The sequence below is a fragment of the Mesocricetus auratus genome, unplaced genomic scaffold, assembly GCF_017639785.1.
Source record: "Mesocricetus auratus isolate SY011 unplaced genomic scaffold, BCM_Maur_2.0 Super-Scaffold_100020, whole genome shotgun sequence".
Taxonomy (NCBI): Eukaryota; Metazoa; Chordata; class Mammalia; order Rodentia; family Cricetidae; genus Mesocricetus; species Mesocricetus auratus.
Genome location: NW_024429201.1, coordinates 33,729,283 through 33,798,261, shown reverse-complemented (window position 1 = coordinate 33,798,261; position 68,979 = coordinate 33,729,283). Strand labels below are relative to the sequence as shown.

The window sequence follows — 68,979 nt, the reverse complement described above, 5'->3', positions numbered from 1 at the left end:
TGAAGGACACCACATCCATGTCACAGAAGGACACTGCATCCCTGTCACTGAAGGACACTGCATCCCTGTCACTGAAGGACACTGCATCCCTGTCACTGAAGGACACTGCATCCCTGTCACTGAAGGACACTGCATCCCAGTCACTGAAGGACACTGCATCCCAGTCACTGAAGGACACCACGTCCCTGTCACTGAAGGACACCACGTTCTTGTCACTGAAGGTCACTGCAACCCTGTCACTGAAGGACACTGCATCCCTTTCAACATGCAGTCAATTCAAACTTAGATTTTAAACTCAAGCAGTCTTTTCTAAGATCATGTTCTTCGGTGATGGGACAATTCTTGCATATTTAGTATAGGTAAAATATTTAAGTCTTTTAAGAATGAAACTTTATGGCAAATAAAGCTATAGTTTTATTTGTAAGTATTTAGTGAGGTCAGGCCAGGACGGACCCAAAAAGGTGTATGATGTTGTTGAACTGATATTATTTTTCTAATTCATTTAAAAGTGGATTAGATATGAAAACTTATTTTCAGAAGTAAAAGATGAGAATATTCTCTTCTCTGCGTAATGATGGTTATAGAAATCTTCAAAAATATGAATAATAGGAAATACAGTATTTCAACTAATTTTATTTTATTATTTTATTTGAAAAGCTAAGCTAGTTCAGTTGGTATTAGTTCATAAAACGAAGCAAAGCACACTTTGGAGCTAAGCATAAATATACTTGGGAAACGTGAAGATGAACTAATACATGTTTACACAAATATTTAGGATAATGGCTCATGGGTCATATAGAAGACCCCCCCAATGTAATTACACACAGGACTTATTGGTTCATTCCTTGGTGTCTTCATCATGTTATAAGTTCCCTTGCTAGATAGGAAATCTACTCCATATCACTACCGTGTTGCCAAATCAAGATACCTCTTGTGTGGGATGTTTGAATGAAATAAGATATAAGGATTCCTCAATTTACTTTGTTTTATTTTCAACAGGAATTTCAACAAGTGTCAATTATAATGTTAAACTTCAAAAAAAGGAAGGGACAGAGGGGAGAGGAGGAGAGGGAGAGAGAGAGAAGAGGGGGGGAACCAGAGTCTCTTGCCGTGATGACAAAACTTTGGCACAGGGAGTGTATAATTGTAAACTATGTTCTCTGTATGGTTTTTGAAATTGTGAATGAAATGGATTTTCCTTCTATTGTATATTATTCACCAGTGTGACATAGGAATCTAACCCATTCCAGTCTTCCTGAAGAGTAATCAAAACAAACAAACAAACAAAAAAGAGTTTAGCATCTTTTATAAAGCTGGTGTATGTCCGGAATGCTGAATTTTGCAGACAAAAACAAAAGGCACAACTTTCTATGTCTTCTAGAAAGAAAAGAAAATTCTGGGCCCACTAGTCTTAGGCTGCCATTACGAAATATCATAATCTTGAACAACACAATTTTATTTTCTCATGAGTTTGAGGCTAGAAATGTGTTTTAAGTGACAAATAATTCAGTTTGTGCTAAGGGCTGTCTTCCTGGCACAGATAATGTTCCTTTCTTGCTCACCCTCCCATGGCTTTTCATGGGTATGGGAATGTGAGAAGTGAGAGATCTGTCATCACCTCCCTCCTCCCCCACCTCCTCTTCCACCCCACCTGCTCCTCCTCTCTTCATCCAGAAATCAATTCTTTATTGATTAAATTTTCTCTGACAATTTCATACATCTGTATAATGCATGCCTTCCTTGAACCCTCTTTTGTTCTCCCCTGTCCTTATCATTCTCCTGCTAAATGTCTCTTCCCACATTCTCGTCTTTGCGTTTTGCTTTGTGATTCATTGTTTTTAACCAAAACTAAAGGGGTCAATGTTGGGTACCCAACTAAACACAATTATTGTCCCTATGCTAAAACTATCAGTAGCTCATGGTACAACAGGAAGAGGTAGGTCCCATCTCCTTGATTCTTGATTGGCAATTTGCAGGCCCAGTTTCCTGTGAGTACAATGCAGAAAACTTTGGAAACTTTGCAATGTCTGTGTTCTTCTCTGAAGATATTTGTATTAGTTATTTTTCAATAGCTGTGATTAGTTACCATGACCAAAGCAATTTATAAAGCAAAACATTTATTGGGACTTACAGTGTTAGGGTTAGAGTCCATAACCACTATGGCAAAGAACATAACACTGGAGGCTCTGTGATGGCAATTAAGGTAGCCATCAATCTGGTTATAGGGGAAGGACAGTTAAAGTACCCTCTCCAGGATTGCTTAGATTCTCAGCTGCGGTCATCCTTGTGGATTCCTGGAAATTTCCCTAGTTTTAGGTTTATTTTTAATCCCATAATGGCTCCCTCTATCAAGGTATCTCTTTCCTTGCTCTCCCTCTCTGTCCTTCCTCCAACTCAACCTTCTCTATCCCTCATAGTCTCCTCTCCAATCCCCTTCTTCCATCTCCACTCTCCTACTACCCTCACTACCTCTTCTGGGGGGGTCCCATGTATGTCCCTCTTAGGGTCCTCCTTACTTCCTGGCTTCTCTGGAGTTGTGGACTATAAGTTGGTTATCCTTTGCTCTATGCCTAATATCCACTTATGAGTAAGTACATACCATGCTAGTCTTTCTGTGTCTGGGTTACCTCACACAGGATGGCTTCTTCTAGTGCTATCCATTTGCCTGCAAATTTCAAAATGTCATTGTAGTACTTCATTGTGTGTATGCACAATAATTTCTTTATCCATTCTTTAGTTGAGGAGCATTCTTTGGTTGAGGGGCATCTAAGTTGCTTTTAGGTTCTGTCTGTTACAAAAAATGCTGCTATGAACATAGTTGAACAAATGTCCTCGTGATATGAGTGTGCATCCTTTAGAGTTTTGCCCAAAAGTGTTATTGCTGGGTCTTGAGGTAGACTGAAGCCCAATTTTCTGAGAAACCGCTATACTGATGGCCAAAGCAGCTGCACAAGCTTTCACTCCCACCAGCAGTGGAGGAGTGTTCCCCTTACTCCACATCCTCTCCAGCATAAGCTTTCATTGGTGTTTTTGATTTTAACCATTCTGGCAGGAGTGAGATGGTATCTCAGCTTTGTTTTGATTTGCATTTCCCTGATGGCTAAGGATGTTGAGCAATTATCTATGTGCCTTTCAGCCATGTGAGAGTCCTCTATTGAGAATTCTCTATTTAGATCTTTACCCCATTTTTAATTGGATTATTTGTTGTTTTGGTGTCTAGTTTCTTGAACTCATTGTATATTTTGGAAACCAACCCTCTGTCACATGCGGGGCCAGTGAATGTCTTTTCCCATTCTGTATGCTGCCATTTTGTCTTGTTGACTGTATAATTTGCCTTATGGAAGCTTCTCAGTTTCAGAAGGTCCCACTAATTTATTGTTGATCTCAGTGTCTGTGCTACTGGTGTTATGTTCAGGAAGCAGTCTCCTAAGCCAATTCATTCAAAGGTACTTCCCACTTTCTCTTCTAAGAGGTTCAGTGTGCCTGAATTTATGTTGAGGTCTTTGATCCATTTGGACTTACGTTTTGTGCATGGAGACAGATATGGACCTATTTGCATTCTTCTACATGTTAGCATCTAATTATGCCAGAACAATTTGTTGAAGGTGCTTTTTTCCATTGTGTATTTTAGCTTTTTCTCAAAAATCAGGTGTTCAAAGGTTTGTATATTAATATCAGTCTTCAATTTGATTCTACCTGCCTGTTTTGGTGCCAACACAATTTTTTTTTCATTACTCTAGCTCTATAGTAGAGCTTGAAATCAGGGATGGTGATGCCTCCAGAAGTTCCTTTATTGTACAGGATTGTTTTGACTATGCTAGGATTTTTGTTTTTCCATATGGAGTTGAGTATTGTTCTTTCAAGTTTTGTGAAGAATTATGCCAGAATTTTGATGACAATTGCATTGAATCTGTAGATTGCTTGTGGTAAGATTTCCATTTTCACTGTGTTTATCCTATCTATTCAAGAGCATGGGAGATCCTTTCATTTTCTGGTATCTTCTTTATTTTCTGTCTTTAAAGATTTAAAGTTCTTGTTATACAGGTCTTTTACTTGTTTGGTTAGAGTTACCCCAAGGTATTTTACGTTGTCTGTGGCTATTTGAAGGGTGATGTTTCTCTGATTTCTTCCTCAGCCCTTTTATCATCTGTATATAGGAGGGGTATTTGTTTTTTGAGTTAATCTTTTATCCTGCCACATTGCTGAAAGTGTTTATCAGCTGTAGGAGTTCCCTGGTAGAATTTTTCAGGTCTTTTCCACTAGTTGAGTGCCTGGGACTGTCCAATGTACACTCTCCAATGCATCATAGTCAAACATGTGCTTATAATTAACTCTTCTATCATCTGTTTTTTTTGCCTAACTCTGAGGCCTGGGTCATATTCATCTTCATGCATCTACCGTATGGTAGAGTGTCTAACTAGGATATATTAGATGTGCAATAGCTGTATGTTGAATGTAAATGATTCATAATGAATACTGCCATCTCTTAGAAATTTCAACTCCATATCCCTAGAGTGCACTGTAAATATTAGCCATCTTAAAATTTGATATTCATTATTATTATTAAAAGAGCCATGCTTGAAGCAAGGATGAAAGAAAGAAAAATTTCCCCTTTGCTCTTAGCCAGTGAGGTTGCACCCTTGTCCTTCTAGAGTAAGCAAAAGTCAAACACATTATCATTAAAGCCTATTTAATTCTCTTGGTATTAAGGTTATTTGACTATAGTTATCTGCTTGTACTTCTAATAAAGAAGAGAAAACATACATGGACACCTGCCTTAATAAAGCCATGGTCCAAACAATTCTAAGCTCTTAATTCCTTCCATGATGATTGCGTCTTCAAGGGGTCTACAATGAAACAGACTTTATGCTGCTGGACAGCTTCTCTAGGAAATATCATGAAACTGAAGAATCCTGCAGCATTTTCAATGCACAGCATATCACTAAAATATAGTCTTAAGGTTGCAATTGATAGTGACTTTCTTGAAAATAATTTAAGGCTCTCTTTGTTTATTTGTAATGGAATTTTATATCTGTAACTTATTAAAGAAGAAAGGTATGTGCATTATGGACAGCAGGGGAAAAACTGACAAGTATCTCTTAGCTGAATCATATACCACATAATTAATGAGTAGGGCAGTCATGAAGAAGCAACAAAATATAAGGTGTCATTGGAATCAAAGAAATTTTTAACCAACAATCATTATCTTTTTTCTTTGTTTTTATTTAAATTAAAAACAACCTTATTTTACATACCAATCCCTGTTCCCTCTGCCTCCCATTCTCCCCACCAACACCCCCATCCCACCACCATTCACTCCTCAGGGAGGGTGTGGTCTCCCATGGGGAATCATGAAATTCTGTCACATCATTTGGAGCAGGACCTAGGACTTCCCCCTGTATCTGGGCTGAGAGAGTATCCCTCCATGGGGAATGGGCTCCAAAAGCCCATTCATACCCTAGGGATAAATACTGGTTCCACTGCTAGAGGTCCCCTAGACTGCCCAGACCCACCAACTGACACACACATTCAGAGGGTCTGGTTCTGTCTTCTGGTGGTTCCCCAGCTGTCAGACTTGAGGCCGTGAACTCCCACTTCTTCAGGTCAGCCGTTTCTGTGTGTTTTCCCATCATGATCTTCACTCTTTGCTCATCACCCCTCCCTCTCTACAACTGGATTCCAGGAGTTTGGCTCAGTGTATAGCTGTGAATCTCTGCTTCTGCTTCCATCAGCTACTGGATGAAGACTCTAGGATGGCATGTAAGGTGGTTATCAACCTCATTATAGGGGAAGGGCATTTAAGGTAGCCTCTCCACTATTGCTTAGATGCTTAGTTGGGATCATCCTTGTGTATCTCTGGAGATTTGCTAGTGTCAGATTTCACATTAAGCCCATAATGGCTCCCTCTATTTACATATCTCTTTCCTTATTCTCCTTCTCTGTTCTTCCCCCTACTTGACATTCCTGATCCCTCTTGTTTTTCCCCTCCCCCTTCCCCTTTCTCCTACCTCTGCCCCAGGTCCTCCCAATTTACTCAGGAGATTTTGTCCCTTTTGTCTCTCTGGGGGTTCATGTATGTCTTTCTTAGAGTCCTTCCTATTTTCTAGCTTCTCTGAGGTTATAGATTGTAGGCTAGTTATTCTTTGCTCTATGTCTAATTTTCACTTATGAGAGACTACATGCCATCTTTTTCTTTCTGTGTCTGGGTTTATAACTAACTTAGTGGACTTTTCTGTTAACTTGAATCAATGTTATTTTCTTTCTTTTACTGTGTTTGCTCACCTAGAAAGTGGAACCATTACAATATCCTCCAAGAAGAGCAAGATTTACAGATCCAAGACAACAATCCCAAACTCACCTAGAAAGGGGAAAGCTGGCACAGAAAATACTTTTCAGAATCACTGAGGTAAATGTCCAAATAGGAAACTGGGTATAAGGTTCTATGCCACCTATGAGAAAACTGCGTGGTGAATGGTTACTAGGAAGTAAATAACTCTTCTTGACTTTTCCTTCACTAATGAAACAGAGAGATTTGCAATGCATACAAAGCAGCTGAAATTTCTTAGCAAAAGCAAAGGCCTCAGTACTAGCTGTGATAGTGCATGTCTCCCACCCAAGAGCCTAAAAGAAGAAGACTGGAGACATTTTAAGTCAGCCTGGCCTACAAATTAAGTTACAATCTAACTAGCGATATATAAGAGAATGTTTTCCAAAAAGAAAAAAAACACCAAAAAACAAAACAAATGTCAAATGGGTCACATAAATAAATTAGCTCCTAGGGCTGGGAGGTTAAGAACATATTCTGTTCTTGCATAGGACCTGGATTCAGTTCCCAGCACCAATATCAATTAGCTCACAACCACCTGTAACTCCAGTTCCAGGGATGACAGTTTCTTCCAGCCTCTGTGGCCACCAGACACTTGCATGGTACACATACAAAAAATGCAGCCACTCACATACACATAAAATAAAAACACATTTTTTTAAAATTAGCCCACAGTTACATGAATTGTTGAAGAGGCACTGCATCATTTTCACCTGCAGATTTTGCTTCTACTCTACTCCACTCTCTCTTCAGGAATATTATTAATACACATTTCCCAACGTTGGTCACCTATAATGACTTGAAGTTAATGACACGACAATGCTGGATGCATGGGCACCTTATAAGTGAGGCAAGGGACTGTAAGGATGAATTCCGTGTGAACTAGCACATAGGTGATTTCCATTGTCAATGATTTTCAGCATCAGAAATAGGTCTGTTCACAAACTGATGGAAGAAAACCCAAAAGGGAAGGATGGAGTCATCTCTTTCCTGGTGAACAGACTCCCCAGTGAGCCAAAGAATCCGTTCACTGTGTGCATGGAACGATATTCCTCTGAATTCCCTGCAGCCCGAATGTCAGACTCTGAGAATGCCAGATTGTTTTTCTGGCAAGTGGCAAGCCCTGTGCTTAATCCCTAAAACACATACACCACACCACACCACACCTTGGGGTTTGTGATATGATTGAAAGCCCCTTAGTGCAGAACACTACACTGTAGAAGTGTTCAAGGGAATCTTTGATAAGAATTAGTTTCCAGAGCATCCCCAAGTAACCATGAAGACTAACATTATTTTTTGAGGCATGGTCTCTTGCTGAACCTGGAGCACTTTGATTGACTATGCAGGCTACTCAGTAAGCCCCTGAGATTCTCCTGTCTGCCTCCCATACATTCGTGGGGTCTAGACTGTACTCAGTTCCTCATGTTTGCACAACAAGGATCTGACCACTGAGCTCTCTTCCCTGCCCTGCTCATTATTTTTTAAATCAATAGTCTGGTTAGTGTTCTGGAACCTAGTTGGAGTAGCCAGTGACTTTGGAGGCTGTGATCCCTTGAACTGAAGAAGTCGTATTGATGTTTTCACAAGTACCTTGGAAATCACTTTGGCAACAGTAAAATAAATAGATAAATAAATATAAAAACAAACCCTTAAGATCACAAACCACAAGTGTAATTATATTTTAAATATTTTCACAATACATATTTTTTCTTCATTTAAAATTTTTTATTTCTAGGAGAACTTTAATTTTGTATTTTGATGAACATATATATATTCATACATATATGAGTGTGTGTGTTTGTGTGTGTGTGTGTGTGTGTGTGTGTGTGTATGTTTCGAGACAGGTTTGTTTCCTCTGTGTAACCACTCTGGCTGTCCAGGAACTCACTTTGCAGACCAGGCTGGCCTCTAACTCATAGAAATCTGCCTGCCTCTGCCTCACGAGTGCTGGAAAGAAAGGTGGGCAGCACCACCATCTAGCTAGTCTGTATACATTTTAAGTCAGCAATTCTAATATCTGGGATCCCTCTTCAGTAACCTTGCCAAGGCAGTCCTGGCACAACATGGGAGCAAAGACATCAAGCTGTATTGTTTTATAAGTTTGAACACAATGAATATTGTCCACAAGGAGAATAAAAGACCATTTTGAAAAATAATTTGTACTGTCAAGTGGAAGTGTGTCTTCTGTTTGGAAACAGGCCTGTGAATAGCAACTCTGACTTCACAGCGACCTATGGAAAGAAGTCTCGACTACCTGGTAATCTGTAGATAGCAGTCCTGACTTGGGGATTTCCTGGCATCTGTGGGATTCTGAGGTCTAATCTGTCTAGTAGGGGATTTGGTTTTCTTCTCCCAGCATTAGTCTTGTGATTTTGTTTTTCTTTAACACATCGGTATGTGCAGTCATTATGCACTATTTGTATGTGTTACATTCACATTTACTTGATACTTGTTTTAAATCATTAAAATTTTTTAACTTAAATATGTTTAAAAGAAATTTTTGTAGCACTACCATTAAAAAAAACTGTCACCTAAAATGATGGCATTTTGAATTTTTTTTAATTTACAAAAACCATACAATGGTATTAAGCTCTAGCTCTATGTAGTTTCTGCTGAAGACACTCATGAGCCTGAGGCTCATCTTCAGTTTCTTAAAAAAGGAAAATGAAAGTGTTAGCAAGCTCTTTGTTAACACCAACTGAGACTTTCTTCTTCATGTAATTAGAAAAGAGGACAGTTTTTAAACTGTAACATTTCTTGCCCATATTCTTTCTAGAATGATCTATGCGTCCTGGTATACATCCCTCACCCTGCCCAAGGTCTCTCTCAGTGTAAGTTTGCTTCCCCACAGAAATTCTGTTTGCAGATGCACAAGGAGAAAAGGGTCTGTTTCTTGTGTGGTGCTTCGGATTATAGCACATCTTGCAGCAGAGCTGCCTCCTTTTCATACTCCATGAGTAAGCTGCAGAGACCTGGAAAGGTGAGAAGGAAATTCAAGTAAGAGCAGGAGTGAGAATCCAAATGGTCAACCTGACTTGGATCCTAGAAAGACCTTTAAGAATCATGTTGGAAATAATATACTTACATGAGTTTAGAAAAAAAATCTTTCATCAAGGCTGAAGGCAAAAGCTGGACACACTTCTGACAAGGCCAAGATATTTTGAATTTCTAAAAAATAATCCAAATCTTGCTCAAGCATCTGTATTTCTTTGGTTCCACTAACAGTGGCCATGTACTCCGTGAAAATGGGTTTGTGAAAACGAGCATGGGGGGCCTTGAGCAATGATTCAGCAGTTAAGAGCACATACTGTTCTTGCAGAGGACCCAGGTTCCGTTCCCAGCACCGCCATCTGTAATTCCACCTCCAGGGGATCTGATGTCCTCTGACCCCGTCAGGAACCATGCATGCATATGGTAAACATACATATATGCAGGTGAAACACCCATACACATAAAAATAAATAACTTTTTAAAAAAATTTCTAAACACTGCACTTGAGGGCAGAATTCCAGGCCAGCCTGGTCTACAGGGCAAGTGTTAGGACAGGCTCCAAAGCTATACAGAGAAACCCTGTCTTGAAAAACCAAAATAATAATAATAATAATAATAATAATAATAATAATAATATGTAAAATAATTTAAAAACTGTAATGGAAAGCCTTTCCATAGTACCAGGCAGTTTTCTTATTCTTTGTTTTTGCTTTACTACAATTAGAAACATTGTATAAACTTTAGGTCAAAAGTTTCATTTACTTTCCCCTTTGTGCAGAGAAATCTTAGAATCTTTTCAAATTCCAACAGGCAGGAAAATGGGTAATTAAAGCTGACTTACTTAGAAAAGAGCAGAGGAGAATTAATGGGGAGTGTTCTCTATACTTCCTTTATAATTTATTAGTGTTTAAGTATGTGTATGATGCATGCATGTGTGGGGGGTGGCGATACACACACACATGGGCCCCAGGGAGCATGTGAGGTGTCTTGCTCTGTCATTCTCCACCTGAATGAACCTGAGGCTGGACTGGTGGCTAGCAGGCTCTAGTGATCCCCACCCTCCCACCATGCTGGAGATATAGACACACTCTGCATCTAGCTGTGTACATACATGGGTTATGGGGATTTGAGTTCAGGTCCTTGTGCTTAGGCAACAAACTCTTAAGCTCCACACTAGAACTCCAAGTAAATCTATCCATCCAACTAAGACTCAGAGCTCCAAGCAAATCTATCCATCTGACTAAGAGTCAGAACTTTCCAGGAGACAGAAGCTGGTGCTAAATGGTTTAGAGCCTCAGTTCTTTTTCTTTTCTTTTCTTTTCTTATTTCTTTTTTTTTTTGTTTTTTGGTTTTATGAGACAGGGTTTCTCTGTATTGTTTTGGAGGCTGTCGGTCCAGCCCAGCCTCGAACTCACAGAGATCAGCCTGCCTCTGCCTCCCGAGTGCTGGGATTAAAAGCATGCACTACCACCGCCCGGCTAGAGCCTCATTTCTGAGAAGGTGCTATCTCACTGTTACACAAATTCATCTCAAGGCATCCTGTGGCATTTTCTACTATAGAACTTTTATTTGAAGCTTCTGCTGCTCTCTCCTGCTTTAGTCTACTTAATTCCTTCATCATTTTATACTGAAAACAAAAAACAAATGTCAGGTCCAGGAGCCGCACTGTACCTGCAGGATCTGAGAGTGATGTAGGATCAGTATGATGTTTTGGAGTCCAGTGTCCTGCTTGTAAAGAAAAGGTGAGGACAGATGCATAGAGCTGCTTGATCTAGCACTCTGTCTACTTCTTAGAGTGTAATGCTGGAGTCTGAGAGGTAAAGGCAGTGTTTAATGATTTCACAGTAGCAAACTAGCCTGCCAAGGGTTTTGTTAGTGACTAGTCAGTGGTATCCCACACCTTCTATGAATTAGTAACAGACCCACAATTAGATGTATATTGTGTTTATAATCTGCTAGTTAGCTTATTGACTCTGCTGCTTATTCATGTTGATGAAACTACAAAATGACAGATATGGATCTAACTGTTAAGTAGTTGGTCTTCAAACACAGATGCATGAATACTTTATTGATTGCATTTCATTTTAATTGTAGTGTTGCTAAAATTCCAAAGAGATTAATAACTCTCTTTATTTGAAGACCCCAGAGAACAATAGCTTTGAAACATTTGTTAACAGAGAGTAAATGCAGACTACTACTCAACAATTATGTATACATATGTCTGTGAGTGATTAGATGAGTAATGGTCTTTGATTAAAATCAATAACTCACATCAGACTTCAAAAGGAGGCTATGATTGCACACACATACAAAAATATTTCCAACCTAGAAGACTGACTTACAAAAACCTTTAGTTTTTCATAACAGCTCTACACAACAGCCTAAAAGACTAGGTTTTTCAGATTATTGTCATTGCTCTTCATTGCTAACTAGGGATTGGTGGTAAAACTCTACTGCCTAAAATACATACTGGCTGTGAGAGATAGGGAAATCAAGCTGAAATTGACTTGAAAACTTCCTCTCTGTTGATTATCCTTTATACCAATGGAAAGTGCTATGCTGGCTACTGAAAGGTGTCATCAGTGGTCTTACCAAGCTATGGAATCTGCATGCTACAAAGCAACCTGAGAGATAAGATGTGTATGCTGGTGACTATTATGGATGTGACCAATTGCTTTCTTACTAGATTGGATACCCACTCCACAAGAAGGAATTCCATGCTCGAAACTGAACTAGGTTAAAAATTCATGGTTGTAGAGTATCAACTCTCAAAGGAAGCAGACATTATTTCCATTGTTTTTCTAAATGGAAACTGTCTTCTAAATATTTATATTTATACTCTTTAATTAGTGTTGTTCTTACCTTTGGTCAGAGAAGCATCAGTTTACAGTCATTGAGTTAAGGCAGAGGCTCACTGTTGATTAAACTGCTGAGAATAATTGACTGATGGATGCTCAACCATAAAAAGTGTGTGTGTGTGTGTGTGTGTGTGTGTGTGTGTGTGTGTGTGTGTGTTCTTTTCCAAGGCTCAGGAATAATTCCAGAAGAGAGACTGTAAGAGCTAGAGGATTGGAAAGAAAGCCTATACAATGCTGTCTTCTGGTAATAACATGCTAGTTCACTTATGAATTCACAGCATCTGTGGTTACCAGCGCAAGGTATGCACACAACTGGCTCAGTCAATGTTCCATCCAAGGGTGTTAAAAGTGCTCTTCCAAAGGAGCTGAGTTAGCACTCACACTGGGAGACTCATAACTGCTTATAATTCCATCCTTGGGGGATTCAATGCTTCTTCAGGCACCTGCACATGTAAGACATGGTCTCCTCTCTCTCTGTATGTGTGTGTGTGTGTGTGTGTGTGTGTATGTGTGTGTGTCTTTCTCTGTATCTCTCTTTCTCTAGCTCTCTTTGTCTCTCTAGCTCTCTCTGTCTCTCTCTCTCTCTGTCTCTCTCTCTCTCACACACACAGACACATATGGGCATTGGTGGCACACAACTTTAATCCCAGCACTCGGGAGACAGAGGCAAGCAGATCTCTGTGAGTTCGAGGCCAGCCTGGTCTACACAGCAAGTGCCAGGATAGGCTCCAAAGCTACACAGAGAAACCCTGTTTCAAAAAATATAAGGAAGAAAAAATAAAATTGTTATCATGGATGGCGGGGGGCTCACGAGGCCCCACCCCTCCCTGAGGAACTATTGACAGCTAATGATTGCTAAGCGAGGGAGAATAATTTTCTTCAGTGCTAGAGCCACGGATAAGCTGCCTGTGCTCTTGTGAATAACTCTCTACTCATCCTCTTGCCAGCAGCTCTAATTAAATTCAGCAAGTCATTAAAACACAAAAGCCATGGGAACAGAAAGGCCTTCTTCAGAAGAAGGGGTTCAGTGGTAGGGGAGAGAATTGAGAGAAGATATTGGGGGTGAATATGATCAAAAGAAATTATATACGTGAAGTTGTCAATAAAAATTAAAAATAGTTTTACAAGTCTGTTAGTGTACACATAATAGCTTTAAATTTCTGCCACTACATGACCATCTGCAAGGGATAAGTTTTGAATGTAATGTAATACTGTATCTTCCAAAAGTAGTCATCTGACTTTGGGAAATGCTTCAGGCAAGAGTAATTTTGGTCAGCTGATACTAGATTCTCTCATTTGAAATAAGCCACTGGTGAGCTTTCACAGAAGTCTGTGGCTCATCTTGTTGTTAAGGTTACAAGAAAATAATCCTTAGTTTGGTCACCATTCAGCAAATGGTGTTCCAAAGGTCAAATGTTATTCACTTCTTCAAAAAGCAAAAGAGAAGGTCTTCCACTGACAGTAGGAATCACGAGAAGGTGCTCCACTGACAGTAGAAATCATCAGGTCAAGGTCTTCCATGTTAGGGAGCACCAAAGCCCCTCCTACTCTGCTCTGACTCATGGTCGGTCCTGGATTATATCCCTTTCCTTGCCTGAGTTCTTCATTGAGAGGAGATGGCAAGCACCAAAAAATAGCACTGCCTGGTTTGAGTAACAAGTTGCTTTTGACTCCTCACTGCCCTTCCCCCCTTACCAGACATTGGACTTGGGCAAATTTTTAAACCTCTTTAAGTCTATTTTTTCTTCTGCATATTGGAAATATGCTGCAGGGACAGAATGAGATAATGTGAATAAAGCTGTTATTACTGCACCTGACGAACCATAAACACTCAAAAAAGTGTGCCTCCAATTTAATCTTGTCATTAGCAGAGCATAGAGATGACAGGTGAACTATGATTTATTGAGTTCCTGGTGCTCCTTGGGCAAAAAGAGGTTCTAGAAATTACTATCTATCTCTACATTCCTTTTCTTCATGATCACCCACACAAGTTTCTTTTCCATGCATCTGAAAGCTAATTGTCTAATATGCGTACCATCCCTTTCTTTCATCTCCCCTAGTTTTTCATAATTCCTTTAAAATATCACTTTAAGTAAAAAAGCAAATGAAGAAAAATAAAAATTGTTATGGAAAAAATAAAATTAGTACTTAAAATTATTCTTATGAAAGATGTCTCTGTGGTGGAATTAAAGATTTTTATTCTCTTAACCAACATGCTTTAATTAAATAGTGTATTTTAAAGATACACAAAATTTAGGGAAAGTCACTTATTAAACTTAATAAGTGTGTAGTTGTAGAAAAGTGTGAATCAGCTGAAGTTTGCAATAAGTACTAGAGGTAAATAATTTTTATAAAAACCTCAGAACTTACCAGGCGGTGGTGGCACACATCTTTAATCCCAGCACTCGGGATGTGGAGGCAGGAGGATCTCTGTGAGTTCGAGACCAGCCTAGTCTATAAGAGCTAATTCCAGGACAGCCTCTGAAGCCACAGAGAAATCCTGTCTCAAAAAACAAACAAACAAACACACACACACACACACACACACACACACACACAAAACCAAAAGGACTTAAAAGACAGCGAGTTGAATTTTAGCAGAATGACAATCTGTAATGCCTCATGTGCCCTATCAATATAATACAGTAGTAATATTTCCAGTGATTCCTTGAAAGATACTGGATGGGAGAAATATGTGACCTGTGTGTTAGAGCTGGACCTCCCATATATTATAAGCATAAAATTGGAGAATATCTAAATGCTTTAAAACAGAACTAGATGAAAACTTTTGCAATCATTAAAATTACCTCATGTATTTATATGCACTATTCACTCGAAGAATAATGTGTTAAAAACCAGAAAACTCTTTTCTCATAGTCATCATCCAAAGCAGTTGCTTTCATATATTTATTGGTACTGTTGCTTGAAAGACTCATTTTATAGATCCTGGAGCAAATAAGGTTGATGCATTTCAGATTTAAAATTGCTTATTACATTTATGTGTGTATGTATAAGTGTATGATTGTGTGTGTGTGTGTGTGTGTGTGTGTGTGTGTGTGCTTGAAGTGTGGTGGTCAGAAGACAGCTGGATGTTCTTTTTGTCATGTAGGTTTCAGAGATTTCACTCATCGTCATGGCAGCAGGCATCTTTACTAACTCACTAGCCCACATTGCAGCTACTAAGTCTGTAACAGTCAATGTGTTCCTTATCCCAACTGAGGTTTCCTCTGAAATATGAATTTGAGTTCACCTTATTTCCTATGTTCCATTGATAAATCTGTAGCATATCCTGCACCCCAGCAGTCCTTAACAGTTTTTAAGCATATTAGCTTCTCACTCTTGGCCATATCTAGTATCTGGTGACCAATAAATTTTCAAATTTATTATACCATAATACTTTGCTTCACTGAAACTTGTTCATTTGTTTATTTTGAAACAGATTGTCCAGGATCTTTCTATGAAGACCAGGCTGGCCTCAAAGTCATAGAGATCCACTTGCCTCTGCCTCCCGAGTGCTAGGATTAAAAGTGTACACCACCACTTCCAGGCTCCTTTGGGAACTTTACATTCTTCATATTGTGTTCAAGAATCTCCATGTTATATTTAGGGATCTAGCCACTCAATGCTTTCTTTCTCCTGTATCAGCTCTGATTGTTCTATAGAGCGTAGTGTACTGATCACCGTTGTCCACAGAGAATACCACTCTGAATATTACCTGCCTCTGGGGACCCTGGATCTTGGAATTGCTGATATTCTGGGATGAACTATTGTTATTTGTTTGCTTGTGTTCGTGTTTTTGTTTGTGGGCATCTGTCCTGTCCATTAGAGGATATTTAATGACCCTGCTGATCTCTATTTTGTGACATTTAGAAATGATCACAGATGTCGCCGGAGCAGAACTGCTCCTAGTTGATAACTGCAACTGTGTTCCCATCCTTGTTGATGCACTCTAACACATTCTCCTCATACCAGAGTTGTGGGTCACATTGGCAGCACGTAGCTCTTATCAGCAATTGCTGTCATGAATCTGTATGTGATTGCCAGAGCCTTGGGCAATATGATACAGAGCCCTCCTATTAGATTCCGAGTAGGTTTCGGGGCATAATGATATTATGCATTGTGAAGTCCCCACCACCAAACTTCACTCAGGAAATTAACTAGTTTAAAGACTCATTTGCTGATTTTATTTTTCTATGCTAACTTCACCAATACCTTTCCTTTATTTTTAACATGCTGTCCTTATTCCTCATCATTTAGAGGAATTGGTTGCAGATTTTGCATTTTCTAAAAATGGGGGAATCTGTCTTTCAAAATCTTTGGTTTTAAAGTTTTTATTACATGACACCCACATCCCAGAGTTGGGCTCCCAGCACCCACATGGGGTGGCTCACATTCACCTGTAACTCCTGTTCCTTCTTGTGGCCCCTGATAGCACCTGCACAGGTGTGGTATGAATATATAAACTCAGGTACACACAAATACACATAAAATAAAAAATCTTTTTGAAAGACATGTTAATTTCATCATAGAAAGAAAATACAGTCCATGTCTGGTATTATCTGTAATCCATGTAAACATTTACTAACATATTCATTAAATTATATGCTTTATAAGGTGCAAAGATCTTTTGTAGATTATTTAAAAGTGTTCTAGTAACATTTAGAAGAACTATGGATTTTATGTCATCAATAATGTGGGGGTTCTGTTTTTTAAAACATTTGCTTTCGGTTTTTATTATATTTAATTTATTTATTTGTGCAATGGGGGGCAAACGTGTGCCACAATGTGCATGTGATAGTCAGAGGACAGCCTTTGGGGGTCGGTTCTTTCCTTCCACCAGGTGGTCCTGAGAGTTGAACTCAGATCAACGGGCTTAGTGGGGGGTTGGGGGCAGGAGGGGGAGGAGGGGAAGGAGAGGGAGCTGGGATTGACATGTCAAGCAAGCTTGTTTCTAATTTAAATAAATTTTTTTAAAAATGGGAAAAAAGAACCTTTAGCCACTGAAGCATCTCAGTTCTCTACTTTCCCCGTGTTGGTTATAAAAATGTGCTTCCCGTAAAAAATCCTTCCTTAGGGAAGGATTAGACTCAGACAGGAAGAAGTGTTTGTCATTACACTGTAACTTCAGATTTTGTGGTAAACATCTAATATACATAATTCCTTTAACACAAACAACTTCAACAGAAATACTTAGACATAATAGAAAAAAGATAAATGTATAAGTAAGAAAAGATTTCATTCAATGTTTTTTTTGAAATTCATATAAACTATTGTGTTTCTTAATTCTGAGATAAGGTAAAATATGGCTATTCTCTTTGTTTGGGGAAGCCACTTATTCCCTTTCCAGCTGTGTTCCACATTCTCTGAATTCTAGCTTTGGACTCTATCATTTCACCAAAACTCCATCAATTATATTCATCAATAGCCTCATATCTGACTCAACTATCTGTCTTTGCTTTGATATTTTCTTAGGCCACATCTCTCTTCCCTATATTCTCTTTTATTTATTCAAATCAAGATTTTATACACTTTGTTTGTCTGCTTACATGGACATAGTATGTTCTTTAGCTAGAACACTAAATAGCCTATAAAAATAATTAGTGATGGATAAATAATGCATCTAACAAAGGATGTAATTTTAGGCAAATCAAATACATAGATTGGCAAATTCTAAAATTTTTCAATAATTGAAGGGCTGTTTCATTTTCCAGTCAACATCAACTCCAACATCACTTTTAGGTATTGAAAACTACCAAGTCTTATTTTTTATAATATTTTAAATAAAAACAGATACAATTATTTATTTTTTCTAACATTACAATTTTTAAAATAAGCATAGTCATTGGCTAGTCAATGAATTTAAATATATAAAGCAGAATTGGAGATTGCATTTATTATTCTAATTTAAAACGAGACCCTCGATATAGGCAAAATAAACATGAAAACTTTTAGAAGCTAGTTGGTTTTTTCCTTTTCCAGTGCTATATACTTCAATTTCTTTGTGATATTTCAGGCCATAACTGCTTTTGTGGGTCCATTCAGGGGTAACTCCGAATTCTATCTTTCTGGATAATAAAGAGCCATGGAGCATATTATATGAAATGTTATGAAGTTAAGAGTAATTAATAATGGTTATATCATGCATTAATTAATAGATCCATTACAATTACTTATAACAGCAAATTAAAAAGTGACTATGCTAATAAATCTGTGAGCACTCAAGAAGATTCTTATATTTTTGGAGCATAGGTGTGTGAGTAGTTCTTACTGATACTGTATGAATGTCTTGGCCAGTGATACTTTTTCATGTATCTTCTAAAAAGACAAGATACTTTCCCCTCATTTCCCTCTTCAAAACGTTTGGTGTTGATAAGTGTTCCACACTCTTTGGATCATTTAGAAGACTGACTCTACCTAGTGATCTGATTTTCCATGAGTAAAAACAAATAAGAGCCCGTGTAACACAATACACACCTGACTTACATCACTATGATACAACAGTTTTTGGTCCTTTAGTTTTCCAATAAAACTACCTTTTTAATCATATTTTGTCATTTGTAATAAAACAAAAACCTATTGCACAGAGATCATTATATTGAATTCTAAAGAAAATCCAGTAAGATGTCCTGAAGAAAACCCAGTAAGATGGGTAAGACAGCTTGACCAAGCTACTGCTAAGAATCACAGACATCTGGAATTTGACTAAAAGAAATGTCATGGATATTATGTCAATTGATATCTCTTCTAAGACAAGGAGTAGAAGGATGAGACGTGAACTTCATGTCTGACCAACTGGGAGTCAGATTTCTGCATCTCAATCCCAGATGCTGTGGAATGAGTCTCATATGAAGGGGCAGTTCCAGGGACCTATGCAGCAGGTTTTGTTCTAATTATCAGCTTCCAAACATTGTGATTGGGAATCCCTTTCCATTTAGTGTGAGGTATAGGAGATGGACACCCTGTCTGATTAAACACAATAGTGGGAATCAGTAGAGAAAGATCTAGCGCTTCTTAAAATCTTTTGTCAATCAAGTTGCCATAGTGAAAGATAACATCCTTAACAAAGGGATAGAAAAAGGAAATAATACCGTAGGTATTTTACAGGAAAGAATGACTATTATATCTGAGAAAATACTTTAACAACTAAGCAGAGTCAAGAAGTAATGAGGAGACGAACATGCAGTTACATGGTTATAGAGCTGCCCTTGAGTGTGAGGTTCTGGGTTTGATCCACTATCCTACAGGGGAAACTTATTTAGGCGTCTTCCCACAGAGACTGCACCTTCAGCTAAAACAATGTCTTGGAACCTGTCTAGGGTCTAAAATAGCAGAAAATAAGCTATTGGGTAAATAATGAAGTAACATGAGGGAACAACGAAGACACCAAAAAGCAAAACAGGATGAGCAGGGGACGTGCAAAGGAATCAGAAGAGAAGTTGATTCTCTCTATTTTTTCAGTGGTGGGAGTCCATTTTGAAGAAAAAAAAAAGCTCAAGGTTGAGGAAAACATGGTCACAATTGTGTAGAAAACTCCCAGGGTTGGTTTTAACTGCATCTCAACATAAGATCAGCTATAGATTCATGTCCAGACTTACTGGCAAATTTTCCTGTTGCTGACGTTTCTACTCCAAAACAATATTTTCCACAGAGGGTTATGATGGTGTCCACAGAGGGTTATGATGGTGTCCATGGCCCATGCTGTGGCAGAGGGTTGTATTGGTGTCCATGGTCTGTACTACCACTAGAGGTCTATGGCAGGTGCTGACACTACAGACATGGGTCCATGGCCCATGTTTCCACTGACTACAAAGGGCAAGGAAGCTGCTTTTGCACCATATGGATGACTAAAAATTCACATCTGAGAAAAGGAACATTCTAGAAGGCTTTGGTGACAAACTGTATTGCAGATCTCATATTCAGTATTCTGTGGTGTATGAGGACCAACTCTGGACAAAATGAAGGGAGAATATTTTTAAAAAGTTAATAAGTAGGTCACTCCAAATAGAAATGTTTCTTTTAATCAACTTTAAATATATCTGTAAAATCAGATAAAAATTTTAAAGCATAATGTGTCAAGACAGAAAGTGTCTGTCTTTCAGGCAGTGTCAGACACATGAATAGTCTACCTACTGAATGTTCATTCTGTTTTATTGCCATATGGACTTGAAATGATTGCCTTCAGTTTCCCACCACACCCATATGTTGATGGGATTACACTGTATCCCCACTCGAGATGAGGATCAATCTAATTCAAGTTATTCCTCTAAAACTTTAATTATAAGCAAACACAGTATTTTCTGTAATACAATTAGAAGCATCCTGGAGTTATCTCTGTTCTTCACATTGAGCCATGCAAGGACTTGGGTAGCCATGGTCTATTTCAGAAAAGGCCCTATGTGCTGTTGCTGTGGATTCAAACAGAATTTTGTGAAACTAATTAAAATAAGTTTACTATCAAGATATCTCTCTGAGGCAAACATGTTCAGAGACTGTTAATTATCTATAAACATCCCTCAGGGAAACTCTTCCACTGTGTTTTTGTTTGTTTGTTTGCTTGCTTTAATTATACTCATGGTAGGAAATGAAAGGAAAAAAATCTTTGGAGGTGTGTTAGCTTGTGTTCTCTTGCTGTGGTAAAAACACTGGCCACGTGCAACTTGGGGAGAAGAGAGTCTAGTTCGTCTCACAAGTTGCAGTCTGATACTGAGGGAAGCTAGGGCGGGAATGCAAGGTGGGAGCTTGAAACAGAAGCTAAAACAGAAACCATGGTGGAGTGCTGCTTATTCTTCTCTTGCATTTGTTTTCATTTCTTACACAGCCTAGGTCCCCTTGCTTAGAGATGGTACTGCTCACAGTGGACTGTATTAATGAGCAACCACAAAAATGCCCACAGAAATGCCTATGGCCAATCCAACAGAGAGAATTCTTCAACTGAGGCTCCCTCTTCTTAAGTTTGTCAAGCTGACAACCAAAATTAGTCATCACATGGGTATCATGATAAGCACTGTTATTAAAGTAAAAGGCTTTGTAGATTGATCCTATTTTCTCAAGATGCTTTAATTTTAAAAATTAAAATTATCTTTCATCTCACCTCTACCTCAAATGATCAGTTAGCAAAATTTGGACACTGACTTAGTCAGCTGTCTTAAGTCATATATTTTGTAATATTTCAAGAGACAGAATCAAAATTTGTGATTGCTCTTAGGGTTATACTAATTTAAACAGTAATAAAAAAAAACAGGAAAAGGTTTGAAATTAAACCAGCAATCATGACCTTGGTTACTGAATGCAAAAGAGAGCCAGAATCCCCAAATTCTTCAAAACTATAAACAGTCTGAGTGTCCCCCATAACACCCAAAACCACTGTGTGATTGCATTTTCTCATAGCTCACATGTGCTCTAACTAGCTGATGCACTCATTCTATGTATTCCTTTTGTGTTCAACACATTTGCTGAGATAAACACTATATAATTGTTCATATATAACTGTATCATCTAATGTTTTACAGGCATATACACCCATGACTCTATCACAGTCAGAGCAATCAACACTTGTCACCCACAAATCCTTTGTCCTGGAAATTTCTGCCAACATCCTCTACCCACTACTAACCTATGTTTTGTTATTATAAATTAGTCTGAAATTTACTGTATCATGACAAAAACAGTTTGTACTCCCCCATCTTTTTCCTGGTCTGTTATTTTTCACAAAGCACAATTATGCTGAAATCCTTTGTGGTAAGATACAATAACGTATTATTTTGTCTTGCTTAGTAATATTCCACTGTTAGAATATACCACAATTTATTTATTGTCTGTTGATGAGCTAGTCCTAAACTTTAGGGCCATTGGAGGAAAAGATATACTTACATGAAGGAAAATACTTACTTTCTTTTCTTATTTTGAGTTACTTTTAAAAAATTATGACTAACTTTTTTAACTGGAAAAATATGGTGATGTTATTCTTTTCATTGAAAAATACAGGACCTAGATGGGACGGATTTCTAGTTTACTATAGGAAAATGCTCATATTTCACAGGTCTGCTATTATTAATGCCAACTTCATTGTCATTTTTCATTCAGGACTCCCACTGGGAATACCACATGAGAAAGAAATGGAGGATGAGACTAGATTATTATAATTCACAAGACTAATTATGACTTTGAGTTTTCCTGAATAAGCTAATTCTTTCTGTATCCTGGGATCAGAAGCATGAGAGTAGTCTCACAAGAGCCTCGCTAGATTTACCATTGCATGTATTTATAAATAAATTTGGTGATATTAAACAGCATTTTAGTCCCATTTTCTTTCTTTGGAGGTTTGTTTCTAAAATTCTTATAAGAAGGTGAGGGACATTAGGGGCTAATGTGGGGGCAAATATTGGCAAAGTACAAAGATATATAGGTATGAAAATGTCATAGTGAAATCCATTATTAAATATGTTACAGAATCAATTAATTTAAAAATCTGGTACCACAGGTATATCCAACCCAATAATACTAAAAAGGCATGCACAAATCATGCATTATGGGTCTAAACTCATTTGTTTTAAATAAGCTGTTTATTTTTATTGGTATCACTGGAGAAAGAGAATAAAGAGGACCACGGGAAAGCAAGGATGACAGAGAACTTGAAAGGACACCAGGCAGACAGTAATGGAAGGGAACACTGTAGAGGAGCTGCTGAAAGCTGAATGGGGTTGTCAGGGGCACTCTTGCTTGATTTCCATGTTTGTTTGTGGAGAGCCTTGGGAGTGACATACAGTGATTAGATGTTCTCTAATGACTTGAAATCCGTTGGAGATGGTCTGACCGACCTCACAAATACTGATTCCAGGGTTTCCTGCGATGACACTATTAAATGATTCCTCCAGGAACCTCTTCATTCATCCACTCATTGCAATTTACTGGAAAGGGTTTTCTGTGTGCATTAAATAATTTCCATGGGGTGAAGCTTCTTATTTTCCAGTTTATCTCCAGTTTTATGCTTTTATTTTGTTCCAAGAGAAATACTCAGCAGTAATAGACAATGGTACCTCTTGCAAACTTGTAAGTCCCAACCAATATAGCATGCCTCCAGTACTGATACATTTTATGAGGTAGAAGAGCAAAGGCTGACCTCCTACCTCTAGTAGAAATAAACAAAACTAGTAACTACAGCTACTTGTTGAAAAGCAATTATGAAGTTGTGTGACAAAAAACACATTTTAACTGGGAGGAGAGATTACCAGGCAAACCATGAGGGAAGCTTAATGTGCTCTGGAAAACAAGCTACCCTATAAAACTTCCTAACACAGCTATGTCACCATGATGAGAGACACACTTTCTATTCTATGTGACAGAACACTGTAAACTGAATGTAATACAGTAGGTTTGTGTGCAAGACACATATAATCACTACTGTTTTCTGTTGACTTTTCTAACTGAAGCCATTTCTTCTGTCATCAATTTACCTAATATTTTAGCAAGGATGTGCTTTATTGTCACTTAGCGTTTACCAGGTAGCCCTTGGTTATGATTAAATAGACATGAAAGCTCACTAGCAGTTCTTATGTGGAGTCATCTATTGCTACAATAAATATTACTGGATATTCTATATAACCTCACTATAGAAAATAGTATTTAATATTGAGGGTAAAGGCAAGCAGGACTTTAATTCCACCATACCCCAAATTCCTGTGTTATAAAGCACATCAATGAAATATACACACCTCTACAGAATTCACCTTTCCCAGTATATTCAATGTTCATTCGGCTCTTATACATATGCAACCTCCACTCAAGCCAAAGAAGGCTTTGTTTCCTTACTGTAAAGTATGGCTGTTCTGGGCTCCTTAACCAACCCCACCACCATAAATGAACCCAGATCAAAGCAGCTAGTACAGTTACACTGAGGCTTTTTATCAGAAATGTCATTGAACACATTTTAAAGCCACATTTAAAGAACCTGGAGGTTATGACACAAAATGACAAATCTGAGCATGGAGTTGGGCAGAGCTATCTGCAGCTGGCGTCCTGTGCCAAAACAGGGAGTTGTGCCCAGTGAATCCAGAAGCTCAACTTTCTGGATTTTTCCAAGGAGTGTGAAGGCTCTTTCCGAAGTCTTCTTGTTTGACACATCTTATCTATATGGTATAATGACTTCTGTAGTCACCAAAGAAGCCTGTGAGTCTTGGAAATTCCATGCCAATCCTTGCAATAACTTCCTATTGTTTCTTCCAGCCCACAGCCTTGTAATAGGTGTTAAATCATCACTAAATGACAGTAAGACTGTGTTTGGGGCATCTCCTATGATTGATTTCAATTAAAATATAACATTTTTCAGTGTGGTGATTTGAAGAACTAAACTCTGAAACTGCTTTAGTAATTTAGGGCAAGGAAAGAATTGTTCTACTTAGAAATGCTACAAATCTGTTTTTTATACCATGTCAAGAAATGGCAAATACAACCATGTTGAATATTTCTCTATACAAATGTCTATGTGTTCTTATAAAGTATGGAAACATCAGAGCACGTAGGTGTGATAAATAGCATTTTTGTTAATAAATGATTGTATCCTAACTATTTTAGCAAACAAATGCTTTCTCTCAATTATTTCATGGACTTGGTATAACCCAATAGAGTTCATATCTATTAGTGTTTTCAACAGACTTAGCTATCATTAAATCTTTTACTGTAATAAAAGTTATCTGTATTTACTGTTGCTTTTGCTTTGTTTTTAGAAACAAAATTTCACTGTAGAGATCAGACCAGTGTGGAACTCACTGAACAACCAGCATTGGCCCTAAGCTCACATTCTTCCTGCTTTAGTCTATTTGATGCTGGGATTGTAAATATGAGCTACTATACCTAGCATTATTCAGGTTTTAAAGAAGGAGTGTTTCCTATTATAAACAATATTTTTGACTAGTCTTAAGCACATATTTTAGTTTAGTGTACAAATTCATTATTCTCATTAGTATTAATTAACTGCTGTTCTTAAAGAATAGAATTGTTTACTTGGGGACTTGAGGTTTTATTAGTGTTGTCAAGTACATTAGACTCTTAAATATTCATTTAATCATTTGCAAAGTATTAAATTTGGTTAAAAGTTCTTCTAAAACAATTGTCAACCTTGTTTTATAAAACCTGTTTCAAAAATTAATCTATTACAGTGAAAGAAGTGCTTTTAATGCAGAGATGGAAATGGGGGAAGGGGAATTCAGAGGGAGAAAATGTCAAGTGAATTGATATGATTTGCTAAATTAAATATGGATTCATAGAACTCATTCATACTTACATTGAAAATATGTTTTGAAAATATCCAAATAAAAGTCTTGTATCCATGAAGACATTTTCATCTTTAAAAAGTGAAAGTTATTCACATAGTAGAATTTTATGACTTTTCTGCTAGCTACTCTACATTTCAAGTTTTTTGACAGGAAAACATGACAAATTTTAATCTATAAAAGTTCTAAAGAAAATTATATTCAATCTTGTTACTTTCAAGAATGTTTATACTTGAGCTGTTAGTTAACATTGCTTGTGAATATAACATACATTCTTTTATTTTAAATTTATATTGAGGTCATTTAATGTTAGCCCATTAAATTTTCAGCTCCATGCTGCTCTTCTGCTATGTCACTAAATTGTTTAAACTTAGCAGACCAAGGTTTAATTTTTTTAAGTTGTGTAATATGATACAGAGGAAATGAACTAGTTTTGGGGATTTGGAAGTATATTGTTTTAAAAAGCCACCTCAAACCCATGTATCATAAAGACAAAGTTCCACCGTCAGCCTGCTTAAAGGGTCAGTGTCTGCATATGACAATGCACTTTGGCATGGGACATCACCTAAAGTGAAAAGTTTGAATCAGAAAGTATGTATGCTATGATTTGCATGTAAGTCAATCTAATCTAAAAAATCAATGGTGTGTAGATATTAACCCTGAGTTGTCTAGCACTACCCTGTCGCAGAGCCTATCAATGCTACTGGATTCCCCTCCAGTCTCACGCATTTCTTATGCATATAAGCTTTTCATGCCTGCCTTTGCCAGAAGTGTGTTTTATTGCTTTCACAAACATTCAGTCATAGCTCAAGTTATTTTAACACATGATTGTTTTTCCTGTTTTTCTTTTCTTTTCTTTTCTTTTTTTTAATGGTTCCAAGGTAAAGATTTTACATCACAGAGGAAATGGAGGAAAACTGAGAGAACTCTTTCATTTGCCTTTGTGGCCTGCTACTGATGGCGAAAAACAAGGGAGCAGATGTAATTGGCAAAATAAACCTCATGGGAAGTCTCAAGCATCTCAAACAGAGGACTATTCTTAGTTATAAATAGCTCCATTTTATTTCTAGAACCTAAAATATGTATTCCTGTCACCCCACCCTAATCTTGCTTCCATCTCAATACTTCAGATGGAATACTTATCAGAATAAACAAGTGATTGTCAGAAAAGAAACCTCAGCTAAGGCGTGGGGGCTGCTGCCACTCGCCTCTTTCCTGCACAATTCTGTGCCAATATCTATAGGAAGGCAGGGGTAAAGAAAGGTCTGCGGTCTGCCACTGTGTGGTATGGTAGAAAAGGGGCCGAGGGGTATCCCTTCAACCTCTGGGCTCTGCTTCTCTCTCATTCTGCATCTTCAGAAGAGAGATGCTCTTCATTCACAAAACAAAACAAGAAAAGCTCTATAATTATTTTTGGCTCAGCTCCATTGAAATTCGTTCTCCTAGAAGCATCTCTGTTTTAGATTAAAATAATGCTTACAATATTCACTCTCTGGTCTTGCATTCTTTTTCAGTATTCCCGCACACCTCCCATCCCCAAACAACCCACCCACCCCCATTTTCCTCTTGTAGTCTTTATTTTTCATTGGTTTTGATTCCCTCCCTCTCCTTCTCTCCCCACCTCTCTTGCCTGTCTCTGTGTCTCTGTCTCTGTCTCTGTCTCTCTCTCCCTCTCTCTCTGCCTATCCCCCACCTCTTTCTGCCTTTTCCCTATCATGCTATATAATGCTTGGCTCAGAGGCTGCTAACACTGATGTCTCTCAGTACCTACTGAAGATCTCCATGTTTATTGTCAACTGAACAATCTATCCCCTCTTCCAGCCTTGAAAGTTCCCCCACATTTGATGTTCCTGTGTACTTTGGGATAGTTGGTCTGTGGCATCATATTTTGATCCAAACCCAAAACTAAACAAAGCAAAAAACAAAACAAAAAAAACACAACACCAACAACAAAAATCAGATCACTCCACTCCTCATGCATCCCATAATAAAATTACAAAGAATTTACTTTTCCATATATCTCTCTCATCCACATCTAATTCACAAAAGATGAATGAAGTATTTATCACCCATAGGAGGTGTCACTCTTTTAAATCTGATTTCCACGACTTAGTTGTAAGGACTTAAACATTTTTTCTATTATTAACTTTACTCTTTTTCTCCTCTTGAGATAAAAACTTTTATCACTTTTGTTGTTGTTAGGAGAAAATAATTTTAGCAGCTATAATTTGTACATCTGTACCTAATAAGGTTATCTGTGTTATGAAATGTTGTCTTGTCTCTCGTCACTCCCTAAAACAGTGAGTTCTCTGGGGTCCTCACATGTGGCACAGATTTTATTTGAAGTGATTTATATTTCATGGAATTCCAATTTCTCAGGTTTTTTGATTCTTGGTGACTGTAGGCAAAATGTGCTGATAAACCTTTTATTAAAAGAGGTATATCTCATTCCTACTTTCACCATGTTTAATGAGTTTCACTGTTTCTCACTCCCTAATTGCAATAATTAATTTGTGTTCATTTCAAACTCTCAGCACCATCACCCATGAAGTGTGCACCCTATTTAGAGGTACATCCCTACTCCTGTGAATAGTGACTATTCTGTGTGGACACTGAATTCACGTGCAAGAGAGCCTTACCCTCCCTCCACCAGCTTGACAAATGGAACAGAATCCTGACAGCTGCCCAGATGTGAAATGTCTCCAACAGGAAAGCAATGTGTGACTGTGTATTTAGAAGAGTTTGGGAATCTATTTCTGAGACTCCATAAGAACCCTATCACTAGGTTGCACTTGGCTTACCAGATAGAGTGTGGGAGTGTAATCCCCCTCACACACACTGCTGTTAATTACTCCGTAAACATTTAATAGACATCATTTCTTTCCTTTGCCCTTTTCAAAAGGAAAGGTGGTAATTTATGTGTAGTCTGCCTCTTTCTTCTCATTGTTTTATGTCTTCTCTTTCTGGCTTTCTTTCATTGCAGTAGAATGAAGGTGGACATGTTTGGGAAGACAAAAATGTTTACCCAGTTAATTTTTCATATAAAGAAACAGCCTAGGCACCTTCTACTTTGTCTCATGGCCTTTGTTAAGCCACTAATGTGAAAGCTGCACTTTAATTACAAAATACTGTAAAGGGAATGAAGTAGGAACACATAGCCCTTGAATGTTAGCCAAATGATAGCAGGTTTAATAGCAGGAATGGCTACATTTGGGATCCATATGCATGCTCAACTCACACATTCAGGCAACGCAATAAAGCAGGGAAAAAACAGCTGATGCACAAAGGGACCGTCTAGACAGTGCCCCATCAGTCTGGCTAAATTTGGTGCTGGCATTCCCAGTGGGATTGTAATATAATTGTTCTGGTGTCTGCGTTCATTCCCCCTGTCAAACACCATTCCAAAAACACATCCTTCTCCCCCCAACACTTCTTCTTCCACAAATATGAAACCCAAACTATGTAATACCAGAGAGGGCATTTAGATGACTTAAGCCCAAGAAAACATTGCAATTCAGCAAAATTGTGCCATTTAATTTAATTTTTTAACCCCCGTGTTAGCTAGCTCCAATACGATTAATTTCACTGAATTTTAATAATTTGAGATCATGTAAAAATGTAATGCAGCCTTAAATGTTGGGCATCATGGACTAAAGCAAACGGGCCTTCTGTTCCTTTGTACTCACTAACCTCCGTTAAAAATCTAGCAGAAATCAGAGATGTAGGAGTATAGAAATGGACATGGCTCATAAATTCTAATGAGGAAAAGGCTAATGAAAACAGGGTTAAGCAAAAGCATTGAAAAATGCCAATTGTATATTTTTTCTTTCTTGAGTTTAAAGCCACAGTAACAATAATTTCTCTCTAAACATCTTAAGAAAGTTACATTTCTGTTAATTTGTGAATGAATGATTCCATGTCTTTGACTTTTAAAAGGGAATCCAACAATATTTACCTACTTGTTTGTAATAGCTATCAATTACTATTTCTAAACATTCTAGCTTAAGACATCAAGAAAAGCATTAATTAAAGAATAAAATAAAATTCACATCATTAAAATGAATAATGTATAGATTATTGATAAAAATGTTCATAATGTAAAAACTTCCACAACACTAAAATTAAAACTGTCAGATTCCCCACCACCACCCCCAGGAAAATACAGATTTGAGGACTGTCACATAATCTAACTATTCACAATTATTTTGCTTTCTATTTCAATGTGTCACCTACAGACACTATTGTGATGTTTACAGTAACTAGGTAAACTGTTTCTTAACACTATTTATTTAATACCCAGAACAATAAACTTGGGAAAGAAGTTGGACTGTTGTGTTCTGTGCTCTGAGAGAGGGTCTGGATTTGCATTTCTGATTTGGGGCTTGAATAACACTTCCCTGGTGCTATGAACAGAGTTGCCTCCAACCTTCCTAGCAGCTTGGAGACCTCAGATTAGGATACCAAGTACATGAAGCAAGTGTGCCAACCCATCAGGAACCACTCCAACCTGGAGAAAAATCAACACAGTACTTCAGGATCTTGACCCTGGATTTATCCAGCATCAGGAAGCCAACAGAGAAACATCCCCACCAAAACCTGACACATGGTGCAAGACACAACGTCTCAACACACACAAAGACAGAGCACATACCCCATGGAAAATCACAGCTACGGCAGCCCAGACATAACCAAATACGATTTAGAGATGGTCTAGAATTCTCTTGGAAAATAGAAATCTTTCTGTCTTTTAATTTTTCCATCTTTTAATTGAAAAACCCACAAATAGTGACTCTGGATTTTCCCCTCTTTGTATAAAATTCTTCTTCTGAATCTGCACATGGGCACTAGGAGCATGGTAATCAACAAAGTCAACAGCACAATATTTTAACAAAGTATCCACCTGCAGCTGCTTCTTTGCTTATAATTGTTTTATTATTCACTTTATTTCTTTCACTGGTAGGAAGTGAAAGAAAGGAATGCTGTAGGCCTCTCTGAGATGAAACACTGAAGCAAAATCTTAGTTTTATACTTGGTTTTCAAACTATTGAATAATATCCTCTGAGACCTCTTAGGTCTTAACTGGATTAAAATGAATATATTTGTGCTCCAACTCTTCAGTTAGCAAATGTGCATGTGAATTGACGCTGCAAGGGAGTCACACTGAGACTGGATGCAGGCGACAGGCTGGGTGGAGCTGTGTGAAGCAGTGTGCAGGCCAGTGCAGGCTGCCTCTGACGAACGACAAAAATGAAAATGAGCAGGCCTTGGGGTCTCGTGTATTTTGTCAGGGCCACAAGAGCAGCTGAGCTGAGAGATAGGGGGAGGGAAAAAGGGTGCTGGTAAGAGGAGGGTGTGGTATGCGTGTGTGTGTGTGTGTGTGTGTGTGTGTGTGTGTGTGTGTGTGTGTCTGTGTGTCTGTGTGTCTGTGTGTCTGTGTGTGGTTGTGTTGGCTCTGAGTTTTGAGCTATGACTGAGCTTGGGGTTTTTTATTTAGTTGTTTCCCAGCATAAATAGCACGGAATTTCAGGTTCAGGGTGGGGTGCTTGCAAAGAGAATGTCATCCCAGTTTCTCTTTCTGGCCCTTCCCTGTGGTTGCTGCACAGAACACCGTGGCTGTGAAGAAGTGGGGGGAGAGGCAGGAGACGGGAGTCTGTCTGCAGCTGCCCCTCTCACACTTGAATAAAAGAACTTTTTTTTCAGGAGTAGAGAAGCTGTGAATACCTTTCCCAATAAGAGATGAGGCATATTGAAAACTATATTAAATTACCCTGATTAACAATTTAGCCACGAACAGGGGAGCTTTGGGAGATCTCTATAGGCAGGACTGGGGGCTATTCATGCCAGCAGCTAAGAGGTCGAAAGGTTTCTGAAGTTCACAGGCTCAGAGCCTTTGTTATGCTAACAGACAATCTCAAATCAGCTGCCTAGTGGAGTGTGAAATATAAATGATTCCTTGAGAACTTCCAGTAAGTTGTCACTCTTGCTCTCCAAATACCAGGACAGGCTGCTAATTTTTAGCAGGCCCTTTTGCAACATTGCTAGCCCTAAATGAATGCCTTTGTAGTTCAAATAATCTTTTCAAGGGAGCTGTCCTATCATCATAGTCCAAATGCATCTTGGTTTTGACTATTAAATGAAAATCAGGGCTCAGTCGTCCTTGACTTTTCCAAGCAGCCGATGTTTGGGATGGGTGGAGGCTGCTCTCACGCACAAGAAGTTAGTACCCACTGCAGGAGGCCCAGGGCATTAATAACAGCCACAGCCAGGGCTACCCCAACTCCAACCCCCACCCCTACCCCTACTAGGAACAATGCTGGAGAGATTTACAGGGGGCTTCCCTCAGGCTGGACTACTTTCCTCTTTCAGCTACACCAACCTTTCTCTGATTTATGGACCCTCTGTCCAAGAGGACAGCCACTGACCTGTTAGCATCTGACTGGTTACTTTGAAGCAGCAACCTTAAGGATGCATATATTCATTCTTCAGGGCAGATGAGGCCAAGAGGACGAGGACAAGGTGTATGCCCTTGGTATCGTGGACATTTTTTTTTCATATCCCCCATAATGTTAAAAGTGTGGCTCTGATCTTGGGGGGAATCTGAGTATGTCCAAAGAAATGCCTTAGCACTTCAAGTCTGAATCCAGAGCTCTGAAAGTAAGGAAAAATGCCAGCAGTGCAAACCCCAAATAAGGTCTGGGACTGATGGTGAAAACGTGCTGGGGAAAGTGTGGCCGAATCAGGCAAGCAAGGAGGAGAGACACAGCCCACTTAGAGAAATAAAAGCACAAAAGAAAGGACAGCCCAAAGGCTGCTGAGCTCCCGTCCGCATCAGTCTGCACCCAGGAGTGAGGGCAACAACTGCCCCTTAACATTTCGGGTAGCATTGCCAATTTCATGTTCTCAACTTCTAGTTCAACTTCTTGTCCAAACAGGGCAAGCTTCATTTCTGAGGTGACAAACGGGGGGGGGGGAGGCAAAAGAATTGTATCTCCTAATATATTCTCCCAGTTAGTTGGTAAACAAGAGAACACGTGAGCAATAAATTGAACCTATTCTCAGATAGCTTATAAAAAGATCTATCCATGCAAAAAAACCGAAGACCTTGAGTGTGCCTCATCTTGTTATAACTACAACAATTTCTAACTCCTATTGCTATAGACACTAGTGTAAGCAAACACTTTTTTCTCTTACAAGGAAAAGGACTTAGGACCATATATTAAAACATGGATTACAAAATAATATGAAAGGTTCTGTATCTTTCACCAGCTTAAAAATTGTCTAGCTATAGATTTAAATGTTATCTTATAAAAATAATCAGGATACAATGTCCATTTAGAAAGAACCCTGAGATTGAATTCAGAGAATTTAGTCACTACAGTACAAGTGTTTTAGATTATTCATCATTCAAATCCTTTTTATTTCAATTTTATAAGCTTGTAGGTAGCATTGTTTACGTAAATTACTTCAGGCTAGTAACGTTGATGGGATAAAAATTCACAGTTTCTTCAGTTTAATTTCAGAATTGGACAAGAATCTGTTACTGGCCTGCTTGTGCCCTTCTCAGAGGGACATAGCAAACTTGTCCTCCTGATTTCAGAGACAGCGATGAACTTCCAAATACACAAAAGGGAGGCGATATTGATCAATAAAAGATCAGTGGATGCACTTAAACTCAACTTCTATTCCCCTTCTATTAAAATTAAACTATACAGTGTCTACCTGCTGTTGACTCATACTGGGCATTCAGAGGATAAAAACTCACCCTGAGCTTTCCAAACTGTTATTTCACCCTTCCATGTGTCCTTCTGTCCTTTTAACAAATCAAGATAGGGAGGACATGGTTTTGTGTTAAAACTGATGAGACAGCATTTGAGAATGTGGAGAACAGTGAATGCCCGTTCCACTTTTGGGGGGTGGTTTGTCCCCCTGCGGTTGTTTTTCTTTATCCTTTGGTTTTGCACACCTTAAACTCTAGCCACTTGAAGAAAAGCGATGGTTGAAATGAAAAGTTGGGACAAATTTCATCCAGCCTGTGTTTTGCTGGAAAATGAGCAGGATGAACACAGTGTAGGCGCCCCAGCATCGCTCCATACAGAGAAATAAACAGAAAGTCTACAGAGCTCATCTTTTTGTTTACATTTATCTAAATGTCTATGATCTGAGAGAAAGAGAGTTCCCATTTTTACAAAACTTTCAAAGTCGCCATGTCGCTGTGGTGGGACATCTGAATGTGTGTGTTTGTGTGTGCAAGTGAGAATATGTCGGGGGGGGGCAGATGAGGGAGGAGGCAGGGCAGATAACTTTGCTGACATATTAATCCTTTAGAGAGCAGCAAATGAATGGCCCAAATAGACATTTGTTTCCCTGAACAGGTTCTGTGCAGGTCTCTTACAAACTGTGGCATATGCTTCATTTATATGTATATTTATTTAGGACGGTAGAGAATAATAGGTATAGTTTGTCTATAGTCGTAGTTATTATTTAAGTCCAAAGAGGTTACAAGTTTCTTTCTACCCCAAACACAAATACAAAGGTCTTTTGAATATGCCTCTTTCTTTAGGTTGAGGGCCAATTAAAAATAAAGATAATATTTCAACTACTGAGCCTTAGCAGAAGACAGAATGAGTCTACAAAGCAGAATGACTCCAAGATGGCTGCCTCTCCCTTCTTTCCCCTCCCAACAGCCTGTTTTCCACATAGAAATTAATGCAGTATTTTGTTTGGGAGCCACATTGTAGATCATTAGCAAATGAAGCAGCCTCTCGGAGGCACCAGCGTCTGCCTGCAGTATCCTCTCGGTGCCATGGATGTGTGGAGAGATTAAAATGCAAGCATTCAAATGCATTAGGTTTATGTAACTAGACTCACACACATGCACACTTGAATGTGTGAACACCACACACAGTCGCAAATAAAATCAAAGGCCCAGTGCTTTTTTAATTTTCAGGACGGAAGGTAAAGGAAGGCCTGAATACCTTTTCCCAGAGGTTAACAAAGGCCCTATTCAGAGCCTGTTGGATTTTTTTAAAGAAGATGTATCTTACTGATGACTCTCATTAAGCAGACTTCTGAAGTCTGGGGAGACAAGATTTCCATAAATTATCTCTCTACTCATCTCATGCTGCTACAAAATGTAAAGATAATTTTTTTGTTTTCCTTTTTTTGTTTTTTCTTTAAAGGGAAAATAAGAAGCTGTGCAGCTTCTTGACAAACATACTAAAGGATTATGATCATTAGGAATTGCTACCGTTAATTATAATAAATATGTACTTTCATCATAAAACACCACCCTTAGAGCCAAACTTAAAATAATGTAGGGAATAAATAAAATATAATAGGTGTTTTCTAGTAGTTCCCTCACAGCTGTGTAGACCAGAGTACACTAGTCGCAAAGCAGTGTAAATGGTTTAGTTCCTATAGGAAATATATTAAAGAAAAAAAAACCCACAAGCCTTTATCTAAAAGCCATCAGGGACAAGCACTCAATACAAGTTAACAAGCGGGGACTGATAAGATAACATTTATATGAGGTCAGAAGTCAAATGCCAGTCAAAGGCTTTTAACCTCTTGGGTCATAAGCAGGAACAGTTAAAAGTGAGAGGTACTTATTTATTGGATTTTAAGGCTACCTGACCATTGCCAGAGTATCACCAATGATGAAACTAATTGGGATTTATAGAAAAAGAACTTTGTAGCTATTCGAAGAAAATTAACCTACAAATTCACGATTCTTCAATTGGCACGAAGAAAAACAAACAAAAAAAACCCTTGTTTTGAGGGGAAGAAATCAACCCACTGATTCAAACAAATATAATAACAAAAAAATCCTCTACTATAAACAAAGTATGACTAATTAAACATACTGACTAAAATATCATAAAAGATGTATTTCTGACAAATTCTGTCTTAATAATCAAAAATTCCACAATTTCTTCCTGTTTTTTTCTTGTTCTTTTGTAAACCTTCAGACCCAATAAATCAGAATATAACGCCAGTCTCACAATACTCATATCCCTAGAATACCATCATTTGCAAATTTAAAATTATAAATATTCTAATAGCAATAATTTTAAAACATCAGAAAATTGAAACCACTTAATTAAATTTTTATCTCAATCTATCCAGACAAGCACATGTTTTCTTTTATTTCCTGCAGGAATATTTTTCTTTGTTTTGATCTCTCTCTCTCTCTCTCTCTCTCTCTCTCTCTCTCTCTCTCTCTCTCTCTCTCTCTCTCTCTCTCTCTCTCCCTTTAGGTTTAATTCCAAACTTCCAAGCAGTTCCTAGTCCCTGAGTCTATGCTCGTTTTCAAAGCACACCCCCTTTTTTCTTTTGCAATAGAAAAAAGCAGATCTAGATATTCCTTTCCAGAGACAGAGAGATAGAAGGACCGTTGTTAGGCCCGCTAAGGCCCACTGTTTCTTTAAACAGAGTCCACAATACACTAGGCGAACATTGTGGATTTAAAATGCTTTTAAATATTTATCACTAGTATTTTATCATCATATTCAAATGACACCTGGAGTGCACTCACCTTTATTGACAATCTCTGTTCTGAAAGTCCATTTGCTTCCTTAAAGCCCCCCAAGCAGAACAAGGACTACCGTTTTCATTCAGTTAATGTTTAGTAAAAAACCAAGCAACCTTAATCAGCATGCTGATTGCATCGTCAACTAACAAATAATTTACTACTCTGAGCATTGCATTCCATTAAAAGCTCATTAAATTTTCTGTTCTCCAATGGGAGGTTTAGCTTTTGAACTGCATGCTTTTTCTTCGAATGATCATTTATTCAATTTTTATAAAATGTAACCCCCCAACCCTGAAGTATAGGTGAGCATTTCAATACCTATAGACTGCCAACATGCAGAAACACAGCCCAGTCTTTGATAACATTTCATTTGATTTACAAAATCTTTTAAAGAAAAACACTGCACAATTGCTTGTACTTTCAGAACTCTGAAATACCTGAACTATACTAATGGTCTTTTTTTAACCCAAACATAGCTTCAACAATAATAATACCTAATATAAAATTTCAAATCCTTTTTTTTAAAGTTTAAATTTTCTTTCCCACATATTATAGCTATTGTTGTATTTATTACGTCATCCTCATATATAATTGTTGTCTACTGGTACAAAAGGGATGATGACACTACAAAGCTATTTAATGACAAACTTCAGCAGGGTGGCCAGTTATCTAAAGAAATCTGCATTTTTCTGGGGTTTGCACATTTCCTACAGATCCCTAGTTCTCTGAATTGTCTTTATGCCCAGACTCATCAAGAAAAGGGTATGTTTATTATTTTTAATTTAGAGAAATGTAGAAAATATTAGGCCACAAATTAACATGCATCTTTGGATTACTAATTGTGCTCATTGCAAATTTGGGTCATTTTGCATGAGTGACTCTAATGTGGGGCTAAGATTGCTGTGCAGCTCAGTGGATTCCTGATTCCCCTCGCTAATCCTGAACTCAGTGATTGTGTCAGGTGCAGTTCTGTATGCTCTAGCAGCTGGCTCATCCTCATCAATGCAAATAAGGCAACTCCTACAATCAGAGCCTCATGAGTGTGAGGCCTGATTGCTGAGGGCAGGAGAAAGCACTACACAGACTCTCACTTTCAAATCACGCTAAGTGACAAGACAACTGCAGTGTCCTTCCAGTTCAAAATCAACCTTTGGAAAACAAAACAAGAAGACGCTAGCTGCAAAGAAGAAGAGAGCCCCGGTGTTGCAGAAGTGAACTTGTTCGGAGGGTCTTTATTTAGATACAGATATAATGTAAAGTGTGTTTCAACAAATAATTGTTTGGCTCCCCTTCTGAGCAGGCTTTGTTTTCAGAGCTGCAGGGTTATGAGAAGGTAAGAGAGAGCAGACTCTGTCTCCAAGAAGCCCTATAGTTTGATTGCAGAAATCTGTAATGATACAGATAATAGCAGAACTGTTATTAAGGAGCAGTCACTAAAAATCTTAAATGCAAACCAAAAACCGTATTTTCAAGGGAACTATTTATAGAGGGAATCATGATGGAGAAGTCAAGAGGAAGGCTTTGGAAGCTTCGGGTTCAAATCCCAGTCTTGCTTTCTACTTCCTCAATTAGGTTTCTTCACCTTCCTAAACTGCCTCATAACATACCCCTGTACCTACTGCCCAGGGACCTTAGAAAATGGAATGGCATGACCTAAGCATCACACCGTCTGCTTAGCACCTAGTAAATGCTCAGTGATGTCGGTTATGTTTGTGATTTCCTCCTTAGTTCACAAAGAGAGGTGCAAAACGGAAACAACAGTTTCAAACCACTGTTTGAAAGATATTCATGTGATGTTGCTCGAAATTCCCATGTTGCATGTAGCACTTACCCTGTGGAAGGAAAATACTGTGAACGCTAAAAGCCCTGTGTCTCTCAGTGGTCTGGCCAGTCCTGGCAACTCAGAACATAAAGGAGAGAACACAAAATCCCCGTGTTTTCCCTTTTCTTCTTCTCCAAACAAGTGTGCAGATTCCCCTGCCCTTCAGCCCAACCCTCTTTATTTTACTGCCTGATCTATAAAAGGGATTAACAGCAGCACGCAGCTTTGGCATGGAGCAGATTCTGGGATTCTGCTGGTGGAGTTTAATGAACACAGTTTCCTAGGATTGTGAGTGCATATTTCTAGGTGCATGCTGGGCTCCAGCACAGGCTCTTGAGACAGATGAGCAATCCTTTGATCAGGCATACCTGATGCTCCAGAACCCAGAAAGGGGTTACAGAGGGAAAAGGTCTTGCCTTTCTCCTCATCTGTAATTTGCACTCTGTAGATTCAGATTCTAGATAACTTCCCCTGATCCCCAAAGTTGAACTGCACCTTGGAGATAACAAACACCATTGTGAGAATAAGAGGTACCTCTGGCCTGCAACAGATCTGCTTTCTCTATAGACAGCATGGCTGATATGGGGGTCTGTGGTTGGCATTTTTCCCCCTTGGAGAGTAGGATGGAGGTAGTTGACCTTCCTGGGGGAGATTGGGCCTAGACCACATCATAGACACCATATCCCCCCTGGAGCTACCAAACAATAAAACTGCTTCCTCTGCCAAACACAAAGAATGGTCTGTGGTTGGATATTAGCAAACAGTGAATCATAGAAACAAGAAAGGAAAGGAGGGAAGGAAGAAGGGAAATTACATCAAGAGAAAAGCATAAAATCAGACTTATTTTCTCCTGCCATTTGCCACAGAGACGGCAGCCATGCAGTCCTGTCTTGCTTTCTGCCTGTGCCAGGCAAGAGATGAAGGGATTTTGATGCCATGCCAAGCAGGTCAGTAGTGAGGCATGAGGTCTTCTGGAAATAGCAAAGATTTTAATACCTGCGATGGGGAGAGTCTTCGAAAGATGGGAAGGAGTTTGATCTTTTGCCTTTCTGTTCAGGACCCTTCTCCTTCTCTTTCTAATAGGATTAACGGATATTTTCCTAAGTAGAAATCAAAATGTGTCAAATCATCTGAGACAGTCAATTTGCTCACAATGCCCACATTCCACAGTACACACGCAACACTATTCAAAACCGGCTTCATTTCAAGAGACACAAAGCAGCCGAGAGGTAAACATTTACCTTCAGAGTCTTACCCTCCTTTCAGTCTGTTTAATTTTTCCTAGTGATTTTCCCCTCCTCTTTCACTACCCTCCCCAACAATCCCCTCCCCAACTCTGCTTCAAAACATCTAGAACAAAAAGACATGACTTCCTGGGAGAATTTGTTCTCTGTGGTCCTGATGATGCAATGTGCATTTTCCTTCATCTTTGGGGACTCCGAAGATGTGTTTGCACATCCAGCCTCACGGCCCAGTGGTCCTTACTTGGCATCACTCACAAGTCACCCTGGAACACCACAAAGGTCACTTCTGCCTCTTCTGCCCATCTCACCTCAGTTGTCCAAATTCATCACCCACCCCACGCCTGTGCTCCTTTGTCATTGCAGTCACGACTATTATCATCTTTTCCACAAGCAGGGCCTCTTCAGCCTCTCCGGGGAAGGCACTAAGTTGCCTTATTTTGCCCCAGCTTAACCGCCCGCCCGTCCTCCCCGCTCCTTTTGAATAGTACAGACCCATGTCACCTTGCGACAATAAATGACAGTAGTGAGAGAGGGGTTTCAACTTCACGTGCCTGGCATTCCTTAAAAAACAAATCCCATGTGTTTTTCCTCCCTCCCCGTCTTTCTTCTTTCTCACTGAGACTCTGCAAGAGAGCACCAATTAGATGGTCCAATGTAAACCCAGACTGGTTGTCTTATTTTTTATATTTGAATAGCAGATACTTAGCAAGCAGAATAAAGTCCAGATTCCATTTCTGTTTTCACATCACTTGCTATAATAGGGAATTCAGAATGTTCTACAGTGGTCCTCGGTGTGGCCACTACTGTGACTGATAGAACCTTTAGAGGTGGGCTGTGTAAAGAGGGAGGGGTTTTAAGTCTTTGGAGGGAATTGTGAGGACCATGGTTTCCACCCCTTACTTTCCCTTTCCATGCTGGCCAGGAGATTCCTCTTTCTTTGCACTACATCTGTCTACCAGGCCAAAGTAGGAGAGACTATAGATCATGGATCAGAGGCTTCAGCATTTGAAGCAAAGCAAACCTTTTTTTGTGTTTACTTACCTCTTTGTTAGAATGAAAAAAGGCTGACTAGTTCACCACCTATAATTTCAGTGTACACTGCTTTTTTTTAAAGTGCTATTGACACATGCCAGCTGCCTGTTTAACCATGATTTCCCACCTTCCCATGAATCCAAAAGTAATGTATGTGTTCATTCCACCTGAAAGCTCCACCCATCATCTCCTTTCTGACCTGTTAAGATCCAGCCCATGTGCCCTCTGGGCGATAGAGCCAACCTCATAGAGCAGCTCTCTTCCCTCTTTCCTCCTCTCTTCAGTCACCTACTGGAGTAGAATTTCTATTCTGCATATGGCTGTTGTCTTCCTGCACAACCACACCTCTAGTCCTAAAACATAAAGAACTTACCTCCTCTATCCCAACTGTTCCACCAACACCAAGTCCCACCCAGTGAGGCTAGTGAGTGAAGTAGATGTCCCAACCCTTGGCCTGAGAAAGCTGCTATTGACTCACGTGCCACCGTTTTTCATTTAGATCTGATAGTGATCTTAAGGTTTCCCTCGATTAGAATTTCTGATATATTAACCTAAGCACTCACTTAGTAAAAAAACCATATCAAGATGGATTGTAAAGTTAGAGATTAAGAAGTATTACCTTATATTTGAGTGAATAAATCATTTCCTTTACTCTTCTGTTTCTAGGCTGCTCTGGAATTGGCAACCAACATCTTGGAACTAGTGCCCTGGACACAGTGGATGGATTCACGTGCTACTTCTAAAAATAGTTAAAGCACTAACAAATTGTTTACTGTATCAGTTGGCATTGGCTTGGAAATGAGTTGGTGTGCTACACGTGTTTATAGTTAGCTTTTGAGTCATTCTTATTATTTTGGCTCTTATCCATGAAGGGTGTTTATCTTCAAAGAATCATTACAGCACAGCAAATATCCTACTTCATATGTTAACATTTCCTTAAAACCATACCTTGTTCTCAACCTTATCACTTCAGCATTGAATATTTTTTTTCTGATAAGGCAAATGACACTTTAGCCTTAGTTAATGTAAAACAGGGAAGTGTTAATCTCATTTTCAACATGTCAGCTCTTCCAGGTGGGGTATTAATACGCAAAATCCCCTGCTGGCAGACTCAACAGAATCCTTCTGGCTGTGAAGGGAAGTCCAAACCTGGTATTTTTTGCGTTCCTTTATTGAATGTGCTCAGATATGCTTCATTCATTGAAAAAGATGTATCAGTAGCTAAATGAATATAGAGAAACACAGAGATGTTTGTAAACTTTCTTCTCAGACACTAGTTTATTTTAAGGTATTCATACACAACAAACATTTGGGTTGTTTGATAATAAATAGCAACCGAATAAGGTATATTAAAAAGGATGTCTGTGTTGTATAAATTTGAAGTCTAGAACTCCAGTCCAACGTCACCATTTTCTTCATTCAGTTATATTGCTTTATATTTGCTTTTTACAGGATCTCATTTAGCCAAGATTAGCCTTGAATTTACTATGTAAGGATGACCTTAAGCTTCTGATCTCTATGCCTCCACCTTGGAAATACTGGGGCGATAGGCATAGACCACCATGACTCGTTTAGGAGCCACTGTGATGAAATCCAGATCCTGGTCATGAGAGGCAAGTCTACTGAGCTAATGCCCAGCACTCATTTAGTTTTTCTTTTTAATGTGATAATTCTAAAGAGCTAAACAAGGGCATTTCACAACCCTCAGTTATATTCCCAGTTGTACATCTAATTCACAAGTCCAGTATAGTCAGATCACCTAACTCTATCTTGGCATCATGACCATCAACCCAGAGGCCTTACCCAGCAAGTTTACCCTGTGCCTGGTTCCTTCCAGTCAGGTAAGTGTTAATTGTCACCCCCACCCCATCAAAGAAGTTCCTTTTTATGACAGATGGAGCCCATCATGGAGTTCTACAGCTAGTCAAATTGCAGGAAATAATGCCCAACCACAATTAATGTATTTACAGCATAACTCCTATACCCACAGCTCAGGGAACATCTCAGAAGAGGAGGCAGAAAGACTGTGATAGCCAAAGGAACAGGAAGTTTGTTGTGAAATTGTGGCTTCTGTATATGACAAGGAAGTTACACCTATGATGTCACCTAAAAAAGACCAGCACAAGGACAGCATTAGTGGATATGACAATGTGAATGGGGAAGTTTCACCATGAATAGCTATGAGCAATCAGTGACTACTGAGAAGGAGAATCTGTCTTCCACAGGGATGAACCCATTAACTGGTTATCTAATCCTGAGTGGTCAGCCCTAAAAACATAGTTACATGCAGCCCTAAGTGGACCCAGTAGATTATAATTATGTATCTAGGTGTGTGTGTGTGTGTGTGTGTGTGTTGTGTAACACTAATAATTAAGAAAAAGAGGCCCTGGATTTGAAAGAGGTGGGGTGATGATGGTTCAAAGAAATGGGCAGAAATTATGTACATAAGAACTAAGTAACGCTAAATATGGAATCATATATAAATATATATTTTTGTGAAGTAACTTGTGGTACAAATGTTTTTATTTTTCTGTAATGTTTAGAAATTTTTAAGCCCCAACATTAATGACAAAAAGTTCTTCATGAAAATGAGCTGGTATGAGCAGTGTTCAGAAAACACATTTGCTATATAAATGTTGGAGATGTGAAGCTTTTCTCTACTTCTCTTAATCTCCTATAGTAATCAAAGAGTTTTAAGGATAATTTCAAAAGAGGGCAATTAAACATAAAGAATTACCTAGATACAATAAAAATTAGTATTGAAATCAAGGTCTATTATTTGTAATATGAATAACTGGGTTTCTACTTTTATTTTTAACTGATATTTAAAAATGTATACTTTTTGTTGCAATGTGACATTTCAACACATGCAATGTAATATGATATTCAAACTCAGGCAAATACACATCTTCACAGTTACTTTCTTCACGGTTGTATCTTTTTGTACACATGGTGTTGTTGTCTTAACAATGATCTCACCGCTGTGCGATAAAACACCAGGTCTTCTTTTTGCTATCCCACTATAACTCAGGACCCAGTGCACAATCATTCCACCTCTTGTTTCACTCTTGTCTGGTGACAAGCATTCAACTTTTTATTTCTATGAGACTATCTTCTTTGTGCATTCCACACATGGATGAGGTCATATAGGACTTGCCTTTTTATGCTTGACTTATTTCATTTCACATATTGACCTCCATTTTAATCCATGTTATTGTATATCATGGAATTATTTTCTTTCTATGATTTCATCATACTTCACTGTGTGTATGTACCACATTTCCTTCATTCATCACTTCATGGACACAAAGGATTTTTTTATTTGTTTCTGTTTCTTGGCTATCGTGAATAATGCTATAATTAATATGGGAAACCATATGTTTTCTCAACATTTTTATTTAATTTTCTTTCAATACATACATAGTAGTGGGGTTGCTAGATAACACAATAGTTCTATTTTTAACTTTTTAAAGGTATTTAAAGTGTTTTCCATATTAATTGTGCTAATGTACATTTCTGTAAACTCTTCAAGAGTTCACTTTTATCCACACCTTATCTTTTCCTTTTTTGATAATGATAAGTATAAAATGCGATATTTCATATTTTGACTTACTCTAACATTACATATTTTTGTGTTATGTTTCTGATGGCTATTAGGAACTTGGAAGATGTCTCAGTCAGTAACGACATGGCAGTCTGAACCTATGGTAGAGAGTGTTACTTCATGGTGGCTAGGAAGCAGAGAGTCACAGAAAAGCAAAAGCAGGGGACAAGATTTATACATCACAGTCATATCTACATTGATCAAGGCCCATGTCCAGATGTTCCTATCACCTCCCAATAATGCGGTAATATCATTGGTGGATTAATCCATTCATAAAATCAGACCATCCTACTGCATCTCCGTAGTTACACACTAAACTCTGTGTACACTGAGAAACAAGTCACAAATATATAAACCTTTGATGGGGAAAAGGATGCATTTCATATCCAAATCATAATATAAAAAGAGATTGCAGAATTCATGTGACTTATATTCATTTAATGAAAAAGCTGTACAGACACAAAAAGAGGAAAATATAAAGACAGCTGTCCTTGCTAAATTTTAATGTCAATTTGACACAAGTTAGAGTTATTTGGGAAGAGGCAATTTCAATTGATGGGTCTATGGGAAACCCTCTGGAGCATTCTTTTGATTAACGGTGATCAGGAGAGCTCAGATCACTGTGGGTAGTGCCATCCCTGGGCAGACGGCCCTGAGTATAAAAAGAAAGAGGGCTGAACAAGTCAAGGGCACAAGCCAGTAAGCAGCATTCCTCCCTGGCTTCTGCTTCAGTTCCTGATGCCAGGTTCCTGTCTTGCGATCTGACTTTCTTCAATGATATCATTTGGAAGCCTAAAACTTCCTTCCCAAGTTGTTGATGGTCACATTGTTTAATCACAGCAGTAGAGACCCCAACTAAGACAGCAGCATAGGCAAATACAATAGCATTTGAAATGGTAAGAAGGTAAAAATGTGGGTGTTCAGACAGATGAATAGGCCTAGAGCCCTAGAGCCTTGTGGTTGTGTGGAGTTTGGTGATGACCGGAGAGGAGCGATGGTGACAGTGGTGCCAAGGACTTGGTTTTTACATGTCCTCCTACCTAGCTCGCTCAGTCCGGTTTCATGCAGTGGACAGCTGCTGTTACGTGTGGCTCATAGGCAAATAATATATATTGGTGCACACACTGACACTACTCTGAGTTACAGAGTTATGTGCAAGCTCTGGGCCTACTGTAGGTTTTTTATGCTTCAAGTAGGGGCTTGAAAACTGTGTAAAGAAGAGAAGAAAAATAAGCCAAAAAGATGTGAAGCAAGAAAAGGGGGTCACTGAGTAATTCGGAGCTGTCAAATCTATCCAGCAAAATAAACCAGGGAAAAGTGAGATGATAGGATTTTCCCCATCCCTGACCAACTCAGGCCCAGCACCTCTTTCTACTCACGTGTTGTCTGTACAAACTTCTCCACATGTGGTCGTAGAGTTATGTAACTCATTTCATTGCCCACTGGACGAACGATTTATTTTTTTACCTGTGTCTTTTGTCATTGCTTCTTATGCTTCTTGCCAGTGCTTGTCTATGCCCAGAATGAGAGAGTGACAAAAGGAAGGGGGAAGTGGGCAGGAAGGGCCAAGAAGAAAGGAGACTACACAGCCCTGGCCCCAATGGTTTCATTCCCCCAGTGGGCATTACTATACATTTCCCCTTAAACAGAGGCCACGCTATTTTCTGTGTTTAGCTTTCACCTGGTACGTGGTTGAACTCACTGAAAAGTACAGCACTGAATTCTAGCACTGTTCATTGCAACCATGCAATTGATGTTTTGTGTGGTTAATTAGAAAAAATCCTTCTGGAGGTGGTTAACATTGTCTCAAAAGTTGTACAGTGACTAATAACACCTTGATTTTTCATGGGAAATAATTTAGCACAATTTTAGTTGAAGACCTTAAAATGAATTGGTTTGGGATATGGCATGGAAGCAGTAAGAGGAAACTGCCCATCAAAGCCATTAGGTGATATCTGTGACTGCACACCACTGCTGAATCTGAACCAGAAGCCTGAACTCAGGCTGTGTATCCTGCCCATGCCCTCATCCCTAAAACTCAATCCAGTCAGCACTTTGGATCATTCGTCATGTTCTGTGGTGAGCTGCTCTTTCCTATGCAGAGATGTCTTTTTGTTTTTAGTCAAAGTTGAGCCCATCCTCTACAATGGCTATGGAAAGAAGAGCCAATTCCCAAGCAAGAACTTCTTAAAAACCCATCACACTTATGTGACTTTGTTACTACATAACAGCATAGATTAGGGAAATCTCTTGCCGTGCAGAGGGAATAGCAAGCAAATGTGACAAATGCTGTTGATCTTATTCCTCAGCTACCAAAGATAAGGCTGCAAGTAGGAGAAGAAAAACATGGACACCAAGATGAACCCCTTATTGAGTGCTACTCTCTCTGGTCTCCCAATCAGCTACCAAACACTGTGTACTCAGTTCTTTTTAGGCACTGTGTTAGAGGTCCAAGAATGAACAAAACTGGTGCAATTCCTACTTCTTGAAAAAAAATCACTTTGCATACATGTTCTAATTTAAAACTATAAGTAATACATTCAGTCAATCATATTGTGGTATGAATTAATTTAGGTGAAAAATATATTTTCTTGGCTATTATAGAAGGCTATCAGTTATCAATAGCTTAATTGTATTGTGTATGATGGGGGCAGGGCAGAAAACACAAGAAGAATTGCAAAAAATTGAGACATAATCAGCACATGGGCAATTGGGGAACATGAAGCTATAGGACACAATACTGCAATGTCAAGCTTATAATTATGTTAGCGTTGTGGATGTCTCTAGACATGTGGGTAGAAAGATACCAAGCAAAGAGTGTCTAGTGTCAATGTCTTGGCCTGGGAATCTGTGAACTGAGAAATCTTATTAGAGAATCTAGGTTTTTATCAGCTTTAGCATCCCTGTGAGTTTTCCTGATTGGTATCTCTGGCCATAGACAAATAAAAAGATACTTCGGTTGTGATGTAACCAAATTGAGAGCTGCTTCATTTATTTGTAAGAATTGCTCTTCATTCCTCTGAATGGATATACATTCTTGGATATACATGTTACAGTCAGTGATGAGTGCTCAGATAGCCAGAGCACGTAGAATATATGGAGCCAGCTTTCCAAATAAAATCATAACCAAATACACTGTTTACACTTGGAGATATTTATGGGTAAAGACTCCCAGTTTGTTTATATGTCATTAATAGATTATTGTAATATAAACTCCCCTTTGATAGATAAACTGGGTCCCAGATGAGCCAAGCTGAGAATAATACAAAAAAGAACACAGAATCTGCCTTATCCTAACATTATCTGACTGTTGTGGAATAGAATATCTGTTTAACTATGTAAAGAGGTGTTGTTTTGTTTATGTTGCTTGTATTTAACTATGTAAAGATGTGTTGCTGTTTTACTTTGCCTGCCTAAGCTGAATGGCCAATAGCTAGGCAGAGGAGGGATAGGTGGGGCTGGTGGGCAGAGAGAAAAGGGGAGCCTGCCAGGGACCAGACAGACAGATGTGGAGAAATCAGGAAATCAGGATGGACAGTATGTAGATGGGGTAAATGAGCCTCGGGGCAGCATGTGGATGAACAGAAATGGGCTCATTTAAGTTGAAAAAAAAACCGAGGTAGAAAGAAGCCTAAGCTAAGGCCAAGCATTTATAATTAATAATAAGTCTCCATGTCATGATTTGGAGGCCGGTGGTTCAAGAAAGCCTATTCCTTATAAGTTCTTTCATTCTAGTAGTGTTTATTGAATATGAAGCAGACATCATTTAAAACATTGACAATGTAAGACTGAAGACAGACAAGGTCACATTGACAAGTAAAATGCCAATCCCCAAAGGTATCAGTAGGGCTTGAATGAAAGATGTCCCCACCCCATCATCTCAGGCATTTGAACACTACATCCAGCGGCACTGTTGCAGGATGTTTGGGTGATGCAGCCTCACTGGGGGGAAGTACACCACGAGGGGTGGATGGGCTTAGACAAAAATGCCCCATTCCATTTCCAGTTAACTCTCTCTGCTTGGTGCTTATGGTTAGGGATGTGTGGCCTCTCAGCATTTTACGCTGACTGCCATGCCTGGTGCATGCAGTCACACTTTCTTGCTATTACTGTCTATCTGCAACTGTAAGTCCAAATGAACTCTTCCATCTATATATGTTATCTTAGTCATGATATTTTGTCACAGCAAGAGAAAAGTAACTAATACTTCTCCAGAATCTAAGACTAGGTCGCCGTGTATAGCAAAGCGAGCTTTGCAGAAGAGCGGGTACAAATCTCAAGTTGGGGAGATTATCTTGTTATAGCCATGTTCAAATAACATACATCCTTCAAACCCCCAAACTCCCCAGACTGGTGTGAAGATGAGGCAACAGAAATCAGATTCTACATGGTAGATGGGTGCTATTCATTGTTGCTGGTTAATGAGAGAGTGGCTACAAGTCAAGAATCATTCCTTCCAATTCCTTGATCTTACTATAGTGGGAAGAGGGTCAGATTTTGACCCATAAGAAAGCAAGTTTTCTTCTATATCAAGCTAGTTAGTTTGTGGAAATTCACCATAGAAGCAAACAGAAATAATATAATTTCTTTGCTCCTTATGCTTTTATTATAAAAGAAATAATTTAATAAATATGGACGTATATGCATATTCTAAGGCATTCATATGCCCTAAGAAGGAATGTGGTGCAAATTAATAGTAAGCAAATCATTATTACCTTTATTAATAAGTGTTAATAAAGCATAATAAGTATTTCAGAAGTTTTCAGAGGTTTGGTTGTTAGGAAAAGACTGGCCCTCTTCATAGGAGTCATCAGTCTGGCTCCTTCACTATAGATGAGGCATTGCTTTGGGTTCCAGGAATGAGATAGCAACTGTATCCAGATTTGTACCAAGTGATAGTGGCACAAAGTGATTGCTTTTGTTCCCTCTATCTCTTCTCATTCTTCTCTGTTTTCCTCCCTTCTGTTCTTCAGCAGGAGCAGGGCCAACAAGGTAATGCATGGCACCAGAGGGCAGCCTCATTCTGACAGCCAGCATCCTTGCATCAGCTTTGCTTGCTACCTGGGTATGAGATTGTTCCTCCCAAAGTCCCCACATTTTGATAATGCACCTGTCAGCACTTAAGAAACAAGGCAGGGAGATTACAAAGTGAAGACTGGCCTGTATACCCCGAGATTCTTCTGTGTTCCTCCACCAAGTAAACTCTTTCTACTCAGCTAACTGAAATAACTCATCTTTGCAATAAAGGTCTTCATGGAAATGTAAAGTAATTTAAGGAGATGGCTTTGTGTATTGTGTTTAAGGAGTCTCTCAGGGAGGAGACTTGTGCTAGGCCAGGAAGAGTGTGAAGGAGCAGGCGGCATGCACATCTGATGGGAAGCTCGCAGGCTACGTTATGAAGGCCACCGCATCACAAAGTTGCCAGTCCAGGGAAAGGTGGCAAGAAAGACTCTTGCTTTCATTCAGTTTACTGGGATGGGAGACACAATGGACCATATAATTTCAGGTACCAATATGCACTGTAAAGATATTGAAAGAGAATTGTAGGTGTGAAGTGCAGCCTCTTTAAAAAAAAATGATGTCACACTAAGACGCAGGAAATGTATGAGTTACAGAAAGTCCCTTGTGGTCATTATTAGAATACTTGGCTCAGGGAGCGAATGGTTTCAGAGTTCTTCAAACAAAAGCAAGTATTGCATGACAATCTTTTTCAAGGACAAAAATACTGGGAGAACCCTGCCGAACTTAAAAATGCTCCTAAGGTAACAGGTTGTTACATGACACTTTTGGTCCTTATTTTTATAATGTTCTCGACCTTAAATTTGCCAAACACATATAAAAGTATTATGTGGAGATCATTTCTTATATTAGTAAGGTTTTTTTCACACTTGCAAATTAGCTTGAACTTTGTCCAGGACAGATGCTATTTGAAAGTTCTTAAAATAAAATAAAGATGACAGTGCTGGTCATTTGTTGCTGTCAGAAGTTCTTCTGTGTGGCTGTCAAAAGTGGAACGAAGCCAGTGCTAGTAGGAAGAAAACACAACTTTATTCAACTGGACTCCAGCATAAGCCATCTGCAGGCAGAAATGGCTGATTGTACATGAGCCTGGAAAATAAATAATCAATGAAAGGGAATTAACTTCTTTCAGGGCCCATATAGTTACTGGAAAATAAATGCCCCTCACTCTCCAGAGGAAACACCCACTGTCTAGAGCTGTTTAATTGGCTTGTGGACCTGAGTTAAAAGTGGGGTGAAAAAATTGGCTCCCCTTTCAGATAGGTCCTTAGAAAAGATGCAGAAGGCAGGGCTTAGATGCTTATTTTATTGTCCTTCATAAATTTTTATTGCCCAGAGTTACACCAAGCTATTTTCATGTAAGAATGTAATATGCATTGAGCACATTCTCCCAGACCCCGATACCCTTCAGCCTTTCTCTGTCCATTTGTTCCTTGGCTTTGCTTCTACTTCCATGATAGCTGTACATGTATGGTTTTAAGTATTCATCATGTAGGGGCACACAAATGACATAGAAAGTGTGGTATTCGTCTTTCTGAGACTGGATGGTGACCTTTGAATTTTCTTCTAACCAAATGAAGATAGAAAATATAATGGTCTAGTACTGTTGTGACTAAAGTGTGATCAGTTATATCAAAGGGACTTTGCAGGTATTAGAGATCCTATATGAGCTTACTTGGCTGTGACTAAAATACCTGAAACGGACAGCTTACGGAGAAAAAAGATTTATTTGTTCATGCTTTCAAAGGGCTCAGTCTTAACTTGGTTCTAGTCACTTAGGAAGAGCATCATAGCATTAAAAATGTGTACAGTGTCTTAGATTCTTTTCTATTGCTGTGACAAAGCACATGACCAAGGCAACTTACAAAAGGTGAGATGTAGCTGGGCTTACGATTTTCAAAATGTTGCAGTCTGTGATGGCAGAGCGAAGGAATGGAGGAAAGGAAAGCTGAGCACCCACCACAGGATCCACTAAGTACACAGAGAGCACATTGGAGATGCTTTGGGGAGTCTTCTGAAGCCTCCATCAAGGTCCCACTTCCTAATCCTTCCCAACAGTTCTACAAATGGGGACTGAGTATTAAAACACCTGAGCGTTGGGGTTGGGGAGGGGGCATTGTCATTCAAACCACCACAGAAATGAAGTGACAGAGAACAATATAAACATCAGGGCTTGCTTCCATTTGCTTCTTTCCTCTTGTGGGTCCCATTTCCTTGAGTTCCCGCAACTTGATTCAGTGCCACCAGCTAGGAATAAGCCACTCATCAGAAGAGGCTGCAGGGATGTTTCATATTCTAATATAGGAGTTTCCTAATCAGTTGCCTCGATTTTTAAGTGTCATTTGTCCCTCCACTGATTCCCTTCCTTCTTATAGGCTATCTCCCCTTCTTATTTTTTGTCACTTTTTCTCTTTTCCTTAGGATTCCCTCCTCTCTGTCTTTTTCCTTTCCTTTTCTTGAAAATGGCTTTTTTCCTCATGTCCTGATCATGATTTTCTTTCCTCCACTCCTTCCACTTACTCCCCACTTCCCACTTCCAATCCCATTTAGATCCACCCCATTTCTGCCTCTCATAAAAGCAAAGACAAATACATCAAAATAGAACAAAATAAACAGAAGGAAAAGATTAAGAAAAGGTAAGAGGGAGAGAAACAGATGCATAAACCCATACCCTCAGGAACTAAAAAAAAACCCACTAACTTGGAAGCCACAATATAGACTCAAAGGACTTGTAGGATAAAGAGAGTGAGAGAAAGAACATATAAATAATTATATATACTATGTAACTAATTGTATAATTATATGTAACATAGAATTAAGATAAAACTAAAATAAAGAATAAGATAAAATTTTTAAAACCCTGGCATGACATTGTGAGACAAGGAACCTTAGAATCTGTAGAGCATCTATCTGACCAGCCCTATTGGCTTTTAGAGTCTCCATTGAGAAGTCAGGTGTTATTCTAATAGGTCTGCCTTTAGATCGTATTTACCCTTTTTCTTATGTGGCTTCCGATATTCTTTCTTCTTCAGTACATTTATTGTTTTAATTATTTTATGTCAAGAGAGCTTTATTTTCTGGCCCAGTATATTTGATGTTCTATGTACTTCTTCTACCCTTATAGGCATCTTCTTCTTTAAGTTAGGGAAATTTTCTTCTGTGATTTCCTTGAAAATACATTCTGTGCCTTTGACTGGGGTTTCTTTTCCTTCCTCTATCCCTATTATTCTTAATTGGTCTTTTCACTGTGTCCTATATTTCCTGGATATTTGTAACAAGAGCTATTTAAAGATACCATTTTCTTTGACCTATATATCCATTTCTTCTATTGTGTCTTCAACACCTGAGATTCTCTCTTCCATCTCTTGTATTCTGTTGTGAGGCTTGCCTCTGAGGTTCCTGTTCAAATTTCTAAATTTTTCTTTTCCAGATTTCCCTTAGTTTGCGTTTTCTTTATTGATTCTATTTTAACTTTTAGGTGTTGAACTGTTTTATTTATCCATTCTTATCCATTCTACTGTTTGTCTGTGTTCTGATAGATTTCTTTAAGGAATTTACTCATTTAATCTGTGAGTACCCATATTATATTCATAATGGCCATACTGAGGTCTTCATTTCATCCTTCAGCTATTCTCAGGGTCTACTCTGGTAAGGTTGCTGGACTCTAGTAGGGTAACATTGCCCTGGATGTTATTGGTTTTGTTTTTACACCGGCTTATAGAACTCTGAGACTGGGAAGATTGAAATTTTTGTTCTTGTCTTTGTTGAGAAGATGTGTTGTTCTTTGGTTTCTGCTGCCCTCTCTGATTCATAGGAGAGAGTGGTGGCTGTGAGTTGCCTGGTATAAAATTCCAGGATCTTCTTAAATATGACCTCTGAGACTTCTGTGTATAGTATGTTCCTGGGTATGAGTACCTGACACCAGGAATAGGGGAGGGCAAAGGAGATTCACGGGAGGGAGGAAATCAGGGAGATCCACCAGACCCTGTTAGTCACTTGAGGATGTGGGCAGAGACTGAGGAGTTAGTATGACACAGAGCTGCGAACTGGATACTAAGGTGAGGAGTTTATCTGGCATGCTTGACTGGTAGGTTCCCAGGGATTGCCTGCTGGAGTAGGGGGATTGGATAACAGAATAAGTGGGGAGGAAGGTTAGAAGGGAAGATTTGTGATCCACTGGAAGTAGGGGCAAAGAGGAGGGGAAAGATGCAGCAGGTGGTCTGCTATAGAGTTATGTGAAACTGGAGAATTGGGTTTAGAGGGGAGGAGAGTGAAGATCTGCAGCTAGCCTACCTACTTCCCTGGCCAGAGAGTTCTCCTTCTCCTTTCATGATCCTTTTTCCAAGTGTCCTTACCTAACCTAAACACACACACACACACACACACACACACACACACACACACACACACACACACACACAGAGAGAGAGAGAGAGAGAGAGAGAGAGAGAGAGAGAGAGTTACACACACCCACCAATAGGTATACATTTTACGTCTAGATTCTGTACATAAAACAAAGCATACAGTATTTAATTTTAGCTCCATAGTTTACCTTTGAATTTCATGATTTCGTTTTTCTTTATGGCTGCATAAAAATTCCATTGTACATCTGTACCGCATTTTCTTTATCCTTCTGTTGATGGACATTTAGCCTAGTTGCATTTACTGGCAATTTTGAATAGCACAGCAATAAACAGAGATGTGCAAGTATTTCTGTGGTGTGTTGACCTAAGGATGCATATATATCCTAGAATATATACTCAAGAAAAGCACAGCTGGTTTAAACGATAGTTTTGTTTTAGTTTTGGTGAGATGTCTCTGTACTGATTTCCATAGTGGCTGGACACATTCACATCCAAACAGTAGGAAGCACAGGCTCTTCACCCCCCCTTACACTTGTCGTGTGTTTTCTTCTTTAACAAATATTGACAAATCAAAGACAGAAGCTAGATTCTTTTCTCCTTTGTTGTGTAACAAATCAACTCAAAATGGATCAAAGACCTTAAGGTAAGGCATAAGCCCTAGGAAAAGAATTGTCCAGGTTCAGGAGTATGCAGTGAGTTGCTGAATAACACTCCTCTAGTTGAGGCGAAAATACCAGTAAGAACTGCCAATTAAGAGTCCATGGATAAAGAAAATGTGGTACATTTACACAATAGAGTACTACTCAGCAGAAAAAAACAATGGAATCCTGAAATTCACAGGCAAATGTGTGGAACTAGAAGAAACCATCCTAGGTGAGGTAACCCAGTCACAAAAAGACAAACATGGTATGTACTCACTCATATATGGATTTTAGACATAGATCAAAGAAGTACCAGTCTATAATCCACACCATCAGAGAAGCTATGAAACAAAGAGGACCCTAAGAGAGACATACATGGTCCCCCAAAGAAGGGGAAAGAAACAAGAACTCCTGAGCAAATTGGGAGCATGGGGGAGGGGAGATGGAGTTATGAGAAAAAGAACGGGAGAAGAGGAGAGGGGAGGAAGACATGAGGGATCAGGCAGACTGAGTCAGGGGAAGAATAGAGGAGAGCAAGAAAAGAGATATCATAATAGAGGGAGGAGTCATTATAGGTTTAAAGTAAAATCTGGCACTAGGTAAATGTCAAGAGATATGCAAGGATGACCCCAAATATGATCCTAAGCAATAGTGGAGAGGCTATTATAGATGCCCTTCCCCTATAATGAGATTGATGACTACCTCATATGCCATCCCTGAGCCTTCATCCAGTAGGTGATGAAAGCAGAAGCAGAGACCCACAGCTAAGCACTGAGCCTGGAAATACAGTTATAGAGAGTGAGGAGTGATGAGCAAAGGGGTCAAGACCAGGTTAGGGAAACCCACAGAAATGGCTGATCTGAACAAGGGGGAGCCTTGGACCCCAGAATTATAGCTCAGGAGCCAGCATAGGACAAAAACCAGACTCCCTGAAAATGGGTGCCAGTTAGGAGACGTGGGCAGTCTATGGGGCCTCTGGTAGTGGAACAGAATTTATCTCTAGTGTGCGAATGGACATTGGGAGCTCATTCCACATAGAGGGATATTCTCTCAGCCTACATACATGGGAGGAGGGCCTAGGCCCTGCCCTAAATGATGTGACAGACTTTGATGATAGCCCATGGAAGTCCTCACCCTTTCTATGGAGCAGAAGAGGGATGGAATGGTGTCACGACCACCTCAACCAGCAAGGAAGATGCGACTCAGGAATCCTTCTCACAAGCGGTTTATTCAGGACCTTGATGAACAATGTGGAGGCAGCCGCGGGAGAAACCCCTCCTGCTCCCTAAATAGCCGAGGCCAGCCAACCCTGAGCAGCCACATGTGCGCAAGCCATAGGCTCAGTAGCATGCGTAAGCAGTCTGATGATCATGGCATGATCCCGGCGGGATGGGAGCAGGCCAAATAAGGAGTTGTTTGTCACTGAGAGTGCTCACCGGTGGGATGGTGGAAGGCTGAAGCTGGCGCCATCTTTAAGGCGCGGCGTGGTGCAGCTCTCCACAGTTCCCCCTTTTTTGTTTTAAATATGAATATGGCAGGTGAAGATAGAGGCCCGATCCCTGGTGTGCAAAGCTGGGATAATGTAGAGGTGACACCTACAGACTCTACGCCTGTGGTGACCCTGACCCATCCTGTGCCTGTTTTCCCAGGGGAAGGATCTTTTTTTGTTTGTTTGTTTGTTTGTTTGTTTTTTGTTTTTACGAGGCAGGGTTTCTCTGTATTGTTTCGGAGGCTATCGGTCCAGCCCGGCCTCGAACTCACAGAGATCTGCCTGCCTCTGCCTCCCGAGTGCTGGGATTAAAGGTATGCGCCACCACCGCCCGGCTCAGGGGAAGGATCTTGGGTACAACCTTCATGCAATCAGGGTTGTCTTCCGAGGGTAGCTTAACTGCTTACAAGCAAACCCTCGTGCAGTGCTTAGCCTTGCACCCCGACTGGAGAAAATTAGTTTTTAAAGGTAGCCAGCCAGGCCAAAGGGGACTGACCTTCTTTAATGGCAGCGAATGCTTGCATGACCATCATTGCATTACGGCGCTGATGCATTACGGCATTACGACTGAGCATTACAGAAGCACCACAGGCATACCAGGGAGGCTATGGCCATCAGGCCAAGTAGGGACCTTATTCCCACCCACTCCTTTAGGTGATCCATGGCAGAGTTTAACCAGGGCATCAGGCCATCAGCAAGGGACCTGTCAACTTGAGTAGAATTCACATGCACAATAGCCATCTGGAGTTCTCTCATGGTGTCTTCAAAATCAGACGTCCAATTCTGTAGCAAAAGCTGAGACAATCTTTTAGACAGGTTAGCTGCATGAGTGAAATTTTTATATTGTACCGATGTAACACATAGTCCAGCCATTCTCCATTCACATCCCAGTTGGGCTACAAGACAGATGCAATAGCACGAGCAGGATTCTGAACTTAGAGAACAGATGTCTGGTTACAAGAGGATGAGGCGGCAGCATCAAAAGCAGCTGATGACTCTAGAAAATAAACTAAAGTCAGAGATGGATGAACACCGTCTCAGATTAGACAAAGATCTTGAAACTCAGCGTAACAATTGTGCTGCTGAAATGGAGAAACTTAACAAGAAACACCAAGCTGCTATGGAAAAAGAAGCTAAAGTAATGGCCAATGAGGAGAAAAAATTCCAGCAACACATTCAGGCCCAACAGAAGCAGCAACACTAATTTGCAAGGACAGTGGGTAGTTTTGAAATCCCCTAAAGGGGGCATGCGGGATGTCTCAGTGGTTAAGAGTAATTGATGTTTGTTTTACAGAAGACTTGAGTTCAGTTCCCAGCACTATCTGTAACGGAAAACAGTACCTTAGGGGAAGGGAATTGGGCTACAGCCCACACCAGCACTGGCCCTAAGGAATCAGAAAATGAGGATGATGGCTACGATGTGCCTAAGCCACCTGTGCCGGCTGTACTGGCTCGCCGGACTCTGTCCGACATCTCTAATGTTAGTTCCTCCTTTGGCTGGTTATCTCTGGATGGTGATCCTACAACAAACTTCAATGAGAGTTCCCAAGTTCCTGAGCGGCCCCCTAAACCATTCCCTCGGAGAATCAACTCTGAACGAAAAGCAAGTAGCTGTCAGCAAGGTGGAGGTGCCACTGCTAACCCTGCTTCCACGGCCCCCTCACCACAGCTCTCGAGTGAGACTGAGCGTCTCATGAGTCAGGGCTACTCCTACCAGGACATTCAGAAAGCTTTGGTCATTGCCCACAACAACATTGAAATGGCCAAAAACATCCTCCGGGAATTTGTTTCTATTTCTTCTCCAGCCCACATAGCTACCTAGCACATCTCTTCCTGTCGTGACTTCAGAGGACCCATGAGCCAGACTTCCACTCAAGGAGCACCCAGGAAAGCAGTGGCTTCTTTTGGGACATCCACAGTGAGGTCCCACCTTTTCTGTGGGTATCGATCGACACCCATGGTTCCAAGATTTCAAAGCAGTGGAATGACTATGGAGCAGCTAGTGTGTTCACTGTTGTGTTGGTCTTAAGAGTGTGTTTGTAGTCCTTCAGTCCCCATTAGGAGAGAGTGGATTTTTATTAAATGGTCTATAGTCCTAGTTAAGGACTTTAGACTTTCCTGTTACAGTGTCTGAATAAAATCGTACTGCTAGGCACTTCTACAGGACGGCATTCCTTGATGTATTGTTGGCTGCATCTGGGTTCCCAAAAATCCTTCCAGCAGCTTCCACTAGCCTTGCTACAAAGTCTTGGTAAGATTGCCACTCACTTCTCCTTTATTTGGCAATGATTTTTAAGCCTTAATGGCTATCTGCTTGTTTGCAAATCTACCTTGTCCAAGCAGCATATCCCTATCCCAATGTTGATTTCCTGCAGCCTGATTAGCGGCAGCTTGTTCATTGGCAAATTCAATTAAAAAGGCTTTCCCTTTTCTTTTCCTTTTTTCTGATCTTGGTCATCTCTAATTGTTTTATGAGAGCTTGGAGTTCCTCCTCATTCTCCTAATCCTCCTCATCCTCCTCGTCCTCCTTGGAGTCCGTAGACTCTGAGTCTTCTAGATCTTCTAGAGCTGAGTACAATCTTTCTTTTCTGTTTTCTTCTTTCTTAGCAGTTGTTCCTTCCTGAGCAATCAAAAAACTGAAAAACACAATAGTATACAGTATCCAGACTTTTTGTGTATTTTCCATGTTGTTCCTCAATCCCATGCAAAATCAAGATCTCTCCCTAACTTCCAAAAATCTTAAATTCTTACAATGAAGCAGCTCATTCAGAGCCAAAAAAAAATTGGGTGCGACTGAGAAGTGCCCATAGCCAAACTAACAATGTTTTTTCTTTTGGTTCGTTGCCCCATGAACCGTTTGTCCCACTCTCTCTTTACCTACAGAGAAGAGAAAACCAACCGCTTTTGTCGCAGTCCCTTTTTTACCCTGCTCTTGTCATGGTCCCTGTTTTAGTCTTTGATTGCAGCAACTCATTGGGTGCCAGAAAAATTGGGTGGGATGTGGAATTACCCATGCTTTAATAAGATTGATTTTCGGACTGATCTGCCCTAGTACAATCCTTGCAACAAACAGTGAAAAAGAAAACCCAAAAAATAAAATTGAATACCACCCAAAGGGCCAAGAAAAAAATTATAATCCATACAACCCTTTGTTTCACTTTTACTCCGTCTGCTTTGACGCGGCTCTATTAGCTCTATTACTTCCATTTTTTAAAAATATTCAGATTTATATTTGAATTTCAAAATTGTATTGAAAATAAAATAAAATAAATATATAAGTACAAAGACAATGATTTTTACGGAGTTTGTTCATCTCATTTCTCATCACCGAAGTTGGATGGCTCACAATTGTATTGAACTCCAGTTCTAGAGGGATTTGCTATCTTCTTTTGGCCTTGGTGGGCAACCATGTTTGTCTTTTTGCATTTTTATCCCTTCTGCTTTGACGCGGCTCTGCTGCTTTGCTTTCCCGTCCGCTTTGACGCGGCTCTGCTGACCGTTCTCCCCTTCTCTACTGGTGAGAACAATAATCCCGCTCTTTTCGCGGATCCCCGCCTTACCTGGGGACTAACCGGTGCACCTCCTGACCGCTGTGAGTTCTAAATTCCTTTCTTCGTACAAGCGTCCCGTACGGGCCACCAATTGTCACGACCACCTCGACCAGCAAGGAAGATGCGACTCAGGAATCCTTCTCACAAGCGGTTTATTCAGGACCTTGATGAACTATGTGATGGCAGCCGCGGGAGAAACCCCTCCTGCTCCCTAAATAGCCAAGGCCAGCCAACCCTGAGCAGCCACATGTGCGCAAGCCATAGGCTCAGTAGCATGCGTAAGCAGTCTGATGATCATGGCATGATCCTGGCGGGATGGGAGCAGGCCAAATAAGGAGTTGTTTATCACTGAGAGTGCTCACCGGTGGGATGGTGGAAGGCTGAAGCTGGCGCCATCTTTAAGGCGCGGCGTGGTGCAGCTCTCCACAGAATGGGGGTCGGTGGGGTGCATGGGAGGGAGAGAGAACTGGGGTTGATATATAAAATAAGACTGTTTCTAATTTTAAAAAAGAAAAAGTATTTCATGAACACACAAAAAAAACTGTATGGAAGAGAAGGCATTAAAGACAGAGAAGATACTATTCAAAAAATTGGAGGAAACATGGACCAGCTCCCTATCTGAGATTAGATTACATAAAATACATATGTGGTTGCGTTTGAATTTTCAATTAAAAAACAAATACATACATAACTTGAATTACAACACCAAAGTAACATATAACCCAGTCAATGCAAGGGAAACTGAACTGAACACTTTTATAAGAAGTACAAATGGCCTGCCCACCACCCTATGATTGAGGTGAGTGTGGGCCCTTCTCAGGGCCCCAACTCCTGACATTCCTGTTTTGATCTTCCTGGGCCTGCTACTTGCATTGAGTAGACCCAGGAACACAGGAAGGATCTGAGTCATACCGCACACCACTCTTGGCTCCCCCTCTGTCCACTGAGCTCTGCTTGAGTGTGGAGAATACCAGGAGAATCCAGACCATCTAGAGTTGCAGACACTGAAGTATTCACCCACATACTCCACTAGGAGACCAGAGGAGATGGAGAGACCCCACCTGCACCCACTTGAAGAAGGGATGGAAAGATGACAGTATAAGAACACACTCATCAATAGAAAGACCAATATAACACCACCAGAATCTAGAGACTCCAAACCAGCAGGACCTGAAAAGCCCAACACAGATGAAGCAGAAGAGACACACCTTAAAAATTATTTTATGAAGATGATAGAGACCCTCAAAGAGGAAATGAGAAAAATCCCTTAAAGAAATAAAAGACAAAACAAAAAATACATGAAATGGAGGAAAAGACAAACGAAAAAATTCAAGAAATAAACAAATCTCTTAAAGAATCTAAAGAGATCCAAGAAAAAACAACCAAGCAAGTGAAAGAAACAAATCTAACAGTTCAAGGCTTGAAAGTTGAAAGCTGAAAGAGAAAAAATAAAGAAAACACAGAATGAGGGGATGCTGGAAATAGAAAAGCTGGGTAAATGATCAGGAACTACAGATGTAAGTATAACCAATAGAATACAAGAGATAGAAGAGAGAACATCATGTGTTGAAGGCTCACTAGAGGATATACAATCATTGACCAAAGATAATCTCAAGTCCAACAAATCCATAACACAAAATATCCAGGAAATATAGGACACCATGAAAAGGTCAAACCTAAGAATAATACATATAGAAGAAAGTGAAGAAATACAGGTCAAAGTACCGAAAACATATTCAAAAAAACATAGAAAAAATTCCCCAACCTAAGAAAGGATATGCCTATGAAAGTACACGAAGCTTACTGAATACAAAATAGACTGGACCACAAAAAGAAGTCCCCTCACAGTATAATAATCAAAACACCAAACCTAGAGAATAAAGAGAAAATATTAAGAGCAGCAAAAGAAAAAGGTCAAGTAACACATAAAGGCAAACCTATCCGAATTACACCCAACTTCTCAAAGGAAACTATGAAAGCCAGAAGGTTCTGGGTAGATGTTCTACAAATACTAAAGGAACATGGATACCAGCCCAGACTACTGTACCCAGCAAAGCTTTCAATCAATATAGAGGGAGAAAACAAGATATCCCATGACAAAACCAGATTTAAACAATACATATCCACAAATCCAGCCCTACAGAAAGTACTGGAAGAAAAACTCCAACCCAACGAAGATAACTAGACTCACAAAAATATAGGCAATAGATAATCCCACTTTAACAAATACCAAAAGAAAAGAAGGGGGTGGGAAATCCACACATAATAACACCACCACCAATAAATCCAAAACAAACAAGAATCAACAACCAATGGTCATTAATATCCCTCAATGTCAATGGTCAACTTGTCTATAAAATGACACAGGTTAACAGAATGGATATGAAGACAGAATCCTTCCTTCTGCTGCATACAAGAAACATATCTCAATGTCAAAGACAGACATTACCTCAGAGTAAAGGGCTGGGTAATGATTTTCCAATCAAATGAACCCTAGAAACAAGCTTGTGAAGCAACCCTAATATCCAACAAATTAGACTTCAAACTAAAATCAATCAAAAGAAATTAAGAAGGGCATTTGAATTTCATCACAGGAAAAGTCCATCAAGATGAAATCTCAATTCTGAACATCTATGCCCCAAATCTGAAGGCACACACATTTATAAAAGAAACATTACTAAAGCTCAAATCACACATAAAAACTCACACACTTATAGTAGGAAACATCAACACCCCACTCTCACCATTAGACAGAACCAACAGATAGGAACTTAACAAAGAAACAAAACATAACAGCAGTTATGACCCAAGTGGGATTAACAGACATCTATAGACCATTCCATCCAAACACAAAACAATGTATCTTCTTCTCAGATCCAAATGGAACCTTCTCTAAAATCGACCACATACTGGGCAACATAGCAAACCTCCACAGATACAAAAAATGGAATAACACCCTGTATTTTATCAGATGATCATGCTTTAAAGTTAGAATTCAACAACAGCACAAATGACAGAAACTATACAAATTCATGGAAATTGAACAATACGCAATTGCACCATACTTGGATCAAGGAAGAAATAAAAAAAGAAAGTAAAAACTTCCTTGAATTTAATGAGGATGAGGACACAACATGCCCAAACCTATGGGACACTTTGAAAGCTGTACTATGGGGGAAGTTCATAGCACTAAGTGCCCACATGGAGAAACTGGAGAATAGTCACACTAGAGAATTAACAGCACAACAAAAAGAAGCAAACTCACCCAGGAGGAGTAGATGCCAGGAAATGATCAAACTGAGAGCTGAAATCAATAAAGTAGAAACTAAGAAAACATTACAAAGAAGCAATGAAACAAAGAGTTGGTTCTTTGAGAAAATCAACAAGATACACAAACCTTTATTCAAACTCACCAAAACGCAGAGAGAGGGGATACTAATTAACAAAATCAGAAATGAAGAGGGGGCATAACAATGGACACATAACAATGCACACATACTTTGAAAACCTGTACTCCACAAAAGTGGAAAATCTAAAGGAAATGGACAATTTTCTGGATAGATATCACTTAGCAAAATTAAATCAAGAACATATAAGCAAGTTAAATAAACCTATAACCCCTAATGAAATAGCAGTCATCAAATGTCTCCCAACCAAAGAAAGTCCAGGGACAGATGGTTTCACAGCAGAATTCCACCAGAAAGTACTCCTCAAATTGTTCCACACAATAGAAACAAAATGGATGTTACCAAACTCTTTTCACAAGACTACAATGACCTTGGTACCCAAGTCCCAAAAAGACACAACTAAGAAAGAGAACTTCAGGCCAATATCCCTCATGAATATTGACACAAAAATATTCAACAAAATACTGGCAAATTGAATCCAGGAACAAATCAGAAAGATTATCCACCATGATCAAGTAGGCTTCATCCCAGGGATGCAGGGATGGTTCAACATATGAAAATCCATTAATGTAATCCACCATATAAACAAATTGAGAAACAAAAAAATCACATTACTATCTCACTAGATGCTGGAAAAAGCCTTTGACAAAAGCCAACACCATTTCATGATAAAAGTCTTGGAGAGATCAGGAATAACACGAACATAAACATGATAAAAGCAATATACAGCAAACCAACAGCCAACATCAACTAAATGGAGAGAAACTCAATGTGATTCCTCTACAATCAGGAACAGAAAAAGTTGTCCACTCTCTCCATATCTTTTCTATATTGTACTTGAAGTTCTAGCTAGAGCAATAAGACAACAAAAGTAGATCAAGGGAATATAAATTGGAAAGGAAGAATTCAAATTTTCACTATTTGCAGATGATATGATAGTTTATATAAGTGACTCTACCAGAGAACTCTTACAGCTGATAAATACCTTGGGCAAAGTGGCAGGATACAAAATTAACTTTAAAAAATCAGTAGTCCTACCATACACAGATGATAAATGGGCTGATAAATAAATCAGAGAAGCATCACCCTTTACAATAGCCACAAAGAACATAAAATATCTTGGGGTAATACTAACCAAACAAGTGAAAGACCTGTATAGTAAGAACTTTGAGTCTTTAAAGAAAGAAATTAAAGAAGATGCCAGAAAATAGAAAGAGCTCCCAAGCTCTTGGATAGGTAGGATCAACACAGTAAAAATGGCAATCATGTCAAAAGCAATCTACAGATTCAATGCAATCCCCATTGAAATCCCAACACAATTCTTTACAAATCTTTAAAGAACAGTCCTCAACTTTATATGGAAAAACAAAAGACCCAGGATAGCCAAAACAACCCTGTAAAACAAAGGAACTTCCACAGGCATCACCATCCCTGACTTCAAGCTCTATTATAGAGCTCTAGTCATGAAAACAACTTGGTATTGGCACAAAAATAGACAGGTAGACTAATGGGATCAAAATGAAAACCCTGAAACTAACCGGCACACCTATGAACACCTGATTTTTTACAAAGAAGCTAAAGTTACACAACGGAAAAAGGAAATCATCTTCAACAAATGGTGCTGGCATAACTGGATGCAGACATAAAGGAGATTGCAGATAGATCCATATCTATCGCGATGCACAAAACTTAAGTCCAACTGAATCAAAGACCTCAACATAAATCAGGGCATATTGAACCTCTTGGAAGAGACAGTGGGAAGTACCCTTGAATGAATTTATGCAGAAGACTGATTCCTGAACATAGCATCAGTAGCACAGACATTGAGATTGACAATTAATAAATGGGACCTTATGAAACTGAGAAGCTTCTGTAAGGCAAAATCTCACATCTGACCGAGGGATGATTTCCAAAATATACAAACAACTCAAGAACCTAGCAACCAAAACACCAAACAATCTAATTAAAAAGTGGGGTGCAGAACTAAATAGAGAAATCTTAATAAAGGAATCTAGAATGGCTGAAAGACAATTAAGAAAGTTCTCCACAACCTTAACCATCAGGGAAATGCAAATCAAAACAACTCTGAGACTCCATCTTACACCAGTCAGAATGGCTAAAATCAAAAACACCAATGACAGTTTATGCTGGAGTGGATGTGGAGAAAGGGGAACAATCCGCCATTGCAGGTGGGAATGCAAACTTGTATGACCACTTTGGAAATCAGTATGGTGGTTTTCTCAGGAAAATGGGAATGAGTCTACCTCAAAGTCCAGCAATTCCTCTCCTGGGCATATACTCAAAGAATGCCCATGTATACAACAAGAGTATACATTCAACTATGTTCATAACAGCATTGTTTGCGATAGCCAGAACCTGGAAGCAACCTAGATGTTCACCAGAAGAATGGAAAGAGAAAATGTGGGACATTTACACAATGGAGTACTATTTAGCGGGAAACAAATAATGAAATCTTAAAATTTGCAGGCAAATGGATATAACTAGAAAAAAACATTCTGAGTGAGGTAACCCAGTCACAAAAATATAAACATGGTATGTACTCATTCATATATGGTTTTTAGATGTAGAAGAAAGGATTACCAACCTACAGTCTACACCGCCAGAGGAGCTAGGAAAAAGGAGAACCCCAAGAGATGAATGCATGGTTCAAAGAAGGGGAGGGGGACAAGAACCCCTGAGCAAATTGGGAGCAAGGGGAAAGAGAGCAGGTTCATGGAAAGGGCACAGTGGGAGGAGGGGGGAGAACAGGAGAATGGAGACAGGGGAAGAATAGAGGAGGGCAAGAAAAGAGATGCCTTGAAAAAGGCAGACAGTTACAGGCGTCAAGAGAGGTATGGCACTAAAGAAATGTTAAGGGATCCACAGGGATGACCCCAACTAAGAATCTGGGCAGTGGTGGAGGCTGCCTTTGACACCCTTCCCTTATAATGAGATTGATGACTACCTTAGTTACCATTCCTAGAGCCTTGATCTAGTAGCTGATCGGAGCAGAAACAGGCACCCACAGCTAAACACTGAGCCATACTCCTGGAATCTAGTTGTGTAAGGGGAGGAAGGATAAGCATATGAACCAAGATAGTGCTGGAGATACCGCAAAAACAGTTGATCTGACCTAATGAGAGTATGCAGACCCTAGTTGTATAGCCAGGGAACCAGCTTTGGACTGAACCAAGTCCTCCAATGTGGATGCCAGCTAGGAGGCCAAGGCAGTCTATGGAACCTCTAACAGTGGAGCCAGTGTTTATTCCTAGATCACAAATGAACTTTGGGAGTCATTCCCTATAGAGGGATAGTATTGTAGCCCAAATACAGAAAGGAGAGCCTGGGCCTTTCCAAAAATGATGTGATGGACTTCAATGAGGGCCTCATTTTCCCTGGGAAGTCAATGAGGGTGGGTTGTTGGATCGGAGGGAAGCATGGGAGGATGGGTGGACAAGGGAATGGGGAGATGGATATGTAAATAATAGTGTTTTTTAATAAACATTTTAAAAAAGAAGTGTAAATGGCTAATGAAGGCATGAAAACATATAGCATCTTCAGTTATCAAAAGAATGCAAAGCAAACTGTACTGGTAGACTACCCGTTAGTAGAGCACATGCCTTTATGTAAAGTCCCTGGGCTCAGTGCTCAGCACCACAAAACAAACAAGCAAGCAAAGATGTATTGAGAGTTCATCTCACTATACTCAGAATGAAGGTGATCAAGAAAATGAATAATTACAAATTATAGTGGAGATGCAGGTTTAAGGGGCCATGCATGCAGTGGTAATATGTTAGTTCAATAACTAAGTTCAATTACTATGACGATTGCCGTGAAAGTTCCTCAACAAACTAAAAATAGAGTAACATATGATCCAGCTACCACACTCCTGGGTACTGCAAACAATCAAAGCCAGCACATAATAAAGATGCCTTCACACCCAAGTTCATGGTGGTACTGTTCACAATAGCAAAGTTATTATTTTAACCCAGGTGTTCAGTCACATATGAATGGATTAAGAAAAACAGCATAAACATGCATATATATGCACACATATAATATAGTTTGATGAACAAATTGTATCACAGTAAAACTGATGCAGTTGGAGATCATGTGTTAAATTAAATATGTCAGAGTCAGAAAGACAAAACTGAGTGTTTTACCACAAACCTGGATTCTGAATTAAAAAGTAGTAATTGAAAATATACAAGAAACTACTTGGGAAGAAGAAGGGAACCAGCAGGAAGGTGGAAAAAGGGGGCATAAGGGAATGAATATGATCATTGTATATTATGCACCCATGAGCATACCATACTGTACACCTCTTTGTATAATTAACACATACTAAAGAGAAAGAAATAATGAGGGAAGAATAAAATTATTAGTGAGTTTTCCTCAACATCTAGACTTTGTGAAGAACTGTGTGTATTGAGTCAAATGTGTCAAGTAAAATCAGTGACTTGAATTACATTTGCTTTAATATTTTGAAGAAAACAGAAAGAAACCTTGCATGAATACATAGCACAACAATGTATACTATCTTACCACCAACATACATAGATAATGTTTACAGTCATGACCACATACACACTAATCTGGAGTATAGATACACATGGAATATCAAGGTTGCATATGTGTCATAGAAAACAAAGAAAGTGATCTAGATATTCAATATTTATTTCAATTGACCTGTAAACAATGCCTCAAACTGTCACTCACAAAAAGAGAAAGAGAAGAACCTGACCAAGCATATTAGTTGGAAACACAAAGGTAAATTTCAAAAGTTCAGCTAAAATGATAGAAATCAATTTGGGGAACAGGAAGTAGAAAGAATGTAGGAGTCTGGCGTGCTCTGCAGCATTCTATAGCAAGCCTACTCACCTATCTTTCTTTGTAAATTACACATACATGACCTTGATTCACAATGTGAAAGACCCAAGTTAGATGATTAAAGCAATTACACAGATGACTATTATGTATCTCACATTAAGAATATATCTTTTAAATCCTAATATCAGATTATTATGATCATTTCTTGTTATAATTTAATATTAGGTTCATCAGAGAGAAAATATCAAATGAGCATTTTTTTTCTTTCACAGGTTTTTCCTTTACAAGTTAGGGATGTAGGCCAAAGTTGTTGCAACTACCTGAAATATTTTTGGAGCTGTCTTTAGAATTTCAAAGTCTGTGTCAAATTTCTTTAAATAACTTCAAAGGCCTCAATTCATGGATTTAGTATTTAAAAGAAGCAGAAATTGTTAGGAAACACACCCTATTTGAGCAGTCACAAGCTAGATAAAACTATTTTAGGTGAAAATTGGGGTATGACAAATGCAGCCAATTTTTTGGGTGGTTTATGAATTAGCTGCAAAGAAGACCACACAAAGGGACAGGATTCCAAAAGCACGTTGTCTTTGGAGCATAATTACACAATGCGCATGTAAAGATGTTCCCACAGAGACATCAAGGATATTCTATATATAGCCTGCACATAATACTTATATTAAATAACTGTAGGAGAGATGTTAAGAGGGAAATGTGCTGGAAGAGACAATATTGCCCGTGCATGATAATATTGCATGTGAATTTGCTCTCTATTCTAACTCCAAATAGGATTGACCCTAACTTAGCTGGGACACATCTTCCTTTAATATAAAACACATATAGAGTAAACCTCTGCTTTTATTCAACTGCTATTGGTAATTATGGAAGATGATTGGGTACATTTCTTCATCAATAAACTATCATTCCATGGCTGGAAAAATGGCTCAGTGGCTTATGGCACTTGCAGGCCTTATAGTTGAGAATAAGAAGAGACTCAATTTGGATACTGTGAAGATCTTTACTGGTAAGTGTCTGTGAGGATTTCTGAAGTATGGAGGATACTTCTAGATGTCCACTATTTTCACTTCATATGCAACAGGGAGATTACATTTTCTATCTTATTGTACAGATACATTAGACAAGGAACAATGTTTGGAAGGAATATGTACCTCTCTCTTGTGCAACTCACATTTCAACCAGGAACTTTTCCACATGAAAACTAAATACAGGGTCTGAAAATAGAAGGTGGTGGAGCCAGAAGCTGCATGAAACTCAAAGCTATTCCTCTAAAATCAGGAACAAGACAAGGCTGTCCACTCTCTCACTAACTCTTCAATATTGTACTTAAAGTTCTAGCTAGAGCAATAAGACAACAAAAGGAGATCAAGGGGATACAAATTGGAAAAGAAGAAGTCAGACTTTCACTATTTGCAGATGATATGAGAGTTTACATAAGTGACCCAAAAAACTCTACCAGAGAAATCCTACAGCTGGTAAGCACCTTCAGCAAAGTGGCAGGATAAATACAAGATCAACTAAAAAAAGATCAGTAGCTCTACTCTATATAATAGATAAATGGGCTGAGAAAGAAATCAGAGAAACATCACCCTTTACAATTGTCACAAACAACATAAAATACCTTGGGATAATGCTAAGAGTAAGAACTTTGAGTCTTTAAAGAAAGAAATTAAACAATATACCAGAGAACATGCTGTTGGATAGGTAGGATCAACACAGCAAAAATGGCAATCTTGCCAGAAGCAATCTACAGATTCAATGCAATCCCCATTGAAATCCCAGTGCAATTCTTCACAGATGTTGAAAGAACAATTATCAACTTTATATAGAAAAGCAAAAGACCCAGGATAGTCAAAACAACCCTGTACAATAAAGTAACTCCTGGAGGCACCACCATCCCTGTCTTCAAGCTCTATTATAGAGCTATAATCCTGAAAACAGCTTGGTATTGGCACAAAAATAGACATGTAGACCAATGGAATCAAAAT

General features: G+C 39.1%; 1 long non-coding RNA gene across 1 annotated transcript; it reads right to left on the bottom strand.

Annotated features, from left to right (window-relative positions):
• Positions 1 to 8,867: 8,867 nt before the first annotated feature.
• LOC121133183 lies at positions 8,868 to 36,107 on the bottom strand. The gene is made up of 2 exons (XR_005869960.1): positions 35,977 to 36,107; positions 8,868 to 9,297 (listed from the first exon to the last, which is right to left on the bottom strand). It is a non-coding gene; the product is annotated as an uncharacterized LOC121133183 (long non-coding RNA).
• Positions 36,108 to 68,979: the final 32,872 nt, after the last annotated feature.